The sequence below is a fragment of the Saccostrea cucullata genome, unplaced genomic scaffold, assembly GCF_032062105.1.
Source record: "Saccostrea cucullata isolate Sc308-1 unplaced genomic scaffold, CSIRO_AGI_Scuc_v1 ctg598, whole genome shotgun sequence".
Classification (NCBI taxonomy): Eukaryota; Metazoa; Mollusca; class Bivalvia; order Ostreida; family Ostreidae; genus Saccostrea; species Saccostrea cuccullata.
Genome location: NW_026919614.1, coordinates 66170 through 138258, shown reverse-complemented (window position 1 = coordinate 138258; position 72089 = coordinate 66170). Strand labels below are relative to the sequence as shown.

The 72089-nt window shown below is 33.5% G+C and overlaps 5 protein-coding genes across 7 annotated transcripts in view; 3 read left to right on the top strand and 2 right to left on the bottom strand.

Annotated features, from left to right (window-relative positions):
- The window catches only part of LOC134234369 (uncharacterized), a 25745-nt gene extending 21813 nt beyond the window's left edge, over positions 1 to 3932 (top strand). Inside the window, exons 30-34 of the mRNA XM_062716433.1 lie at positions 155 to 249; positions 528 to 639; positions 867 to 982; positions 1953 to 2312; positions 2527 to 3932. Of these exons, the coding sequence (XP_062572417.1) occupies positions 155 to 249; positions 528 to 639; positions 867 to 982; positions 1953 to 2312; positions 2527 to 2779 (936 nt within the window). The 3' untranslated portion in view covers positions 2780 to 3932. The remainder of the gene's footprint in view (positions 1 to 154; positions 250 to 527; positions 640 to 866; positions 983 to 1952; positions 2313 to 2526) is intronic.
- Positions 3933 to 11738: 7806 nt separating this feature from the next.
- On the bottom strand, positions 11739 to 44995 carry LOC134234321 (uncharacterized). The gene is made up of 18 exons (XM_062716373.1): positions 44857 to 44995; positions 43987 to 44283; positions 42637 to 42732; positions 42344 to 42425; positions 42100 to 42229; positions 41669 to 41840; positions 36702 to 36809; positions 35862 to 35946; positions 35473 to 35709; positions 35197 to 35242; positions 33187 to 33383; positions 30762 to 30873; positions 29999 to 30110; positions 28531 to 28685; positions 27169 to 27591; positions 18020 to 18478; positions 15486 to 15605; positions 11739 to 14020 (listed from the first exon to the last, which is right to left on the bottom strand). The coding sequence occupies exons 2-18, from the start codon at positions 44088 to 44090 to the stop codon at positions 13341 to 13343; spliced, it is 3318 nt and encodes a 1105-aa protein (XP_062572357.1). The 5' UTR covers positions 44091 to 44283; positions 44857 to 44995; the 3' UTR covers positions 11739 to 13340.
- A 3159-nt stretch (positions 44996 to 48154) lies between these two features.
- Positions 48155 to 54567, top strand: LOC134234352 (leucine-rich repeat-containing protein 61-like). Its single transcript, XM_062716410.1, has 8 exons — positions 48155 to 48206; positions 48287 to 48373; positions 48493 to 48639; positions 50309 to 50369; positions 51276 to 51427; positions 52965 to 53033; positions 53748 to 53870; positions 54029 to 54567. The coding sequence occupies exons 1-8, from the start codon at positions 48200 to 48202 to the stop codon at positions 54100 to 54102; spliced, it is 720 nt and encodes a 239-aa protein (XP_062572394.1). The 5' UTR covers positions 48155 to 48199; the 3' UTR covers positions 54103 to 54567.
- Positions 54568 to 54650: 83 nt separating this feature from the next.
- On the bottom strand, positions 54651 to 56947 carry LOC134234359 (anaphase-promoting complex subunit 11-like). Its single transcript, XM_062716422.1, has 3 exons — positions 56862 to 56947; positions 55112 to 55230; positions 54651 to 54971 (listed from the first exon to the last, which is right to left on the bottom strand). Exons 1-3 carry the CDS (start codon positions 56891 to 56893, stop codon positions 54835 to 54837), a joined length of 288 nt encoding a protein of 95 aa, XP_062572406.1. The 5' UTR covers positions 56894 to 56947; the 3' UTR covers positions 54651 to 54834.
- A 2334-nt stretch (positions 56948 to 59281) lies between these two features.
- Positions 59282 to 71762, top strand: LOC134234332 (uncharacterized). Of its 3 annotated transcripts, none has more exons than XM_062716397.1 (16): positions 59282 to 59388; positions 61431 to 61640; positions 61749 to 61855; positions 61976 to 62119; positions 62284 to 62392; positions 62504 to 62611; positions 62797 to 62932; positions 63241 to 63312; positions 63595 to 63727; positions 63871 to 64035; positions 64738 to 64925; positions 65084 to 65207; positions 65328 to 65538; positions 65932 to 66083; positions 66282 to 66440; positions 70432 to 71762. In XM_062716397.1, the coding sequence occupies exons 2-16, from the start codon at positions 61433 to 61435 to the stop codon at positions 71539 to 71541; spliced, it is 3126 nt and encodes a 1041-aa protein (XP_062572381.1). In that variant the 5' UTR covers positions 59282 to 59388; positions 61431 to 61432; the 3' UTR covers positions 71542 to 71762. The 3 variants fall into 3 exon arrangements, with proteins under 3 accessions (XP_062572381.1, XP_062572366.1, XP_062572373.1); XM_062716382.1 differs by having other exon boundaries at positions 59295 to 59403; XM_062716389.1 differs by lacking the exon at positions 59282 to 59388 and adding an exon at positions 59461 to 59502.
- The last annotated feature ends 327 nt before the right edge of the window (positions 71763 to 72089 follow it).

Sequence of the window (72089 nt, the reverse complement as noted above, 5' to 3'; positions counted from 1 at the left end):
TTATTATATTCATGTTTCTTAAAGCCATTAATTACATTATCTACTAAATACTTCATGTATAGGTAATTAGGGAAATTTATATGGGACAATATTATATTGCATTGATTTACTTTAAATTTGTTATGTGATTTAAACTTTTGTTTCTTTCCTGCAGACTGAGATAGGGAAGCTGAGACAGATTATTGATGGTCAGAAGCAGCAGCTGGGTGGAAAACTGAAGAAGTCCACTCAGGAGTTCAAACAACAGCTGTAAGTTAAGGCTGTAAAGCTTTAAATAATCAGTGTGCAATAAATCATGTGATCATATGTGAAAAATGTATGCATTCCTAGTGCAGTAAAACCGTGATTTCAAAGTAAGGATCTTGTTACTAATACTTATATTCTCAAGAGTTACTTTTCCAAATCTATTTCAATGACATATTACAAACAAAAATTATTTATAAATGTTTAGGGAAATAAACTGTGAAATGTAAAATATACATGCATAAGTGTTAAGTAAAGTAATTGATTTTGTGCTTATCTCACAGAGACCTAATGGACATGGAGAAAGAGCAGTTATCAAAGCAGAACCAGCAATTAACCTTTGATCTGGAAAAGGCAAGGGAGACAATTCAGAACAAAAACAAAGAGAACCTTAAGGTTAGAATCATAGATTTGGCCTGATTATATTTTACATTTTATGTACATCTGAAGTGTTGGGTTTGACATGGACTTAAATATTATTTAGTTAAATATATAAAGCTTCTCATAAATTGAGCTTCTTCTAAAACTGTTAAAATAGATGTTGTTTCAATGAAATTCTGCATTTTCAAGAAAAAGGTAATCTGATATTCTGAATTCCTGATTGGTAATAAAATTCATTAAAGCTGCAGGAGGACATTTTGAATTTGGAGGACCAGATCAGGGAGAGGTCCTCAAAACTGAGAAAAGTAGAGGACAACTTAAAAGTGGAGGAGGAGATACAGTCCAAGCTGGCCTCCAGGTAAGTTAAAAGTGGAGGAGGAGATACAGTCCTAGCTGGCCTCCAGGTAAGTTAAAAGTGGAGTAGGAGATACAGTCCAAGCTGGCCTTCAGGTAAATTAAAAGTGGAGGAGGAGATACAGTCCTAGCTGGCCTCCAGGTGAGTTAAAAGTGGAGTAGGAGATACAGTCCAAGCTGGCCTCCAGGTAAGTTAAAAGTGGAGTAGGAGATACAGTCCAAGCTGGCCTTCAGGTAAATTAAAAGTGGAGGAGGAGATACAGTCCTAGCTGGCCTCCAGGTGAGTTAAAAGTGGAGTAGGAGATACAGTCCTAGCTGGCCTCCAGGTAAGTTAAAAGTGGAGTAGGAGATACAGTCCAAGCTGGCCTTCAGGTAAATTAAAAGTGGAGGAGGAGATACAGTCCTAGCTGGCCTCCAGGTGATTTAAAAGTGGAGGAGGAGATACAGTCCTAGCTGGCCTCCGGGTAAATTAAGAGTGGAGGAGGAGATACAGTCCTAGCTGGCCTCCAGGTAAGTTAAAAGTGGAGGAGGAGATACAGTCCTAGCTGGCCTCCAGGTAAGTTAAAAGTGGAGGAGGAGATACAGTTCAGGCTGGCCTCCAGGTAAGTTAAAACTGAGAAAAGTAGAGGCAACTTAAAGGTGGAGGAGGAGATACAGTCCTAGCTGGCCTCCGGGTAAGTTAGTGGAGGGGTAGATACAGTCCTAGCTGATGTCTAGGTAAGTTAATAATAGTTTCTACTTAAAGATGGTTCATTTCTGACCTCCAAGTAAGAAAAATTAAATTCTGCCATCAGATAAAAGAAGCTAAATCCTGTCCTCTTGTGAAATAAATAAAATTCTTACCTTTGTGGAAGATGGTAAAAGTCGAGACTGTTAACAAAACAAACAATAACAAAAACTGAAAGAGCACTGACAAACAACTCTTAAAAGCAAAGCAATCATCAAGGTAACCTGTCAAATGTATGTTATTATAGATACCAGGAGCAGGAAGATGAGGTGAAGCGGCTAAAGAACTTCCTGACAAAGAAGGCAGAGGAAGCCACAGACGCAGACAAATCCATGTGGCAGGACATGTCTAAAGTGATCCAGGATATGAGTCTTAAGATGCAGCAGCACTTTGAAGGAGCCAAGGAACGAGAAAATCAGCGAGAACAGGACCTTAAACTCATCAAAAAATACAAAAAGCAGGTGCGAGACCTGGAGACAGACCTGAGCACAGAGAGGGCGGTACATACCATTACCAAGTCCTCACTGCAGGCCCTCGAGGAGGACTGCCGGAGATTGAGGAAACAGTTCATGTCCTCGAGGAGGAGAGACCAGTCCTCGGCTGAAAAGTCAGTAAAACCTGTATTGTAGCTCTTGAATGTTCATGTTTTCTTGATTATGTCAAGGGGGATAATCACCTTCAAGATAATATGACTGCATTTATGTGGTGTATAAGAGTTTAATAAAATTTAAATTCTTTTGTTGTCTTTAACATTGTATGAAAAATGATGTCTTGAATGTGATAAATATTGGAGAATATCAATGATTTTATTTTTTTTTCAGGCCTTCAAAATCCCGTATGGAAGCAATTAATGAGATAATTGCTCGCTCTCAGACCCAAGCTCAGAGTATGCTGGCAGCAGGCGGATATTTTGAGGAAACACTACGCAGCATCACAACTCCTCGAGGAGGGAATTACAACTATAATAATGATGGATCCCCGGATACATCTGTAGCCAGTGACTTCTCTTTTAACAGTGTGTCTCCTGCTGTCATGGCAGCCTATCCTTCACAGGCCAAATCCCCTCGCAAGTAGAGTCCCAAAACTGTACTCCATTACCAGTCCTTCTTTATCACTTACTTTTAAATCAGAACATTTAAGAAGAATCATGTATTTAATATCTATTTTAAAAATATATTTCTTTGGTAATCAGGGAAAAACATATTCATTTTTTTATAGCATTTTACAACAAAATCAAGAAGGAAAGCCTTTTTGCACAATTTTTAAAAAAAATTTTTTCCCAAAAAAGTAAGTTCAGTTTTTGACAAAAGAGGGAAAACTTTTCTGCTAGAACGAGTATATGTTGTTGACTTTAAGTTGAATGTGCAATACTTTACAAAGCATTCCTTTGTTTCAATATGTTCGTGATATAACACAATTTTGTGGACATGTTTATGTGAATCTAAACTGCCGTCCATTCCTTTTTATGTTAAATTTCTGTGATGGAATATTATTAATGGTTTTTAGGGTAGACTAGGTTTTAGTATACTTTGTTTTTAAATATAAAAATTTTATCTTTCAGTATTTACATTCCTAACAAAATCTATATTTAGTAACTTATAAACAGTGTATGCTGAAGAATTTTATCTCTTGAGCTACAGCTTTAATAAATCTACTCTAAATCCGTCCAGAATTATTTAGAAATTTTATAACTGATACATGAATATAAATGATGATAATCATTTTGGCAAAGCATAAAAACTTCAATATCAACAAGAGAATTATGACAAAGTGAAATACAGTCCTTTTTTCTTTGTGTTCAGATTGCAATATTCTGCCTCCTTAAATCGGGTGTCTTACATTTCATCTCTCACATGATATTACAGGATGTGTTCTTTGTTGAAATAAAAAAGATTGCAAATAAAAGCCAAAATCAAAACTATCAGAAACCATTACTTGCCATTATACACTCAGTATCACTTTATTTTATGCTTGTCTTCCAGTCATAAGTTGTAGGCAACATTATAGATGTTTGTCATCATTATTTTGAGTAATAACAATGAAGTGTCTTAGCTCTTTCTTAGTTTTAAGCCAAGTGAGATAATTTTTTTGATCCTTAACTATTTAAGTTAAATCCTGGCCAAGGATTGCATTGGTTTTGGTTATTAGGATTTCATTTTTATTTATATGATTATATACACACTGTTAATCTATATTTACACAATAAATGTTAACTGCAATATTAAAAGGAATTTTGTTGTTAGTTTCTGGACACATGTTTGTCTGCCTTTACCAGCAGACTTTGTCAGTTGATGCATCTCAAGTCTTCTGAGAACATCAGCTGCAAAGTAGGTTACTGTGAACTACTCATGGAATTTCAAGGCAATATCTTAATATTTGAAATAAGTCATGAAATCACAAAATTTTGTCATTTGAGGCATTTTGGGGTCTTGGAGTATGTGACCTACTTTTGGAATCTCATATTCTCATGGCTATAGCTGATTATTATTTTTCTCTATTGTTGCCAGCTATCTGATTGGCTCAGACTAGATCACATGATCAAGTATAAAAAGTGTTACAGACGGGATGTTTCTATTTTAAAAATTTATAAACCTGCTGTTTCTAAAATTGGAAATGTTTTTCTGTGAAGCAACAATAGTGTTGATGTCACATAGTCTTTATAAACAGATACTGCAACTGTTATTCACTACTGTGACAACATAATGCAAATGACATAACAATGCCTTATATGAGATGGCACTGAGTATTATAAGACATTTCTTATCAACTGATAAAAGAAATTGTAGCCTTCTGATTCGGTACAATCCCTAGATATATAGACTTTAGAGAAAGTATTGACCTCATACTTCGTGCTTGGTCAATATGCTTTCTCTAAGGTCTATATATCTAAGGATTGACCTCATCAAAAGGGTATAATTGTATAATATTGAAGATAAAAAGAGGCTTCATTAATCACCACAGTTGATTCAACTTGGGTTATCAGAGTGTTTTAACTACATGTAAAATGTAAATCATGATGACCTACTTTTAGAATTTCAAGGCTGTAGTACAGATCTCAGATAAGCTTGGACTTTCAGTAACAATTAACATCTGTCAAATGGTGAATAGATTCTCATTAGTTAAGAAATTAATAATATCAGGGACTTTAAATTGTTGTTGTTGGGTACTTAAGTCCCGCCTCTGTGCCATGTGAGAACTTTTAATTGGCTATTTGCTACACTATAGTTGATACTGGCCGAATTTCTATCCTATGTATATTTCAACAGTGAAGGAAAGCTGTGTAAAGAACTATATGCGGTATATTACATATATTTGCCCCCACAAAAGTCAAATTTTGAAAACTTCCTGAAATGTGCTGAATTCAATAAATTGTATGAGAAATATAAATTAACAGAAAATATTATAGTGTCAAAGCAGTGTATTCACAATTTTTGTTTTTATGACGTCACAAACTAGTCCGATTTCATATCCTTTTTCAGAAAGAGGACAAAATGGACAAAATTTCAACAATTTTAGCTTTAAAATTTATAGAGCGCAAGTTTGTTCAGGAACAATATTGACATATTTCATTGATATTATCATTCTACACATTATATCAAAATATTGATCCTGAAGACACATGCGCTCGGTGACTTTTACTCAAAATATCGACGAAATATGTACATTTTTCTGTAAAATTAATAAAAACCTGAAATTTATGTCATGTTTGTGACGTCATTACGTACATATGCCGTCATTACTTATGAAAATATTCAGTGCTTTGAAGTCAGCATATACTCCCCTATTTAAGAACTTAATTAAATATATCTCCATCAAAGTTTGATTTTGGGGGCAAATATTGGTTATTACCGAATAAAGTTCTTTCAGAAGCTAATTATGTAACGTCGAGAATGCCACCCCTTACTGAAAGTCCAAGCATAACTGGGAATTGTCCTAATATATAAATATTCAGGATACCTACAGGCTTCAAATGGAAATGATAGGTTGTGCAATTTATCAGAAGAGTCCTTTGGGCCTATTGTTAAAATTTTTCCAAATCTACAATGTATTTTCCCCTAGCCCAAATATTGTTTATATTTCATGACAATATCCATGTAATTTGTCTATCCTGCAATATACTTTTACATCAAACCTTCAAAACGAGCTTTTCTCAAATGATTTAGGTACATCTCTATAGTTGAATTGAAACTAAGACGCTAAAACAACACAATGCTTTAAGTGAGTTGAAATGATGCATGAGGCTCTGTCAGGACCAACTATAGCTAATTGGTTTATTGGGTTACAGTATCATGTTCCTTTATTAGGTCAATGTAAGTGGTATTTGTAGGATAAAAACAATTTAGATACTAATTGGCTAAGAATTATTAGACTTTGTCAGATTATGTATCCTGAGTCCGAAAAGTGTCACCGTGACGAACTTTTTAAACCTCAATGCTATTATTTGAATATTTCAAATTCTAAATAGTCCATCTTCGCTATGCAAGTGTTCGATCCAATCAGACACTTGCCTAGCAAAGATGTAATTGGTCTAGAATAATCAACCTTTGAAAAATGATGCCTCCTTGTTCTTGGAGTATGTTGCCAAAATGAAGGTCACAGTGACCTAAATTTTTAAGACCATATCGAAATCTTTAAAATAATTAGAAGTTTGGAATCACCAGACTTTGTCGTTTGATGCATATTTAGTCATTGGAGTGTGTAAACCAAAAAAAAAGGGGGGAGTTGGTTTGGCCCCCATTGACAACTTTCGAAACCCTTACTACAGGCCTGATTCCTCATCACTAAGCATTTTATATATATATATATATATATAATAGATATAGATTTTATAAAAGCGGGCTCTTCGGATATGCCAGTTATTTTCCAGAATAATAGTTTAATTTTATCTGATTATCAACATTTTCAGCCTATAAACCTATACAGACCAGGTTTAAATGGTTCAACCACCATATTTTAACATCAAAGCTGCTCCTAACATCTGCACCATTATAAAGGAGTGTCACAAACAATATTACGTACCAATCTTCACAACATTTGTATCTGAATGGGACTTCTATAACCTAGATTTACTGTCTGTCTGCCGCTAAAATGGGATTTAACGATTGTGAAACTGTTCAATTGATCTCTCCAAGAGCTAAGCTGCATCATCTGCTGAAGACTTGTTCTACCCAGATCACATTGTTAACAGAAGTAATGTTTAATGTAAAAGAGAGACGATATTGATTGCTACAGTTGGAGCAAATAAGTTTTGTTGTTCATTATTAAAAACCTCTGATATTTTAGCTTCAGTGTATGTGCCTCGACACGTACATATGTAAAAAGAGTATAAATGCAAAAAAAATCTTTATATCAAAATCATTAAAATGAATCTTTTTAAATAAATCTCTTGACAATTAGAACAAAGAATTGTGGTCCCCCGCTTTCGGTGTCAAATATGAACGCTCTATCAAATGTCATTCAAAAATTATCACTGAAGTTGATTTAAAAAAAAAAATAGGGTCAATCGTGAAGGTCAAGGGGTCAGAAATCATAGCACCCTCGGAAATATCTTGTCACAAGTAATGCACATGTCAAATATGAAAGCCCTATCTCTTCTCAATATAAGGAACAAGACGTTTTTGTGAAAAACTGATGACCCGTATGGCAACAAAGCGAAGATTAAACTTTTCTTAAATGCAAATTAAATATATTATAACCCAAAGTAGGGTCTTCTCACAAGAAATACCATTGTGAAATATGAAAGCCCTAACACCACCTGTTCAAAAGTTATGACCAGGGATAAGTTCTTGAAATGTACGTCAAACTCCAATGTCAAAGGGTCAAAGTTATTGGTTTATGAAAAAAGGTCTTCTCACAAATATTACATATGTGAAGTATGAAAGCCCTAGCCCTAACCGTTCAAAAGTTGATCAAGGTTAAAGTTTTTTTTAAGAGTAAGTCAAACTCCAAGGTCAAAGTCAAAGTTCTTGATATCTAATGAAAGGTCCTGTCACAAGGATTAAATATGTCAAGTATGAAAACCCTAGTCCTTATCGTTCAAAAGTTATGGTCAAGGTTAAAGTTTTTTAGTGAGTACGGAAATCTCCAAGGTCAAGGTCAGAAGCTCAAAGTTGTTTGAATCAAATGAAAGTTCTTTCCACAAAGAATACATATGTGAAATACGAAAGTAATATAATCTACTGTTCAAAAGTTATGGCCAAGGTCATATTTTTAAAAAAAGTACGTCAAACTCTAAGGTCAAGGTCAATTAGTCAATGATCTTGAAATCAAATGAAATGTCCTGTCACAAGGATTAAATATGTGAAGTTTGAAAGTCCTAGCTCTAACCCTTCAAAAGTTATGGTCAAAGTTTGTTTTTAAAAGTAGGTCAAACTCCAAGGTCAAAGTTCTTGGTATCCAATGCAAGGTCTTCTCACAAGGATTACATATGTGAAGCATGAAAGTCCTAGCCCTTACCGTTCAAAGATTATGGCCAAGGTTGAAGTTTTTTCATAAGTACGGAAATCTCCAAGGTCAAGGTCCAAAGGTAAAACTTGTTGGTATCCAATGAAAGGCCTTGCCACAAAGAATACATATGTGAAATAGGAAAGGCCTAGTCCTTACCGTTCAAAAGTTATGGCTAAAGTAAAAGTTAAGAATTTTAGTGTAAAAGTGGGTCAAACTCCAAGGTAAAGGTCAAATTTGCTGGTACCCAAAGAAAGGTCTTGTCACAAGGAATACACATATGAAATATGAAATCCATACCTCCTCTCAATCAAAAGTTATCGGCAAGGTTAAAGTTTTTGTGACGGAGGACAGACGAATGAGATTTAATGTCCTATTGCTTTCGCGAAAGAGGGGGACAAAAACATTATATTATATTAACACTTCATTCTACAGTTACATAAGATGTGATATTTCTCTCAGATTACTTAAAGAGAAACTTTTCATAGAATCACATTTTTATGCCCCTGTAAACAAAGTTTCAGGGATATATAGTTTTTGTCGTGTCCGTCAGTCTGTCTACCTGTCTCTCTGTTTGTCTGTCCGCAAAAACTTTAACCTTGGCCATAACTTTTGATTTAGTGGAGCTATGACTTTCATATTTAGTATGTGTATTCCTTGTGACAAGACCTCTCTTTGGGTGCCACCAAATTTGACCCTTTACACAAAAATTCCAAACTTTTACTTTGGCCATATCTTTTGAACAATGGTAACAAGGACATTTATACTTCACATATGTATTCTTTGTGGTAAGACCTTTCAATGGATACCAACAACCTTGAACTTTTGACCTTGGAGATTTCCGTACTTATGAAAAAACCTAAACCTTGGCCATAACTTTTAAACAGTAAAAGCTATACTTCACATATGTTATCTTTGTAAGAAGGCCTTTCATTGGATATCAACAATTTGACCCTTTAACCTTGGAGTTTGACCTACTTTTAAAAACAAACCTTGCCCATATCTTTCAAAGGGCTGGAGCTAGTGTTTTGCATACTTTATTTATTTAATCCTTGTGACAAGACCTTTCATTTGATACCAAGACTTTTTACCCTTTACTGACCTTGGAGTTTGACCTACTTTTGATGGGTTAGGGCTAGGGCTTCCATACTTCACATATGTATTCTTTGTGGCAAGACTGTTTATTGGATACCAATTACCTTGACCTTTTGACGTTGACCTTGGAGATTTCCATACTTATCAAAAACTTTAACCTTGGCAATAAATTTTGAATGGATAAAGATAGGACTCTCATTCTACATATATGTATTCTTTGTGGCAAGCCCTTTTATTGGATACCAATAACCTTGACATTTGAGATTTCCAGACTTATGAAAAAACATTTACCTTGGCAATGACTTTTTAACAGTTGGGGCTAGGGCTTCCATACTTCAGATATGTATTCTTTGTGGCAAGAACTTTTATTGGATACCAATAATCTTGACCTTTTAACCTTGACATTTGAAATTTCCGGACTTTTGAAAAAATATTAACCTTGGCAATAACTTTTCATTGGTAAGGACTAGGGCTTTCATACTTGACATATGTAATCCTTGTGACAAGACCTTTTATTGAATACCAATAACCTTGACCTTCTGACCTTGATCTTGGAGTTTGACCAACTTTTAAAATCTTTTTAACCTTGTCAATAATTTTTTAATGGTCAGGGCTAGGGCTTCCACACTTCACATATGTATTCTTTTGGAAAGACCTTTCATTGGCTACAAATAACCTTGACCTTCTGACCTTGATCTTGAAGATTTCTGTACTTATGACTTGGTCATAACTTGGGAACAGATGTTGATAGGGCTTTCATATTTCACAGTTGTATTGCCAGTTAGGAGACCCTACTTTGGGTACCAATATATAAAATTTGCATATGAGAAAAGTTTAATCTTCACTATGTTGCCATACAGGGGCATCAGTGTTTAACAAACATCTTTTTTTCAAATATGAAATGTTTATGTATAGTGCCCAGTAATTTCTAACACTTCAAAGTGACCTAGACATATTTTACTGAGTTATTATGCAAAGTCTATTCTGTCATAAACCAATGGATCTGTCATCTTGGTATATCATCATCATATTTCTCAGTTCCTCTGGAAAAGATAAAATTTCAATCACTTAATGTTTTTAATCAAGAATTTTATTCTCAACAATTCATGTTTTCAAACTGAGATGAAAGCAGAAAACCATTAAGTTTGTGTGGCTGGATTGCTGAGAAGTGACATTGATTAAGTTGCTTTCAGATTGTTATTTTTCAGTCTTACATTTCATACAACCACATTATAGAAGTTAACACAACAGTAGCATGGTTCTGCATATTATCTAGTACCATAATTTTGAAAGAAAAGGTCAAAGTCAACATAATTTTCCAAAACTATCGTATTATGTATGAAATTTGTGTAACATGTGTATTACTAAGCCTTTTCAGTAGAGAAAAATGTTTCATTATTAAATCAATACAGAACAACTCTAATATACATGAACTGAACATTGAAATAGTGGATTTAGGTATACATGTATGCCAAAATTTGATGTACTGGCAAAATTCTTATGCATGTATAAACACTTTGTAATTTCATAATCAGTATTTAACCTGCAAAATCAAATTGTGGCTACCACAAGGTAGTAATTTACAACCCCACCCCCTTCCCAAATGACAAAAAAAAAAAAATTCATTCATACAATAATTTGTTTTTAAAATTTAGATTGCAACATGCAAGGTAAAATATCCATGTTTCTTTCTTTTTTCCAAGGTCATGTACATTTAAACATTTTACAAAACATACTTTAACATAGTGATTTAGTCATATAATACATATTTTTTGACAAATCACATAGAAAAGTTTCATCTTATATATTTATTTAAGGATATACGATCCTCAGCCAGGAAGGATAACTCTTTAATTTATAATTAAATTCAAAAAGTCTTAAAATAAAGCTTGAAATTGAAATTTTTTCATGCAACAATTTTCATTTTATGCCTCTACGTATGATTCAATGTTCTTTAACGTTTTAACAAATGGTATTAAAAAAGTTGACATTTGTACCTCATAAAATCAAGTAAAACTTGCATATTTAAAAAAAATCAAAATTCTTTAAATTTAGCCTTAGTTACCAATGTTTATCAGCATGGTTTGAAATTAGAAGTGATTTACGGTGTTTTCTTTGAAAGGAAACACTTCATACACTATGCATTATGAACCGATGGAAGTAAGTAGGAGAAAGTAAAGTACCAAATAAGTGTAAAACTCATGCAATTAACTTTCTTTAAAAGCCTGGATACCTATGATTTTTATTCCTAAAATGTATTTATTGATCAATTATCAATTAAAAAATATGCAGTAAATAGTTCAAATCGCATTTCCTGAAAAATTATTTCAGATTTACTTATTTTCCCTATATAATATGATTAAATTTAAAGATGAAGTTTAAAGAAACACCGTGGGTAAATACATTTTAATTTGAGAATTAGAGACATCTTTGTGAGCATTTTCAATTACTTAATACCTGATTTTCAGAACCTGAGGATCGGATAACCTTAAAACATTTCATTGATTAAAATAAGAAATTTGAAGAGTATGCTATAAATTAATTACCCAAAGTAGGGCTAAATCAACATCTAGACAAAATTGTGGATGCAAACAAATAAATACACATAGATGTTGTCATTCTACAGATTATATTTGAGATTTATTTTGCAAACCGACCAAAAAAAACAACCTTTTGTTTACAAAAAGTGGTCATTAAAAGCTCAAATGATACAAAATCTTTTGTAATATTTTAATTATTGGTATATAATCTGTGTGCACATTTTAAGTTCTTTACATTGCATAAAAAATAATTTACTATATTGTACTAAGAGAATAACAAGCATTAAAAGTAGAGATGACAACAACTAACAGTTAACCAACGAATCGGTAGAAAAGATGGTAACTGGTTAAAATTTTCATAACCAGTTAGTTAATATTTTTTGTAGTATATGTACCTTCTCTTCTTTAGAAAATAAAACCTTAGGCACTGTGTTTAAAAGTACAATGTTGTATTCAAACAATTTGTCATTTCACAAGATGCCACTGTTTTCAAAACATGTTCTCCCAAAATTCACCCTTATAATTGTGAAAACTATAATCAACAGCTTTGCAATTTTCAACACCTTGAAAACACATAGAAGGCATTTTTTAAATACACCTAAAACTATCCAAAGATAAAAAATAATAGTGTAAGAGAGTCAATAATTAAGAAGTACACCTCATTCACTTTCAGTGGTGAAAAGATATTGGTTCAACATTCCCACATTTTTTTTAATTTAATAATTCTACTGTGATTCATCTTTGGCATCCAAGAAAATTCTTGTGAAAAGGCAGGGAAGTTGTTGATTACATCAACATGATTCTTTTTTAAAGAAAAATTAACCAAATGAATTCTAATTTAATATCAGATTTGCCCTTTAAAAAAAAAAATTGCTTTGTAATGATATATAATTTGAATAGTATTATCATAATCTGTTCCATTAACTTGATACTGGGTCAGAAATATTTACAATTAACTGGTTACAAAATATTATTTGAATGCCATCTCTAATTAAAAGGTTAAAAAACAATAATGAATAACTACTTTGACACTCATTGTACATGTATTTGCTTTTCACATAATATTACATCAAAATTGAATTTTCCTACCATAACCATGTCTGAAAACTATACTTAAACACACACACACACACCAAATATTACAGATATATTCACCTAAAGAGGCTGAAAATAAATATGTAGAAAAATATTTCCTGTGTAATACATGTAGTATTTAACAAAATGGAAAAAAAAGTTGATTTTGAAAAAAAAATTCCCTACTTTAAATTCAGACATACATGTATTTATCACAGGGAAACTCAGTCTGTTTGGGAATTAAAGCAGGCATTTATATTTCAGCGATTAAATGCAAGTTTTACTCACCAAATATAATCAAAGTAATAATATACAGTTGCAACTCTCCAAAGAAAAAGTCTCCATTTTTTTTTGCAATAAATTAAACTAGACTAGGATAAGTTTGAGCAACATATTTCATACAACTCAAACTTGGATACATGTGAAAATTTTCTAATATAATACTAGTACATTGATGCACAACTAGACATTAAAAATGCAGGTTACGTTCCATCTGAGACAATCTGTGAAGTCTTCTGCTTAAGTTTTTGAAATCTAGCCAATAAATCATCAGTGCTGCTCGGTCCTGCACCACCATCTTTATCAGTGTTTAAATTTATCTGTGTGTTCTTTTTAGCTGGAGTTGTGCCCCCTTCCAGACTAAAACCATCCTTAAATGGAACAAAGGATTCATCCAGGTCGTCTGACGTATCTAGAGCCTCAGAAGAATTGTCTTTGGGTTTAGGACACACTGGAGAGTCAGGAAAAGATGTTTTCTTAGGCTGATCAAAAAATCCCTCCTGCGGGGACTGAAGGAAGGGGGAGAACTGATGTTCCGGGGATTTCCCCATCAGGTCGTCCAGAACCTCCATTGACAGTTCCAGTTGTTCCCAGGTCCGACTCAGCTGTCTATCCAATATTAAGCGGTCCACACCCCTAGAGAGATGGTGGTGGACAGGGTTTCCATTTAAGTCGGACACCTTTGGAGATCTATTGTTGACTAGTTTTTGACCATCTTTGGCCCCTGATACATTCTGCCCAGAGTTTACAGGAGGAGAGATCACACTGGACTGGTTTTCTGGCTCCATGTCCTCTGCAGAATCGTTCAGACTAAACACAGGCATTTCAACACTGTCCAAGTCTCCATGCATGTCTGCAGTACAGAGGAATTCATCAAAAATGTCTGAAAGAGCAAAAATAATCAGGAAAATTAATCTTTACCAACAATTCGCTCCAATTCCCGCTCCTAATGAAAAATTTCATTTGTCTATAGTTAGCTCTCTGATAAAGTAAGCAGATAACATATTGGATTTTTTTTTCATTTCCACGAAAACCCTCCTGACATTAACGACGAATAAATATCCTGACGCAATCATCAAAGATAGTGATAAAACTTTAATATGATTCTGAGTATTATTGCATTGTCTTTGGTTATCTTTGTGAACATCCCTTCCATCAATAAAAGCTCAATAGTTTCTCTCATATCACGGAGGGATAACAATTACATCAATGTTTCCTCCAGCTAATGGGGTACACCAGGCCTGTATAACTAGTGATGTGCACCATTATGCTGTGTAAAGGGTAGATATGACCTATTGTTGACACTATACATAGGAGGTTAAGAATAGAAATAAATACTAGAACCTATGGTTATGTCTTACGTTCTTGTATCTTTGTTTAGCAAAATAATTACCTTTTCATCTAATCAGCAAAGTCCTTGACATACATTAATTATTTATTTGTTTATGTGTTCACAGGTAAAATATTGTTTACAATACCGGGGGTATGTTAAAATAAGTGTAAGAGATTCTTAATGCACAATGCCCTTCTCAAAATTGTATTAATGTACATGTATAATCATACAATTCTGACAAAATTCTTGATTCAGAGATATGTCAATTGTTTCAGAATCTAAAGTCTGTGGAATTCTTCAAAATCAAAAATGCAGCCATGGTTTTATTATAATTAACAATGAGATAATGTGACACTGTATGGAAATTACTGAAACCATGTACATGCACTGAAATCTGATAAGCTTTGGCTTATTTTGCTACATACTGGGTACCAGTATGCATTACAAGCTGTAAAAGTTTTATAATACAGGGAATTTGCCTCATTGAATGCTTATGGGGAATGAGGCACCAAATGGGAGTAGGGGATTGTTTAGGGAACATCTGTAATGGTCTGTTACAATTAGAGCAAGTTTTACTCATGTCTAACAACTTACTTACATCTCTCTTTCTTTAATTTAGAACATTTAAGTTTTCCTTATTCCTGTTCAACGTGCTATGACCTTCCAGATGTTTTTTTTTGCTCTTGTCCCAATAACACCTCGAATGCCAAAGTGGCATACTATTCACAATAGCAAGCTTAGTTGTTAAGAAATGATCTGATTTCATGCATTTCCTTGGTGAGATTGACCTTATAATTATCTCCTCACCATGGCGTTGGAGGGGAAATAGTAATTCAATTATGTGTGTGTGTTTGTTTGTGGGTGAGTGCTGTGTGAAACAGTAGTGATGTAGTTTGCATTGGGATCGATGTCAAATACTGCCTCGATTTATAAATATGCTCTTTGCAAACGGATGCTCCACATTGTGGTGCCCTTGTTACATTTTAGTTAAATATGACCTGATTCCCTGCCTTACCTGGGTGACCTTGACCTTTATTTGAGCCTCCCACGCTGGACTCCTCCCCTCCCATGGCCTCCCTGTAGATTTTCCTAATGTCCTCTGACAGGGGACTTTCCTGGAAGTTTATAGAATCTTCTGAAAAACAGAAAGATGTTAAATGATAACCTTCATGTTTTCACAGAATAACATTCACTGAAATTCTTGATGAATAATTATGATCAAATAGACAATGGAATTTTTAACATTCTTTTCCTGTCCAAAGTCTGATACACCAAACACAGACAGAAAAAAGATAATCTTAAGGGTACAGTAAAAGCTTTCAGGGTTGAAAAATTACTGTACCGACCAAACAGGAGCGATGAATACTCTCCCAAATAAATAAAAGATTCAAATTTCGAGCAAACCCTGCAACCTTGCTTGGTTATTTATGTCTTCTAGAATTCTGAGGCTATTATAAGTGAGTGGACCTGGAATTAAACCTACACAGATTTACATAGGGTTGATACATAGGGACCTAACTGCAATATTGAATTCTTCTATTATTCATCAGGATTATATCTGTTAGATTTTCTTTACAAAACACTTCTATTCCTCTAGCCTACAGGACACACACTTTGGATGTTGACGTCTCCTGCTAGGCCTTGTCAATCTGTCTAATCAACTAATATCTCTACAAGGAACTTATAATTTAATGTCATACCATAATGAGAGAAGTCTGATGAAAAAAACAAAATAGCTTTGCTGTCTGAAAATCTAAGAAGCTTCATTTAAGATCAATAAACAAGCCAGTTCCTGGACAAGTCAAGAGGGACCTAATAAAATACTAATCTTCCAGGCTGATGCCATCTTTTGATGGATTGAAAGTTCTGATTTACTGTTAGGGCTTCTTATTAAATTCATTATTTCCTACAATGTCAGAAACATCAGGTACTGGGTTCTCTTCCTTTATTAATCAACAACTTATTTTCAAGAAGAGTACCTTCACAGGTCCTTTTTTTAAATCAAAAAACTTAAAAGTTTATCCTTGTAAGTTGTATTCACATCCTTTCCCATTCTCTTCTTTTTGTTATTTAAGGAAGATCTAAACTATCATGAGAAAATGTTTTAAGATATCAAATAAATTGATATAGAGGTGTAAATACTGAGTTTATATATTACATTTTTAAAAATATTTAGTACCTGATTTACTTAATTATGTTCCCCAAACGAAGTTGGGGAACACATTGTTTTTACTCTGTTTCTTACTATTATTATTATTTCTTCCTGGGAAAATTTTGTCCGCGAGTGATCTTGTAAACTACACATCTGACTTAGGTGAAACCTTTTTAGGGTCAGTAGGCATGTTATGTAGATTTGCGGAACAAAGGTCATTTTGCACGCACGTGCTTGCAAGAGCACGCACGAGCAACACGTAAAATGACCAATATAATAGATATAGCCGTGACTTTTCTATTTTTTGATTATATGCTTTGAAACTCATAATATAAGTATATTTTAGATGTACCTCATGCGGTTTTAGTACAGATAACCCCTGATAGACAGGCTTTGAAACTCATAATATAAGTATATTTTAGTAGTACAGACGTGATGACAGGGTCAAAATAGCATGATCTCACGCGCATGCACGTGCGCTTCGCTCTGATTGGTTGAAACTAAAGTCTCAGTATCTTTCTTGTTTTTTGACAAAATCCTTTGAAATTTTGAACATGGTCATACATTATGAGGTTCTACAGTATGATATATAAGACTTATCATGAAAGCATGCACATGCACGTGTGCTGCAATCTGATTGGCTGAAACTTTAAATGCCTACTTTCTTAGTTTTCAACATAACAGGATGAAATTTAGAATATGAAGAGGTAAAATTGATTCCTACATTATGGTACAATCAAAATTGAATGCATGAAAATGCTTGCATGTACATGCGTGCACAAAATATGCTAAATGACCAATATATTTGAAAAACAGTAACATGTATATTTTAAAGATTTTCTAATTGATTCTCATGAAATATAGATAATTTAATGGTTTAGACAACATGCCATTATCATCTTGCATGTGCGTGCCCGTGCTTGTGCATACAATGCGTTAAATGACATATAGTTGATATCATTGTAACTTTTATAATTCTTTGATGAAATCCCCCGATACTGATCAAATTTCAATAATGTCTTACACGAATTAGGCACAAAAAGGGAGTTGGGGAGCGTTTGGGGAACATCTGTAATGGTCCCCATTACAATTAAAACTAGTTTTTCTTTCTTTTCTTGATTATCTCTCCTTCTAATGGGACTTGGCACTTCATTTTAACAATTTAGAATCCACAGTAATATTGGTTAAAAAATGGTCCAGTAGTTCTTGAGAAGAATTTGAAAATGTAAAAAGTTGACAAACAGATAGACAGACAAAAGATGAGTAATCAGGCCTCAGGGTCATGAAACAGATTTATTTTCAAATTTAAATTTAAAGTATAAAATAAAAACTTTGACTTAAGCTTGAGATGTTTCATGATTCCGGGGCCAGAACCCTTCCTTTAGCAGGACACTTACTGATGATAGGGATTCCCGCTGAGGGGGTAATAGGTACAGGTATTCCTTCCTGTCTCAGCTCTACATCAACCTCTTCATCAAAGGAGGGTAGGACCGAGTTCTGGTATTCTGGTACTGAAGCAATGCAGGCTGCTGGGGTGGCAACATTTTCTTTGTCTGATGCCTCTAATCCTTGAGATGACCTTGAACTCTCAAGATCAGATAATGCATCTACTTGTTTTTCTAAAATTCCCTGACTTTTTTCAGTAGGTTCAAACTCCAAGTGATCTAAGAATTCAGCCACAGGTGAATGGGGCCGCTGTAGATAAGGGGCCGATTTGTCTGTCCGTGTGAAGTCACCACTACAGTTTATTTCACTCAAACCTCTCTCTAAATCCTCCACTGATTTCTCAATATGAAGCATCTTTTTACTTTCTCCAATATCACTTTTCAATTCACCTTCAGTGAAATGTTTCCCATCTGAAAATATAAATGCACTGCAATAAGGATTACTGTAAGTGTGAAATATAGCAACAAGGGTTTGATTGTGCTGAAGAATTTTCCACAGTTCAGAGAATCGGTGAAATTGTGTGTGTTTCCACACAAAAAAATGTCAAATACCTAGTCTTAAACAAATCCTTAACATGAATGACAGAACAATTGACAGAGGAAATAAATACAGTAGACTACTATATCAGCTGACATCTCACCTTTTTAGTATGGTTGACCGATCTGACATTAATAAAACTATATTCCTCAGTAGCCTTATAAATCCAGACATCCAGCTAACACTTTTACACCGATTTTGTCAACAATTTCTAGACTTTTCTCATCACAACACAACAATTACACCTGCCCGATAGGGCTGTCTGTTGTCATTCATTTCACCCTAAATGCTAATCAAAGCTGGCTGTGATTTCTATTTATAGCTCACTTCAAAACACACACTGAGCGTGCCCTTACAAATGTTGCTTAATCAAGATCCAATATGATGCATATCAAGAGCATTTTCATGTCTTCCAGATGGTTCAACTTTTCCTTTAAATTCTTGGCACGGTCACAATAGTATTTTAACATGTAAACTAACTGAATTGAACTGAATTGTAAACATATCAACAACCTTAACCTTAGGAAAATTTTATTCTAAATTTATTTGATGATAATTTCTGTACACCATAGATCATAAAAAGGTCATAAAAATGACTAGAACAATAAACTTGTCAGGACTCATAAAAAATAAATATCTTATTAAAGGTTATTTTCTAGCAAGATTCAAAAAGAGAAAAATAAAATAAATCAAATTAAGCTACTCATCTCCCCTCCCTAATTTTCAATAAAACAAATAAGTAACATTAGTTACATTTATCATGTTTATGGGACACAGTAGTAAAACTGATTCTATACATCAGTAGTTGTATTTAGTTACAAATCCTTACTGTTTATTTTCTGCATACATTTGTTATAACAATGTTTTATTAATTTGCATGAATAACTTAAATGAACAATAAATCATTTTAATATGATATTTTGTGTCTAGCTTGTATTATTTAAACATTTCCATAAAATTTATCAATCTGTTAGGGGGAAAAGATCAAGTGTAATAAATTTCAGGAATTATTTAAAACATAAAATTTCAATAAATTATAAACATTGCATTTCAGACTAAGTAGGCTACAAAATAGAGTACAATTTCAGGGTCTCTTGGCCTCAAAAGAAAACAGGATATGTAATATATAAGTATATGTGGTCACTGAGAGTATGCATGTTGTCTACAGGATCAAATTAAGGCCATTACAGAGAGAAAATCAATAGTAATGAACACAATATTGTATGTGGTGGTACACTGATTAGCTCCACGGCAGATGAGAATAATAAAGCTATAATAAGATTTACAAATGCTAGCCCAATGAGACAGAGAAAATCCCTGAAAATAAGTTCCCAAAATTAAAATTTTATGATTACCCTACACTTTCTTGAAATATATTGTTTTCATTGCCTACAGCTAGCTACCAGAGTGCATTTTACAGAACCAAATGCAATATCCAATATTTCAACATATCTGGACCATGAACTGATACACAAATAATATATGAGATACAATGGAGAACTGAGACAGCTGATGCCAATATAATGCAATAATATACTACCAGTAACTTATCAAGTTATAAATGGAGAGTTAAGCACAATCATAAATAATTTAGTAATTGAACTCAACAGAGAAGTTTTACATATTTTGATATTATTATCAGGGAGTGGGGGGTATCACTCCTGTATTGTCTCTCCTAATTGCTTCACAAAGCAACTTTGTAAAGGTGGAGGAGGGGGGGGGAACAATAACAGGAGTTTTTAAGAGATTTAAGTTCAGTCCCCGAGCATGCTGAATTGTTCCAATCTCCAGTTTTTTTCATTTGGTCACTGTTTGTTCAGCATTTGTTCAAGGTCTCTTCAGCTTGTGCTCACCGTTCTTAGTTTTGCATTAAACATTCCCCAACTTCTCGCATTCATTGTTCACAAAGAGTTGTTATTGCTCACCATTAGTTCACTTTGCATTCACCTTCCATTCAGCATTCACTAATGTATCAAACTGTGTTTCTTTGTTGTCACTGGACATGTTAGAAGGATTGAAATTTTAAAGGAAAATATGTGTGCAAGGGCCTAGAGGTATTGAAGAACAGATTGTGACTCCCTGGCAGAATTGCAATTAAAGCATTGATAACTGTCACGACCTGAAACAGTAAAACTCGCTTAGTACGAAAACAGATATTGCGAATTCACGGATATAGCAAAGTTCTCTTGGATCCCCAACTATACAAATTTAACAAATTCCTTATACGGATATAATGAATTACAGAGATAGCAAAGTAATTTCATAGGTCCCAGTGACTTTGTTATAACAGAGTTTTGAAAATCATCCCATTTTAAAGCTGATAAAATAAAATATTCTAAATTTTCCTTACTTGACAATCTACTATTTGGAGTTCAATCCTTGGCAATGCATTGTTCTTTCGGCATAAAATTGTTCGAATCATTAGATTATCACTGCTGTCACTACTGTAAACAAGAGGCCCATGGGCCACATCGCTCACATGAGTAACTTTGGTGATGCACTTCTTTACCAGATTTCCCCTCTTCTTACATCTATTGTGGCCCCCTACCCCCTCCCAAACCCCATCTTTATTTGAATAATTAAGAATCTACACTACCCCAGATTGCTTCCACCTAAGTTTCAGCTTTCCTGGCCCACTGGTGCTTGAGAAGAAGAATTTTCCAATATATTTCTATATAAAACTATGATTCCCTAATGTGGCCCCTCCCTACCCCCCCCCCCCCCCCCCCCCCCCCCCCCCCGGGTCATGATTTTTAACAATTAGAATCTACACTACCCAAAGGCCCACTGGTTCTTCAGAAGAAGATTTTTAAAGATTTTTCCTATATATTTCTATGTAAAACTTGGATTCCCTATTGTGGCCCCGCCCTAACCCCAGGGGTCATGATTTTTACAATTTAGAATCTACACTTCCCGATGATGCTTCCACAAAAGTTTCAGCTTTCCTGGCCCACTGGTTCTTGAGAAGATTGTTTTAAAGATTTTTCCTTTATTACATTTTTACCCGTGAAATACTGTAATTTATTCATTGAATAAAAATGATATCCTGTCACAGTGTGAAAGGATATCAAAATGATATCCTGTCACAGTGTGACGAATATCAGAAGTGCGGGAAAACCTTCGATTTCCCTTCCCATAACGAAGATTGTTGCCAAAAAATCTTCCTTGACCAAATATAAGATAGTTGTAAATAAATAAACCATTCTGATAGCGAATAAAACTGTCAAAATTACCAAAAATATGTTGCTAAATCCATGTTTTCAGTGTTTTCACCTCACTTAGCTATGACGTCTCAACCGCTCAACTATGACGTCATGTAGCCTGTAACTGTATTACAAAAAGACAGAGGCAAAGGAAAAATCAAAGTTTTTTTTTTAAATGTAATAAACAGAAAATTCAATGTTTTGTAGTTGAATATGGAATTTATTTCACTCGTGAGACAGGATTTTTTGATATTTTCACTCGTGCTTCGCACTCGTGAAAATATAAAAAATCCTGTCCCACTCGTGAAATAAATTCCATATTCAACTACAAAACATTGAATATCCTCTATATATACAGTAAAATTCGGTTATAGCGAAGTCCTAGGGACCTGTGAATTTAATTCGCTATATCCGTAATTCGTTATATCAGTATAACGAATTCGTAAAACCATATAAAGTGAAATCGCAATATGCATGTTTTCCTTCAAGTATTACTACCAAATATGTTAGGGAAGCAAATATTACAAAACATACCTTCGATAACTAAGGATTTTATTGTGAATTGAATTATATATACAATTCCATGAACAAAAATAAGTTAGTTCAATTTATCAAATTTTGAGATCTCTAAAAGTTCGTTGTAAAAGATGTAAATTTCATTATATTTAACTTCAACGGGACCCAAAATCAGTTCGCTATATCCGTAAATTCCTTATATCAGAGTTTGTTATAACCGTAAAATTTTACAAGGATTTGTTGAGATTTTTGCCGGGGACCCAGAAAAACTTCGCTATATCCCTGAATTCGCTATATCCATGTTCGTACTAAACGAGTTTTACTGTACATTGTATTTCTATGTAAAACTTGGATTGCCCATTGTGGCCCCGCCATACCCCCAGGGGTCATGATTTTTAAAATTAGAATCTACACTACCCAAAGATGCTTTCACTAAGTTAGAGCTTTCCTGGCCCACTGGTTCTTCAGAAGAAGAAGTTTAAAGATTTTTCCTATATATTTCTATGTAAAACTTGGATTCCCTATTGTGGCCCCGTCCTACCCCCGGGGGTCATGATTTTTACAATTCAAATTCTACACTACTTCAGGATGCTTCCACATAAGTTTCAGTTTTCCTGGCCCACTGGTTCTTGAGAAGATTTTTTAAGATTTTTCCTATATATTTCTATGTAAAACTTTGATTCCCTATTGTGGCCCCGCCCTACCCCCAGGGGTCATGATTTTTAAAATTAGAATCTACACTACCCAAGGATGGTTCCACAAAAGTTTCAGCTTTCCTGGTCCACTGGTTCTTGAGAAGAAGATTTTTAAAGATTTTTCCTATATATTTCTATGTAAAACTTGGATTCCCTATTGTGGCCCCGCCCTACCCCCGGGGGTCATGATTTTTACAATTTAAAATCTACACTACTTCAGGATGCTTCCACATAATTTTCAGTTCTTCTGGCCCAGTGGTTCTCAAGAAGAAGATTTTTTAATGACCCCACCCTATTTTTGTATTTTCTTGATTATCTCCCTTTGGAAGTGGACCTGGCCCTTTATTTAACAATTTAAATTTCCCTTCACCCAAGTATGCTTTGTACCAAGTTTGGTTAAAATGGCCCAGTGGTTCTTGAGAAGAAGTTGAAAATGTGAAAAGTTAACAGACGGACGGACAGACAGACGGACAGCTAGACGGACGGACGGACGACGGACAATGGGTGATCAGAAAAGCTCACTTGAGCAAAGCTCAGGTGAGCTAAAAATGCCATGTGCCCCAGAAATCTTGCGAGATAGAGCTTTCTCAACTCCCCAGCAAAAGAGTGGTAGTAGGTTAGATAATGACGTCAATTACACATTGATGGAGAAAATCATTACATTTCATATGCTATTTAAAGAACATTTGCATGACTACAGGTGTGACAAATTTCATTCTGATCTGAACTGTAGTTTTGTATATATATAGAGAAATATAGAGATAGTTAGCGAACTTTTTGATCACCCCTCGTAAATTGTTCATCTTGCATTTGTTTCTTTGCCTTACACTTTGTGCTTGCATTACGATTTGGCGTTCAATGTCTTTTCACTTTAACTGATGGTTAGCTTTACTGTTCACCCACTAATTCAGCATTGGCTCATTTAGAATGTTTCAGAGACTGTACTTCTGACTCCCATGCTTCAATTTTAGTGTCAAACCTTGTATTTCTGTATTTCGTGACCATGTGGTGTGATTTGGTGATAAGTTAGAGAGATATCACTAACTTACATGTGTGGTGTAGTTCAGTAGTCAGGGGATGACAAATCCCATTGCCCAACGCCCGGGGCTTGTGGATTTTAGAGTTGGGCAAGTGAAACTTTATCAGCTACTAGCCCGTGGGCAAGTGACTTGTCAAAAATAAAATCAATACGTAAGCCATAGATTTGAAGCTGGGCAAAGGGTTTGTATGATCTTCTCAGTTTTTGTCTTCCTCCTTTTTGAAATATTTATAAATGCAGCATGGAAGGGCAAGCAAAAATTCAGGAAGGGCAAGTGAATTTTGACAATGTACTTGCCCTTGGACAAGTGCCTTAAAAATCTATTTGTCCGCCCCCAAGTAGTACATAAAGTTATCACTAACTTACATGTGTGGTGTAGTTCAGTAATACAATGTACATAAAGTTATCACAAACTTACATGTGTGGTGTAGTTCAGTAATACATAAAGTTATCACAACCTTACATGTGTGGTGTAGTTCAGTAATACATAAAGTTATCACTAACTTACATGTGTGGTGTAGTTCAGTAATACAAAGTACATAAAGTTATCAGTAACTTACATGTGTGGTGTAGTTCAGTAATACATAAAGTTATCACTAACTTACCTGTGTGGTGTAGTTCAGTAATATATGAAGTTATCACTAACTTACCTGTGTGGTGTAGTTCAGTAATACATAAAGTTATCACTAACTTACCTGTGTGGTGTAGTTCAGTAATACATAAAGTTATCACTAACTTACCTGTGTGGTGTAGTTCAGTAATACATAGTTATCACTAACTTACCTGTGTGGTGTAGTTCAGTAATACATAAAGTTATCACTAACTTACCTGTGTGGTGTAGTTCAGTAATACATAGTTATCACTAACTTACCTGTGTGGTGTAGTTCAGTAATACATAAAGTTATCACTAACTTGCCTGTGTGGTGTAGTTCAGTAATACATAAAGTTATCACTAACTTACCTGTGTGGTGTAGTTCAGTAATACATAAAGTTATCACTAACTTAGCTGTGTGGTGTAGTTCAGTAATATATAAAGTTATCACTAACTTACCTGTGTGGTGTAGTTCAGTAATACATAAAGTTATCACTAACTTACATGTGTGGTGTAGTTCAGTAATACATAAAGTTATCACTAACTTACCTGTGTGGTGTAGTTCAGTAATACATAAAGTTATCACAAACTTACATGTGTGGTGTAGTTCAGTAATACATAGTTATCACTAACTTACCTGTGTGGTGTAGTTCAGTAATACATAAAGTTATCACTAACTTACATGTGTGGTGTAGTTCAGTAATACATAAAGTTATCACTAACTTACATGTGTGGTGTAGTTCAGTAATACATAAAGTTATCACAAACTTACATGTGTGGTGTAGTTCAGTAATACATAAAGTTTATCACTAACTTACATGTGTGGTGTAGTTCAGTAATACATAAAGTTATCACTAACTTACCTGTGTGGTGTAGTTCAGTAATACATAGTTATCACTAACTTACCTGTGTGGTGTAGTTCAGTAATACATAAAGTTATCACTAACTTACCTGTGTGGTGTAGTTCAGTAATACATAAAGTTATCACTAACTTACATGTGTGGTGTAGTTCAGTAATACATAAAGTTATCTCTAACTTACCTGTGTGGTGTAGTTCAGTAATACATAAAGTTATCACTAACTTACCTGTGTGGTGTAGTTCAGTAATACATAAAGTTATCACTAACTTACCTGTGTGGTGTAGTTCAGTAATATATAAAGTTATCACTAACTTACCTGTGTGGTGTAGTTCAGTAATACATAAAGTTATCTCTAACTTACCTGTGTGGTGTAGTTCAGTAATACATAAAGTTATCACTAACTTACCTGTGTGGTGTAGTTCAGTAATACATAAAGTTATCACTAACTTACCCATGTGGTGTAGTTCAGTAATACATAAAGTTATCACTAACTTACATGTGTGGTGTAGTTCAGTAATACATAAAGTTATCTCTAACTTACCTGTGTGGTGTAGTTCAGTAATACATAAAGTTATCTCTAACTTACCTGTGTGGTGTAGTTCAGTAATACATAAAGTTATCACTAACTTACCTGTGTGGTGTAGTTCAGTAATACATAGTTATCACTAACTTACCTGTGTGGTGTAGTTCAGTAATACATAAAGTTATCTCTAACTTACCTGTGTGGTGTAGTTCAGTAATACATAAAGTTATCACTAACTTACCTGTGTGGTGTAGTTCAGTAATACATAAAGTTATCACTAACTTACCTGTGTGGTGTAGTTCAGTAATACATAAAGTTATCACTAACTTACCCATGTGGTGTAGTTCAGTAATACATAAAGTTATCACTAACTTACATGTGTGGTGTAGTTCAGTAATACATAAAGTTATCTCTAACTTACCTGTGTGGTGTAGTTCAGTAATACATAAAGTTATCTCTAACTTACCTGTGTGGTGTAGTTCAGTAATACATAGTTATCTCTAACTTACCTGTGTGGTGTAGTTCAGTAATACATAAAGTTATCACTAACTTACATGTGTGGTGTAGTTCAGTAATATATAAAGTTATCACTAACTTACCTGTGTGGTGTAGTTCAGTAATACATAAAGTTATCACTAACTTACATGTGTGGTGTAGTTCAGTAATACATAAAGTTATCACTAACTTACCTGTGTGGTTTAGTTCAGTAATACATAAAGTTATCACTAACTTACATGTGTGGTGTAGTTCAGTAATACATAGTTATCACTAACTTACCTGTGTGGTGTAGTTCAGTAATACATAAAGTTATCACTAACTTACATGTGTGGTGTAGTTCAATAATACATAAAGTTATCACTAACTTACATGTGTGGTGTAGTTCAGTAATACATAAAGTTATCACTAACTTACCTGTATGGTGTAGTTCAGTAATACATAAAGTTATCTCTAACTTACATGTGTGGTGTAGTTCAGTAATACATAACGTTATCTCCAACTTACCTGTGTGGTGTAGTTCAGTAATACATAAAGTTATCTCTAACTTACATGTGTGGTGTAGTTCAGTAATACATAAAGTTATCACTAACTTACCTGTGTGGTGTAGTTCAGTAATACATAGTTATCACTAACTTACCTATATCCTGTGACTGGTCCATGAACGGAGAGTTGAGGACACCTGAGGACAGGACCTCCTCCACCAGATAATCTGATGGCGACTTCTGGACACGGAGTGGGGACCCCTTAGGAGTTTCCCCAAATATCTCATCCACTAAAAAATCAGTCGCTGACTTATTCATGTCACTGTGCATGCTGCCACCTTGTTCCACTTTAACATCAGTTCTATATTTGTTTGTTGGGGTTTTATCACAGAATGGCTCATTGTTATTAAAATTATTGAGAGAATGATTTTTCCTAGGTGTTGATTGTGCACTAGAATTTCTTGATGTTGAAGTAATCAGAGTTGATTGCTCCCTCTGCACTAAAGTTGACACATCAGCAGAAAGCCTATCACTCTCATTCAGGGACAGATCCTGTTTCAAGTCCAATGCTTTTAGGCCTAAAAAATAAAGATATGATTAATTTTATGCTTAAGCAATAAAGGTGAATTGTGTGGCCGATGCGAGTAATCCCAGTAATCAGATAAGACAGCGTCTGTTAGAACACACAAATGTTTTTGAAATCTTTAACTAAACTGATATACAGACATTATCACAATCCAATAAGAGGTAGCTATAGAGTGATTGTGGGGATTTTCATGTAAGATTAAAGGTCAGCACAGAAGCCTCAACATCAAAGATGCCAACATTTTTCAGGTTTTACAGTTTACAGAATTGTAACATTATAGTACCTAAAGGAGCATTAACTTTCTGCTCCCTCCTGGCTTTGGTGGGGGTGGTTTACAGTTTATAGCATTGTAACATTATAGTACCTATAGGAGCATTAACTTTCTGCTCCCTTCTGGCTTTGGTGGGGGTGGTTTACAGTTTACAGAATTGTAACATTATAGTACCTATGTGAGCATTAACTTTCTGCTCCCTTCTGGCTTTGATGGGGGTGGTTTACAGTTTACAGAATTGTAACATTATAGTACCTATGTGAGCATTAACTTTCTTCTCCCTCCTGGCTTTGATGGGGGTGGTTTACAGTTTACAGAATTGTAACATTATAGTACCTATGTGAGCATTAACTTTCTGCTCCCTCCTGGATTTGGTGGGGGTGGTTTACAGTTTACAGAATTGTAACATTATAGTACCTATGTGAGCATTAACTTTCTGCTCCCTCCTGGCTTTGGTGGGGGTGGTTTACAGTTTACAGAATTGTAACATTATAGTACCTATGTGAGCATTAACTTTCTTCTCCCTCCTGGATTTGGTGGGGGTGGTTTACAGTTTACAGAATTGTAACATTATAATACCTACAGGAGCATTAACTTTCTGCTCCCTCCTGGATTTGGTGGGGGTGGTTTACAGTTTAGAGACTTGTAACATTATAGTACCTATGTGAGCATTAACTTTCTGTTCCCTCCTGGCTTTGGTGGGGGTGGACTGTAACTGACCCCTCACGTCCACCACTCGGGGCTTTGTCCTGTCCACTTGCCATGTGGTACTACTCTTTTGGTTCACTGCAAGTTTTCTAGGAAGCTTCGTAGAGCTAGAGTAGTAGTAAAACAAAATTCAATTTAGTTAGTGTGATAGACAGTATGGAATTACTATACGGTACATATACTCCTCTACAATTAATAACAACAAAGAACATACTACCCCCTAGAGCCATCAACATGACATGCCTTTACAGTGTGCTAAAAAAGAATGTTTCCACTTATAAAAGCATATTGCAGTGGCTCCTTTTTCAGACTCTCCAACATCATCTAATGAACTCAAATCCTTATTATTTTACATCTCACCCATATTTTGTTATCTGTGTGGTACATTACTTGCAAAAACTTACCTTGAAGACAGGGCTTTAGTTTTATTAAATGTAGTTAAAAATACAGACAAGTAGTTTCTAATATCGGAATGTTCTGCTTGTCCTAGTTGGGTTTTAATTGTGTCATTAATATTTGGAGTAGGCAAAGCATTTCATCAATCCATTGAAAACATGTAATAGCCAGATATAATGGCTTCTGGGAACAACTCAGCATGAAATATCAAAAGTATACAAAAAACATGTCAAAACTAATCAAGGATTACATTTTTTTTGGAAAGAAAGATGCAGTGAGGATCTTGGAGATGTACTCTCTCCAAAAATCCAGAATTTATTCAATTTTTGTAGGTTTGCATGGAAAATCAAGACTAAATAAAGCAATTCTACCTGTTCATGAAAACATACAAACTTCACATCACTTTAATAAAAAAAACAAGAGATGTTTGTAAAAACTTATGCCCCCCTCCCCCACAAATTGGAATTTTTCTAAGTCCAAGAGGCATAACTCTGTCAAAAATGGTGCGATCATACCCAAAACAGAACTTGAACTAGATATTCATCTGACTAATCTGTATACTAAATTCCATTTCAATATGTGCAACCTCTCCAAAGAAAATGAACGGAAACTGCAAATAGATGGAATTTTTCTAAGTCCAAGGGGCATAACTCTGTCAATTATGGAGCGATCATACCCAAAACAGAACTTGACCTAGATATTCATCTGACTAATCTGTATACCAAATTTCATTTCAGTATGTGCAACGATTGTGAAGAAAATGAATGGAAACTAAATGGACCGACAGACAGCAGCAAAGCAATATGCCCTCCCTTCTTTGAAGTGGGGCATAAAAATAATATACATGTAAAAGAAAAACTTCTTCTGTATTCTTTCTAAAAGATTCGTGCCGCATCAAATTTTAAAATATATATTTACTCTCTCTCTCTCTTTGTACTTAAGTACAGTACTTGTTATTTTTTTTTACCTTTTACTATCAAATGATGATTTTATTTCATTCAGTATGCTTTTCTGTCAGACTTACCTCACAGTCCTCTCTGACTGAGAAATCCTGGGGCTATCACTGAACAGTTTGATTCGATTGACTCTAACAGAAATATCCTCAGAGATTCTGGCTACTGCTTCTGGGGTTGCATCTGTAATCATCAATTCCAGAATATATTTATAAATATTTACATGTATTTATACTTGCATGTTATACATGTACACACAGTAATAAAAGCTGTCTAATTCTTTACCTGTGTAATCCATTTCACTGTAAAATTTGGACACAATTTGTCTCCCAGAGTATTTCAGATTAGACAAGTTTCAGAAGCCCTATATAATAGCACCCTAAATATTTAAGAGTAAAGATTTGAAAGGTATGCCTTTCCAATTTATGACAAACTCATACTAAAATGGGGCCTAAATCCCACATTTGGGGACATGAATTTCACAATTTTGGATCTTGTTGCAATGTAGATGTCCTGGAGACAAACCTCTCAGTTGTGTGCTGTATTTCTTTTACATGACTTTTACTGCCAGACCCTGGGCTTGGACTCAAGAACCATATGTCATAAACTGTTGTAGAGAACTTATGGCTCACCATGCAAACAGTCTGTGGTATTAGAATTATGGTTATTTTTATCCCAACTTTTAGTCTCCAAAGTTTGGGAAGGGGGGGGGGGTGGTATTTAAAGATGCTATAAATTAAAATTCATAACAACTGGTTCATCCTAAGCTGAAGATGGATGAGTAGTTACCATTAATTGTGCCATACAGTTTTTCTTTGTTTTTCCTGTACTTACTTTCATGTGGTGTGAGTGTTACGGAGGTTTCTGTGGGTTGCCTTCCCTGTGCAGTTGAAGCAGGTGAAAATGATACCTCAGGAGTCGGCTCCATTAGTCCTAGTCCTACTGCCTACAACAGAACTCTCCAGTGTCGGAAAATCACAAAAAGTATCTACAGAGTCAGGAAAAAATAATCACCTGATTTGAACATTCAAATTAAATTTTCTGCAATGAGCTATTTCTTCAATATTTATAATTAATTCATGGACTGAAAATTTTAAAGAAATACTTTAAACTAATTAATGTCTTGATTTACATGTATACAACTATAAAAAGAACATGATTGATTTACAAAATTAAAGAAATTAAAAAAAAATTTGAATCAAATTTTAATGAAATTAAAAAAAAATAAAGAAAATCATACATGTACCACTCTAACAAAAATTTCAAAAACTTTTTAACAAAAAATTTTGTGGGGAAAAAAAATTCTGTTGATTTGTGCTATAAAAAGGTTTCATCTGCATTAAATTTCATTGTTTTGAAAGCTACCATACTTCACTGTAATATAGGCATTTTCTTGAAAGCAAGAATTCTCTTTTTGTTGTCAGTAAATGACAAAATGAATAGTACTTTCTCTCTATTCTTGTATTTATCATACAAAATAAACCTTTAAAAAACGTTATTCAAACTTCAAAAAAACAAGAGATGTTTGTAAAACACTTATGCCCCCCTCCCCCCTAATTTGAATTTTTCCAAGTCCAAGGGGCATAACTCTGTCAAAAATGGTGCAATCGTACCCAAAACAGAACTTGGCCAAGATATTAATGTGATATATCTGTATACCAAATTTCATTTCAGTATGCGAAACGGTTGCAAAGAAAATGAGCAGGAACTGCAAATAATGGAATTTTTTTTAAGTCCAAGGGGCATAACTCTGTCAAAAATGGTGCAACCGTACCCAAAACAAAACTTGACCTAGATAATAATTTGATATATCTGTATACCAAATTTCATTACAGTACATGCAACAATTGCAAAGAAAATAAGCGGAAACTGCAAATAATGGATTTTTTTTTAAGTCCAAGGGGCATAACTCTGTAAAAAATGGTGCAACCGTACCCAAAACAGAACTTGACCTAGATATTCATGAGATATATCTGTATACCAAATTTCATTTCAGTATGCCAAACGGTTGCAAAGAAAATGAGCGGAAACTGCAAATAATGGATTTTTTTTAAGTCCAAGGGGCATAACTCTGTCAAAAATCACAATTACAGTACCCAAAACAGAGACTTGACCTAGATATTCATGAGATATATCTGTATACCAAATTTCATTTCAGTATGTGCAACGGTTGTGAAGAAAATGAGCGGAAACTAAATGGAAAAGTGACAGACCGACCGACCGACAGACAGCAGCAAAGCGACATGCCCCCCTTCAAAATGCCCTCCCTTCTTCGAAGAGGGGCATAAAAATTACATAAATGTTCATAGCTGTGAAAAGGGGAATAACATCTACTTTAACTTTATTACAGCATACAGAGAATTTATTGAGATTAAAATAGAATGTTTAAAAAATAATCTTGATCTTTTAACATTGTTATTGACAGTTCAACTCCAAAATCGTAAAATTTACGGGTATTCATAATTTTCTGCTTATTGAATTAAGGCATGGTGGTTGAAAAGTACTAAATTTTTACATACAGTGTAAATGTTTTAAAGCCAAGGAGACAGATAAAATGCATACCAAATACATGTAGCACCAACAGAATGTATTTTTGTCACTTGACTAAATCAATCCTGTCAGCTTTGATGCTACAAGTACTGTGAAAAGTACCAAAAACAAAGCATGCAGCGTACAAGGTAACAGTTTGTAGTTACAATTCAGACATAAAAAAATTGGTTCTTTGGTCCATCATTCCATCTTTGAGTGAATCATGCGAGACAGACATCTTTTTGAAATTTTAGCATACATGTAATAAAAGTATGGGAAATGCCCTTTAACAGGTATTCAGAACCCCTCCAAAATTAAGTACACTCCTGTCAACTATCACAATTACAGCAGGAATGAAGAGAGGGGGGAAGTTGGTTCAAAAGTGCATGAAAAGTTCATCATGTTTTCATCTTCATATCCTGCCGAGGCAAACTTACATTTATCAGATACCTTGGAAAAGTGACAGTTGAGAACCGATTTTTAAAAAATATTAGTCTTAGTTTTGGTGTATAATATGAAGAATATTAAAGTGAAAGTACACTGATATGATGGAAGAATCACATAAAATTGAATTTAATGTACATGCATGTACAAGTACAAAAAAATATATTAATTTTGTTTATTAGTAATAACATGTATTTAAACAATTTGTGCTTTAGTAAACCACAAGATGAGAAAGTCTATTCCTATGTATGTCATACACAGTGGTAATTACTTTCTAACAACATACTGAAGTCCGAAGTTGTGTGGGGGTAGTGGTTAGTCCCTGTTCGACCTCCGACCTCAGCTGATCCACCGAGCGCTTCAGTTCTGGTAGAACTCCCTCAATCTCCTTCTGTAGATCCTGACTAGCCACTAGTAAACTGTGATTTTTGTGGGCCAGTGTGGTTATTTTTTCAATGTCTGTAGTGAAATCTGGAACACCAGCTGACAAAATAAATGAAAGCAGTTGTAATGAAATGCTTTACAACAGAGGAACTGTTCGAAGAGAATTAAACTGCCTTTTGTGTAAATGAATTTTTTTTTTTTGCTAAAAATAAATTATTTATCCATTTAAATTTTTCTCAATCATCAAAAAAAAAAAAAATTTTTCATTTAACATTAATACACTTGTAATGCTAATTTCTCACAGTTTTGGGTCTTGAAAAGTAATGAAAATCAAATAATTCAGGACAAACATTTTAGATTTTTTGCTACACTACATCATTGGCAAGAATACTCTTTTTCACATTTAAAGGATTAAAGTTTAAAACTAAGTAAATCAAAAGTTACTCCCCCTTTTTAAGAGTAACTGCTATATAAAAGGTTATTTTGCCCTGTTTTATTTTTGCCCTTTAACATTTGTAAACAATGTTGCCCCGTTTTTAATTCACCTAGACAGAATTGTGTTTAAGATATAATGTTGTTTTCTTTAAAATTGCCCCATATTAAATTTGCGAGAAGTGTACAAGTATTTTTTTCTCAGGAGTGAAAACATTGGTATCAAAGGATTAATAAATTATTGGATATATATTTTTGTTGTTTTATATGCCATAATTCATGCTCATTTAATTAAGTTGACATAATATTTTTCAATTGGGAGAAAACTTAAATTTTGGATTCATGAAATGTAACTCTTTATTTTTTAACTTATAATGGAAAATTTCAGATAAAAATATTATTCTAATATTATACCAATCATTGTGAGCATATTTTTTAATGAATAATAAAAATTACAGGGAGAAAAAACATTGACAAAAGTTTAATTTTATTTACTTTACAATAACATTCATGACTGGGTTAAAAAACATTTGAAATACATGAATATGGAAAACCATTTTATTATGATAGTAACAAAAATTTATGAAAATAATTTAATGCTTTAATATTTGTTTAATTTGTTGATTTTTAATAAAAGGTCAAATAATTTTGTGATAACTGCAAATTTTCTCTAAGGATTTACTTTAATGAAACAAGTCAAAAGTGATTAAATAACTAATCACTAAACATAGTTGGTGATTTACAGATGTGTTAATTATTTTTATAGCTCAATGTTACAATCAGTGTTGATCATGTCGTGATTTTACAGATGTCCTGCAAGGAAACAATTCAAACAAATATTTTATTTCTTTCTGAACTCTCAATTTTTTTTCATGAACATAATAAAAAAAGATTCACAATTGGTGAAATTATGGTTAATTCCTCCAAAATAAAACAGGCTTTATAAATTCAGAACTGTGTTTAAGATAATGCTGTTTTCTTTAATATATATTTGCACAGGTAATATTTTTTTTGGGGGACATTAACAAATTGTCTATATTTACTGCTCATTTATTAGTTCAGTTTTGGGAGTTAAATTTTGGTCAAAAACTCTTTATCCAACTTATAAACAAGTTCTCTAGAAAAATTCTGTATTTTTCTAGCAACAGAAATACATGTATAAATAATTTGAAAACATTTCAATGATGATCAAAACTCAATCTGATATTCGAAAGGAAAACCACAGATTACAGATTTTAATGATTTAATATTTGTTTAATTTGTTGAAATAAAAGGTCAAATAATGTATTACCCAAAAACATGCTTTGAAACATGGGTAAATACAGTGGATTATTATTAATCTGAAATTTGGAACAGATCCTGGCAAAAAACTATACTGAATTATAAGCAGGTGAATGATTAATTCCTCCAAAATAAAACAGGTGATATATAATGTTAATATATACCACAGATTATTCGTACATTAACAAAATTGTCTTACTGTCTTGAAATCGGTCTTGTATTAAATTCAGGAAAAGTGTAAAAGACTTATCATTTACTTCTGTAAAGGTACATGTCTCTGAAAAATGTTAATATCCAACTAATTGCGATAGACAATGTTTTCCAAGCAAATGTGTAAACTGTATTTACCTGTAATAAAAATTTTAATACTGGCTTCTACATTGAAAGAAAATTTTGATATCAACTAAGCATATTTGGTCTAAAACTCAAATCAATATACAAAAGACTGAACAAGCGGATGAATAAAGATTTCAACCAGATAGACAAATTTGTTGATGGTCTCTTTTATAATATGGAGCATATCAAACAAGATTCTGACCTGCCTAATTTCCTTCTCACACTCTCGCAGCAGTAGGTCTGGGACTTTGATGGAGATGTTGGCCGAGTCTATCCTGTATTTAGTTAGGGAGGTATCCACTATTGACTCTATCACTTCCCTCTCTGAGGCCTCACTGACAAGAAAACCATCCAACTGTTTCCACAGACCTCTCACCTGTATAAAATAATAAGGATGAAAAAAGTGCATTGTGGCTTCTTTTGTAAACACAAATAAGAATATGACCATTCATTAACAATTTTCAATCTGGAAATTTTCATTTTGATAGGCTTTTAAAGGAGTTCTACATAAGGATTTATTCCTCCTACCTCATTGACCTTCTGTGACCTCTTTGTTGACTTGGGGTCAAAATCTGGCTCATATGATTTTGATCTTTGTTTCTTGGCAAGAGGGCTACAAAATAATCAGCAAATAGGACAAAACTGACAGATTTCAAAAAAACACAAGACTTAGACTAACAGACTGGTTTTGTGTCAAATTAATAGTGCTGGGTATCGCGACTGAAAAATCGTATCGCGATATATTGCAATATTATATTTTGTATTGCAATATATCATGATAGAAAATTTTAAATAATTTTTGATTTTCGTCAATGTTAAATGAAAACACAAGCTCAAATTACATGTATTCTCGGGTTGATATTGCAATTGCCTGAGCGCGTTATGTCGGCGCAAGTGGCAAGCTAAGTTTTTTGTGGCACAACTTGAAGAATCAAGTTGTAATATTCAGATTCAGCTTTAACATGAAGAGGTTTCATGTAACAGTTGTCGTCTTTTCGTTTCTGACAGAGACATGTCTCTGGTTTCTGATCACACTTCACATCGCTTGCCGCCATATTTTACCTTGAAAAGGGCAAATAACTCTTCTTATAACAATTTATAGCATATCGAATGTGAACAGGTATTCACAAAAAAATACCGCGATACATATTGTGAAGAACGAAATCGGGATACACCAGTTAACCAGTAATATCGCACCGCACTACAAATTAACAGTGTATCAAAGAATATCTAAGATTCAATCACCAATTTCCTGTATCTCTGAAAACTGCTGACATCATTTTATCTATTTTTTTGTCCAGTCCCTTACACAGGCATCTCTGACAATCTTTGAATATCAAGTCAAACATATTTAATGCTGATACTGACCTACCCCTAGCAGCGCTCATCTGAGAGGATTTGTGTATCTCGTCTCTGATCTTTAACTCTGTGTCTCGTATTTCTTTGTTCAGCTTTCTATATTCCTTCACCATGTCACTGTAGTTAATAATAAATTAATTTGTTAAAAGTCTAAATAGCATTTTTACCCAACACAGTGTAATAGAATCAAAGTGAAATCTTCATCTTAATATACAATAAAACATAGTCATAATGATCATTAAGTTAGTAAATCTCTGCTCAAATCAATTCTCTGTTAATGTTTTTGATTAGTAAAATGTGTTGAAATGATTCCTATAAATGAATAAATCTTTTTGCCCTCAAAAAATGCTACACTGTATACAGCTATGTCTGATTTCAGTAAAACTTAGGACATGTATACAAGTAACCACACTATGATCCAAGTACCGAAATACACAAGTATGAATGAAACAAAACAAGACATCGTATAGAATAAACCATCCACTTGACCTACATTACACTGCATAAAATAATAGTAAGCAGTCTCAATACACACCAGTCAATTATTCTCCCTATCTATTCTCCCTGCTTGTACCACAATCTACCTGTGGCCTATCACAAGCTCTTAGTCTCAATACACACCAGTAAATTATTCTACCTATCTGTTCTCCCTACATCTACCACTATCTACTTGTGGCCTATCACAAGCTCTGAATACACACCAGTACTCCCTATCTGTTCTCCCTAAACCATTATCTACTAGTGGTCTATCATAAGCTCTGAATACACACAGTAAACTAAAATCTATATCTACTTGTGGCCTATCACAAGCTCTTAGTCTCAATACACACCAGTAAATTATTCTCCCTATCTGTTCTCCCTACATCTACCATTATCTACTTGTGGTCTATCATAAGCTCTTAGTCTCAATACACACCAGTAAATTATTCTCCCTATCTGTTCTCCCTACATCTACCACTATCTACTTGTGGCCTATCACAAGCTCTTAGTCTCAATACACACCAGTAAATTATTCTCCCTATCTGTTCTCCCTACATCTACCACTATCTACTTGTGGCCTATCACAAGCTCTTAGTCTCAATACACACCAGTAAATTATTCTCCCTATCTGTTCTCCCTACATCTACCACTATCTACTTGTGGTCTATCACAAGCTCTTAGTCTCAATACACACCAGTAAATTATTCTCCCTATCTGTTCTCCCTACATCTACCACTATCTACTTGTGGCCTATCACAAGCTCTTAGTCTCAATACACACCAGTAAATTATTTTCCCTATCTGTTCTCCCTACATCTACCACTATCTACTTGTGGCCTATCACAAGCTCTTAGTCTCAATACACACCAGTAAATTATTCTCCCTATCTGTTCTCCCTACATCTACCACTATCTACTAGGGCTGTATCAATATATCGATACGTATCGATATGCAAGAAAACTATCGTATCGAAAAATGACTTCCAATACGTATCGGACAAACAGTTTTTCTTCTAATTCTGTTAAAAAGATGGGAATTTCAATCACCAAAAATTATATTTCAGTTTTTTGAAATAAAACTGCTCAATTATTTTTAATTATATAATTTGTAAGGAAATAACACAGTTTTTATAATTGTTACAAAATACAAAGAGAATTTTATTTGAACATGTTGATTTTACTGTCATTAAAAGTTTTCATTTGAAGAGTTATTTGTAATGTCAATGAGACAAGAAGTTTAAAATGGATAATAAAACACTTAATTGTTATGAAAGTTATACATAAAAATGTTTTATAAGCCTTTTCTGATGGACTTGTTTTAGAATCCAATATATTGCATATCGCTTTGAAAAATATTGTACATCTACCACAGCCCTATCTACTTGTGGTCTATCACAAGCTCTTAGTCTCAATACACACCAGTAAATTATTCTCCCTATCTGTTCTCCCTACATCTACCACTATCTACTTGTGGCCTATCACAAGCTCTTAGTCTCATTGTACCATAGTTAGGTGTGATTTCTTTTGTTAAAAGTGTGGGTTTTCTGTACATAACCCACACTTTTCTATAACTCCGCCCATCGAGTCGGGACAAAAGAACTATTTATAAAACGATCATGCACGGTTTTTAAATGAAACAATCATACGGGCATGTGATACCAAATTTAGGAGAGTAAAAAAGAATAAACATTTTCAACTGTATACAGCATTTTGTAATAAATAACAGTTAACAGTTAAAAACGGCCATTAATACGTTAACTTTAGTTAAAAGTGAAGAAAAAAAACTTCACATCATTTTTTTTTACCACTTAGTAGATCTATATCGTTCTTTTGATAACCAACAAAGGAAACATGGTACATACTTTACAAAAAAACAAGTGTACACTACTGTTCTTAGATAACCTTTTCGGTTGCGGATCTAGCCAATCAAAGATCTAATTTTCATTAAATTGAAATATACATGTACATAGCCTCTAACAAACATTTCAATCAATGTACCACTGTGCACGGCAAAGTTTGTATCAGGTTTACAAAAATTTAAGTTAAACCTAGTTCATAATATGTAATTTTGACGATTGTAATTTACGAGAAAAAAATCATATCAAACTAACATACGAGGGGGTATCAAAAAGTTCGTGGACTAGCGCCATAAAATTAAAACCGCTTTAGGTACATCAATGAATTTTGAAATATCTAGTTAGCATCAGTTTTTCTATCTATAGAATAAACCACAAATCATCAATTTTATTTTTAAATAAATTAGTAAAGTTTTTGTAAGCAATGGTATGTCCATACACACCAGTAATATAAATATTTGTCATCCAAAACTTCCATTAATTCAGGTATATGTTGGGACACTATTGCTCCATAAAATGTGCAATTTTTATCTCATTCTGGAAGTCCATAAAATTTTATGGTAAATTTTACATGGAGTATCTAAACAAATATTGCTTGAAAATGACTACCAAAGATTTGCCCCTAAAAAAAATGGTATAGACCTAGGAAATGTTTAATCTGGCTATGTAGAAATAATACGCATCTAGAGTACTTGTTTTTTAATGCCAAAATAGAGTCAGAGAGAAAAGGAATGCACAAATAAGGTCAATTTGTAGTCAAGGTGTGAAAAATCATTCAAGTCAAAAACTGACGTTGATCAAGTGTTGTAGATATTAAACTCCAAAAAGCAAAATATGCTGGCACACTCAAGTGAGGATCTCTCCCATTTTATGAATCCAGTTGCAACATTATATGCATTGAAAGCCGCTGTTAATAATAATTGTAAAGTCATATAATCAAGACGGATTGAAGTCCTTACTTAGCTCCAGGAAACCTCATCAAAATAAGTGTATGAGTTAAAAGAAGCAGACATTGAAAATCAATGACGTTGTAGGACGTCATGAAACTGAACGGTGACGGCGCCGAGTGATGATATAATGCCGTTTTTATTTTGTAATAATTTGGGAAATAATGAACGCATCAAGCTAAAATTTTCAACATTTCTTTATTTTTTGTTGTTTTATGTTCCTTAAAAAAATTGTAAGCTCAGACTACATAGTACTAATTTTACAGCTACGACTTTTTGATAACCCCTGTGGTAAATCACAAACTCGTTATTTTTTCCAATACATACCATCAAACTTTTTGGGCCTAGATATGTTCTTTTTATGTCGCCACTGCGTGGCCCATCTAATGTGGTCTATCACAAGCTCTTTGACAGTCTCTCAATACACACCAGTAAATTAAAAGTATCTCACTTACCCTATATTCGATGGACTGTTCTCCCATCTTTGAAACCAAACACTCTTCACCAACCAGTATCTAAGCTGACTTACATATGTGATTTTTGAAAACTCTCATCACACACTGCTCTTATAAGGTCTCAATACACACCAGTAAATTATTCTCCCTATCTGTTCTCCCTACATCTACCACTATCTACTTGTGGTCTATCACAAGCTCTTGGTCTCAATACACACCAGTAAATTATTCTCCCTATCTGTTCTCCCTACATCTACCACTATCTACTTGTGGTCTATCACAAGCTCTTAGTCTCAATACACACCAGTAAATTATTCTCCCTATCTGTTCTCCCTACATCTACCACTATCTACTTGTGGCCTATCATCTACTTGTACACAAGGTGGCCTATCACAAGCTATCACACCAGTAAATTATTCTCCCTATCTGTTCTCCCTAATACACACCTACTTGTGGTCTATCACATTATCTCAATACATACCAGTAAATTATCTCCCTATCTGTTCTCCCTACATCTACCACTATCTACTTGTGGTCTATCACAAGCTCTTGGTCTCAATACACACCAGTAAATTATTCTCCCTATCTGTTCTCCCTACATCTACCACTATCTACTTGTGGTCTATCACAAGCTCTTAGTCTCAATACACACCAGTAAATTATTCTCCCTATCTGTTCTCCCTACATCTACCACTATCTACTTGTGGCCTATCACAAGCTCTTAGTCTCAATACACACCAGTAAATTATTTTCCCTATCTGTTCTCCCTACATCTACCACTATCTACTTGTGGTCTATCACAAGCTCTTAGTCTCAATACACACCAGTAAATTATTCTCCCTATCTGTTCTCCCTACATCTACCATTATCTACTTGTGGTCTATCACAAGCTCTTAGTCTCAATACACACCAGTAAATTATTCTCCCTATCTGTTCTCCCTACATCTACCATTATCTAATTGTGGTCTATCACAAGCTCTTAGTCTCAATACACACCAGTAAATTATTCTCCATATCTGTTCTCCCTACATCTACCACTATCTACTTGTGGTCTATCACAAGCTCTTAGTCTCAATACACACCAGTAAATTATTCTCCCTATCTGTTCTCCCTGCATCTACCATATCTACTTGTGGTCTATCACAAGCTCTTAGTCTCAATACACACCAGTAAATTATTCTCCATATCTGTTCTCCCTACATCTACCATTATCTACTTGTGGTCTATCACAAGCTCTTACTTGGACTGCTCCTTCCACTGCCTGTTTAGGGAGACTATTTCTTGTGCTGTATTCAGGAAAGTGTTCCTCTTCCTGATGACACAGCTAATCAAAACATCTGCCATATTTTCTGCAAGTTCTTTGTTCTTCTGGCTTAGAGTTGGATACCTTTGCTTCTCCTTCTCTTTTGCTCCTTCAACAAAAACACAGATTATCAAAAGATGTGTACTTATAGTACAGCACTCTTAGCAACACCCATAATGCTGACTACATCCAAGTTATTCTGTATTTGGCAGCCTACCCTTATCACTATTTAACTCTTATGATAAAAATAACAGGCAAAGTCTTGTGTGTAACTTTGCAGCATACTTGTAAACCTTAAACAAGTCCAACTGTCATCATTCCAGCTTAACTTTTTAGCCATAATTACACTTATCTGTGAGAGTGCCTACCATTCTCCTTTTCGTTGACTTGTAAGATGACGTATCGTGAGAAACGATAGATGAGCTGATAGAATTTGGCTCCACCTGGTGTCAGAAACAAGGAGGGAGAAATCCTTGGTAACATGGCTTCTGGCTCCTCCTATAGAACAAAACATTAGAAATCAATATTATAAAATATAACAGGATACATATCAAAGATATCACAGGTCAACAGATAATAATTTCAGTTATTAACAGATTTATGTTGGTGTACTTTGTTTATGTTGCTCAACCAGTTGTTACATCCTCGTCTGAACATCTGCTCCTGCTGTTTATCTGTTATTGGCCAACAGCCCCTGTCATAAAAGACTTATCTCATCAAATTTAATAAAGCACAGTGTACACATTCATTTTTCAGTGTAAATATATTCCTGATGGAACCTTTGAAGAATATGCCGCAGAAACATTAACTCTGTTTAAGAAAAATATTTCATGTGTATTTAATCAACATCAAATGGAAATGAAATAAAATTTGAGCCTTTATGTCTGACAATCAATGTTTAATACCTAAATTCTTCTTTACACATGACAGGGTTCAGTCGACTGAATAAGAAGTACAATACCTCCTCCGCCCCTCTGCGATTTGGTAAGTCAAACATGTTTCTTCAAAGAAAAGAAAATACTGAAGATTGGGATTTTAAGGAGATTATGTTACACTGATTTCTGACAATAAACATTTCCTTTACATGTAGTACAAATATAGCAAATTCAGGGGTAGAAGGAAGTTTTTCTGAATCTCTCATAATTTTTTACAAAAATTTTAATTCCTAGAAAAATTGTATAACAATATACAAACTCTGATACAACAAAGTTTGGTCACGTCATCTTAATGAAAGGTGGGTCCAAATTTGAATTGAATTTTGAAGAAGTATTTATATTTAAATCTTGAATTTTGAAATGACAAAGATTCATGAAGATGTGAATACTGAATCATACATCAATAAGATATCAATATTTCCAAACTTTCCCACTTTTTTTATCTAAAATTCTCAATTGACGGAACACAGGACAGGGCTCTCGATTCTCTAAATCTGGGGCCGATATTCGGCCCCGTTCCCAATGCAAAAAAGGTACCTTTTTTCCCAAAAGAAAGGTGTAAATTTCCCAATTTCCATAGCAAAATATTAATTAAAAAATAAAAGTCCATGAAACTTAATCGCAAAAAATTAAACTAAACAAAACACACTTGCAAATGAAAGTGAAACTGTACTAATATTTTATTAGTTCGCGCCAAATGCATTCGTAAACTGGTTCGGGGAACCAGGTTATTGTTTTTACAAAAATGTGTAATAATTATGAGTGCAGAGTATCTTATCATGTAGTTTCGACAAAAAACATCATTTTGGTTTCAAAAAATAGACATTTCATTTAAACATTAGTAAGCTGCACCTAGAAACATACCCATGCTTCAGCATTTTCAGTCTCGCACTGTATTGGTAAGCAAAGTTGTCCATGCGATCGAGGAAATTCGGGACTATGTGACTAGCGACTCTCCCTCGGAAAGACATATAACCACAATATCAACAATCAAAGATAGTAATGACAAAGCTAAATAAATGTACTTTCATAAATAGCCTACGTACCCACGTTTGCTCTGTTTAACTGTTTATTCAAAACCAGAGTTAACATGATGACAAAATGCTAGAAAAGCAAAATTTGAGGATTTTTTAAATGAATTTTGGTTATCCAACTTTTACCAAAATGACGATAATTTTCCCAATTTGAATGGCCCCGGCCCCAGTCCCAAAAAGTGGTGTGAGAGCCCTGCAGGAGCCTGTACCAAAGACAAAATGGGCCCTTGAGAATTGTGTTACTTAAGTGATAAAAACAAAGTGTATACACTTTGTTATCACTTACTTATTGAAAGGTATTCTGACTTCTGCCTCTTTTCTCTCCACATTAAAACCTAAAAGCTGCAGGTTGGTGAAGAATAGTTCTTGTACATCTTGACTTTCTTCCATCTTTTACAATCTGTTGAGCAGCTTACAGATAAATGTTGCCGCACAAGATAAAATGTTATCCTAACACTTAACAGAAGTCTCTGGGGAAGACGATAAACTGTTGTGGTTAAACAGTCTTGTAGAAAAAGTGTCCTTGGACATCATTTTGGACTTCTAGCATTCTGTTTCCCACTGTAAATATATGTCTTTCTATCTAAAAAGTCAGAAATCTTTCTTTAAATCAAATACAAGGGTTACAGGGCAATAAATCCACATTGCAGAATTATGTCTCAAGTTAAGACATTATAAAATATTTTTAATTACAGCATCTCATCAGCAATGCAATCAGTAAACAATGACAATCAGACATGCATGATGCATTTAATTGGCATTTGCTCTGTCCAGACACGTGAAGTAAACTTTGAAATTATGAAACGTCTTTATATAAGAGAATAACTTTGATATCATATGTGGGACATACTATATTACTTAGCTTTACAAGAAATATGAAAAAAAAAAATATGTCATGAATATAAACATGCTGATGGATATATCAGAGATAAGTATTGAATACTTAATATGTCCCTGTTCAAAATCATATGTGATACACTTCTACATGAAGATTACAAATGAAAGTTTGACATATTTATCACTTTCATAACGAATTATAATATACAGCTTTCCTGAAGTTTTCACGTTTTACAGTTCACTTTCCTAGACGTAAAACGCTCAATGACTAGAGGAAATTCAAACTAATCTAAAAACTGTTAACAACCAATCACCTTACCTAATTATTGGTTGAATAATTACTCTTATTAAATATATATTTGGGATATACATTGTGGTTGGTAAATACGGTATTCATTGTACAATTAACCACTGCAAGAGACAGAAAATCTGGAAATGAAAATAGCCGCCAATGGAATTCCCCGGATGTGAAATGAAAGTATTAACTCTTACGTAAAGTAATTCGTATCCGGTTTTCAATATTTTACCCCCCCTCCTTTTTTTTTAACTTTTCTAAAGAAGTTATGCTATGCCTGATGGTACATCCGTCTTCTGTTTGTTTGTTTGTAAAAAAAAAGTTTTCTTCACCTAAGCGAACAAGTCTCCCCCCCCCCGATTTTCAGAGTCATAAATGTAGTTGAAGCCCGAACCCCCCCCCCCCCCAATTTTTGTTTTCCACCCAAATTCGGAACATATCTTTCTTTCCGGGGTAAACCACAAACCAAATTAAAAGGTGAAAAACACAAAAGCATAAGAACAGTTTTAAATTTCTAATCATTATTTGATAATTCACATTGTAACTTAATTGAACTACTGGTTTATTATCGTAATATAAATACTAAAAAAAATTCCTAAACTGCCAAAATTTAGCAGTTGAAGACTGCTTTAAAAATCAACCCTGTGGAAGAATACTTTGCAGAACAGAACAAATGTACATAAAAAAAATACTGAAATGTTAAAAAACTTCAGACAATTTCCGGGATATATATATGAGTTTGAATGAGATTGTTTTCGAGTTAAGATGAAAAGGGAATGGTCTTATTAAAATTATGAAATTGCTATTAACGGGAATACGTGCATTTGAGGTACGTAGTGAGACGGATGTTACGATTGAGCGTAATTTAGAAAAAACGTTGAGGAATGTATCTGCATCATGTTAGCTGCAGAACTGTAGCTCTCCGGCAGACCAGAGAGCTACAGTGCCACCCATTGAAAAAAACTTTACATATATTTATTGCGCACAAAAAAGTGCACCGTTTCTCGATTTAATTCTCCATGTGTTTAAACTGCATGTCAACTCAAAATATTACTAACAGTGTGTTCCTAACATATTCTTTCACTGTTTCCACAACAAAACATTCCTTATAATTGTTGTTCATACCCCTCCTGGCCCCTAAAACTGAGATAAAAAAAAGTATTCCACTTTTTTTTTAAAGAGAGAGAGATATATAAATTTGTTTATATAATTAATCCTTGTTTGGTTTTAATTCTGCGGACGCTAAACATAGAAAAAAAAACTTGGAATTGTCTTACTTTAACAAGTCTCTGGTGAAACATGTAAACAGTTAAAACAGATATTTCTATCTCTTGATATACATTTTTAAAAATGTTACAGTAATTTATCATCATATAACATATGAATATTAGTTTTATATTATTTCCCTTAAAATTTTAACTATTGTAAAAATCCATAAATGCTTTATGATTGAGATTCTTCAAATTATAAAATCGATTGTTTTCCGACATCTTTGTCATTCCCTAGAAGTCTATAAGTCTGTCAATAAAGGGCTAAAAAGGGGCATAATCAATAACCATGGAAATTCCAACAGATTGTTGGAGACCTGGTCTCCAAACGTTAACTTCGTCAAACAAGCACCTGACTATTTACTTATTTTTCTTTTAATAAAAAAATATACCCCCTAATGGCCCTATACTTGTTTATGAATTATAGGTAGGTATATTTTTTAATCAGTAAAAAAGTAATAAGTAATGTCAGTTGCCTGTTCTTCACCGATATTGTCAATAAGAAACTCAAGCATCTCAATTTCAGAGTACTTGTGTGTACAATCAGAGTGAAAACAAAATTGTAAATGACGAATTTTCAAAGTGTCAATTTCTTCGAAACCTATGCGCGGAGGTGACATTAAACTTAGAATTTACTTTCACCAGCTTAATGTAGAGGTACTGATCTCTTGTGTGTAAAATACATGTACATGTACGTATGGCACGCCAAATTCACAAAAATGAGATAAACCTAGTTTCACATTTGATAAACTAGGTTTATCGACTGTAAACTATAATTTACAAACCGTAAACTATAGTTAACGATTCGTTAAGTATAGTTTTCATCTGTAAAACTATATTTAACGGTTGTTAACTATAGTTTACGAATTAATCTAAGTTTATCTAATAAGCGTTAACAATAGATTTTGTTGATAAACATAGATTCACATTTGTAAACTATAGTTTACAATCGTAAACTATAGTTAAGAGTTGTTAATCATAGTTTCACAAATCGTGAAACTATATTTATCAGATCGTTAACTATAGTTAACGGTTTGTAAGCTATAGTTTACAAATCGTGAAACTGTATTTATCAGATAATCTCTGTTTTGCAATCGCAAATGATAGTTTTCGGTGTTAAGTATAGTTTACGGTTGTGAAACATAGATTATCGCGTTAACTATAGTTTACAGATGTAAAATATAGATTAACGTTGTTAACTATAGTTTACAGTCCTTAAACTATAGTTTACAACCGATAAACCTAGTTTATCGATTGTGAAACTATGATTTGTTCATTTTTGTGAATTTGGCGTGCCATATGTACGAGTATATCTAAAATGTGTTTTTAAAATGCAGAAACAAATAGTTGACATCGTTAAAATGTCAACTGACCATGAAGTTTTGTGTAGAGATCCAAAATCACAAAACCGGCCTTGACCAGGGACCTAGATATACTAGTATATAGGTCCCTGCCTTGACTTTGTAAAGAATACTGAAGATGCAAAATTGAAGTCTACCTGCGGAAGTACATATATTGCCATATAATATTCATGAATATTGGAAATTTTCCCCATGCATTATGATAGTGTCAGATTAATTATTTAATTAAAAGTTCAAGTTATTTAAAATAAAAAAAAAAAAGTTTCCAGAGTCCTTCCTAAATATGCATATCGATATAGTTTGTCGAGATTTTTCCAATCACACGGATTAAAATGGGCGGGGGATTGTATGACATTAATAATACGGACGGAATTTTGTTTTGAAATTAAAAAAAAAAATGCTCTTACATATCTTTTTTTTTACATAGGCATGATAGGGCCTAAATAAAAATCGTCAAGGCGAATCGTTTTCAGCGTCCGAAAAGGATGCTAATTATAAAGTTGAAATTGAATCCAAACTTGACGACTGATAGCAGTAGTGGAAATCGGACTTTTGGATAAAACTAGTCCGAAAAATCTGACGTTTTCCTGGCTTTTTTACGATTTTTATATCGTAAAAAAGCCAAGAAAACGTCAGATTTTTCGGACTAGGATAAAAGAGGAAAAGGGAGCAAATGGGGAATCTTTGAAGTACGACTTACTGAATCCATTGTTTACAATCGCAACGACATGCGATAGCATGGAAGGTAAACTATTTTATTTATGTAGGTTTTAATTTCCCGTTTTGAATGAAACGTTCATGATAAAAATATTGTCATTATTTCAGATGGAAAGATAACAAAGGCACTATTGAAAACTCGAAGTGGGGAATTTGATATTGAGAGTATCCATACCCTCAACCTCCGCGACTGTGGTAAAATATAAAGTCGAGAAGTTCAACTAATCAGTTTCACTACAAAAAGAATGATACAAATACAATGAAATCTGGCAATAAAAATATTTTGATAATAAACATAAAGTTTTCTATTTCAGGCCTAAGTGATCTCGGCTGCATAAGCGAATGTTCACAATTAGAGAGACTTAACCTTTCCAGAAATGATCTATGCAAACTAAATAAGCTAGCAGGACTAGGGAACCTGACCATTTTAAACCTGTCGGGAAACCGGATTACCAACCTAGGTTATTATCTTATTTTAATGAATCAATTTAATTGGACTGTTTATCAGTGATTATATCCATCACATATAATATAATTGTAATATAAGCAATTTCTAACTCTTCTAAGAGTTACTTCCCTTTTTTCTGATACAACCTGCTTGTTATGTTTCATGAGAGATTATACGTCTCTGGTTTCATCAAATCATCGTGGATATGCATGCATTTTCTTTGTTTTGATGCATTTGATCCAAGTGCATGCATAGAGCCTAGTGAAAGTTGTACAAGTTATATCTTCTCGTTGTTGGAGATGAGGCTGATTTTTAGGGTAGACTTCGGGAAAAATATAGGGAATTCGAAAAAACTATGACAAGTTTTAGGATACATTGAAGTTTTATGGAAAATTGTTCCCATCCCTGGCTTCTTATAAGAATAATAATACAAAATTTTCACTCACCCATCACTATTGTTACTTTCTTCTTGCATTTTCATACTTTTCGATAGACGTCACTGACCAAAATGACCACGTGATACTAGTACCATTGGGGCATAATGTATTTCTGACGTCATACTTTCCTTAACATCATTCAGTTTCTTTCAATGCTTAATTTTGTTACAATATAGTCTCTCACAACATGCTATATTACATTATTACGAAAAATAGTAATATAAGAATAATATTACGATATTCTGTAATATTACGAATTTTCGTATTGGACTGGACTGTTTATGACATGATTATATCCATCACATATAATATATTGTAGTAGGAAAGGAGGAATGCCTAAAGAAAATATATGAGTGGACTTGGAATTGAACCCAGGACCCTTGCATTTTAAGACAGGTGCCCTAACCAATGAGCTATACAACCAATTCCCACAGTCCATATAGCTTTTGTAAATTTATATTTCTATGAAGAAAAAAATAAGGTGTAACCACAATATTGTTAATATTTTGTTGGCTATGATTTTTAAAGAGTTGTGTGTTTTATCCTTGGCGAGGGGATAACACAACGAGTTGATAAAAATCATATCCATGCAACTACAAATCATGTGAGATTTTTTGATCCCATGATTTACATTTTGTTTTAAACACTACATCAATGTTTTACACTGTTTTTATATAGAACTTTTTTACACATTAAGCTAACGTAAAACCCATTGTGACGTCACTACTGTGGGATACGAAAACGATATCACATGAGCTATATCAACGGTATAAAGGGGTAAACATGGGATAAATAGGTACACATGCATTGGCTGTGGATATCTGCCTGGGTAGCTCAAGGTAGAGCATCTTAGACTAGTGATGCAGGGGTTAGGTCCCAGGTCCAGTCAAACATTTTCTTCATTCCTGTTACAATATACTTATACATTCATGTATACAGTATTTGCTTATTGAATATTTTATATACACTGTAAATCACTTTATTTGTGAGAACTTTATATTCGCATAATTATCATGCTGATTATGCAAAGCAGCTCAGTTTGCTCACAAAAATTTCATTATGAAGTAAATTTATATTTCTAAAGATTATATCTAGTACTAACCACAATTTGTTAATATTTTGTCTTGCTAATAAAGAGTCAGTGACTTTCCTTCAAAAATAAGGTGTCACGAAAATTTAGTGATCTATAGAGGTTACGCTTAGGAAATCTTTGCATACTTTTTACACATAGTCTTTTCCTTGCAGAAGGTCTACAAGCCCTGGAAAACCTTCAGTCTGTTAATTTGGCAGGGAATTTAATAGGAAGGTACACCCATATTATCATCATATAACCTTAAAATTTGTGTATTTCTTTATCCTTTATTTGACCATTTAGCAGTAATACCTGATTAATTTTTTATGTATTACAACCTTGTCATGATCGTTTTTATTCTAATTCGAATTTCCTCTGTCAAGGGTTAGAGATCTTTAGATGGCCCAAACGTAGATTTGGTTGGGAAAATATTTAGATAGCTCATACGTAGATTCGGTAGGGAATTTGTTTTCAAATGATTATTAAACTTGAGTAACCATAATGATTTCACATTTTGTATGTTGTCATTATCTACCATTGTATAAATAGATACCTTTTACAAAGGAAAATTATAAATAGGTAACTTGTCCATTTCACTCCGAATTTATTTAAGGTTAAATTTCACAGTGGGCATAATGATGTATGGATTTAAAGGGGAAAAAATTCTAAAGTTAGTAAAAATTTTATTTTTACCAGAAATTTTAACAATCTCTTGGGTGAAGAGGAAGTGAAATTATTAAAACAAAGGGCAAAGTCCTATTACAAGGCAAGAAAATAAAGGCAAAAATAGGGTGGGATCTTTAAAAACTCTTTTTCTCAAGAACCACTGGACCAGAAAAGCTGGAACTTATGTGGAAGCCTTCTAAGGTAGGCCAAATCATGACATCCTTGAGTAGACTGGGGCCAAAATCTGTTTTACAAGGGGGGAATTTGGTGAAGAATAGCAGAGTCCAAGTTACTCAAGAGAGCTTTGTGACCCATGGGCCATTTGTATATCCCTTATTGACCCCCTAGAGCAAGATTCTGGTCAATTATGTCATACATACAACTAGCACCAAAATGGGTTCAAAATCTCACCCAGCAGTTTAGTTGTCAAGGTGTGAATATGACACATCATGAAATACACTCTTGATATTTCAGTATAAACAGTCTGAGATGTTTGACAGCCCTGGACAAGCTGGAGGAATTGAGACTTCACGACTCTCTGAGGGACCTGAGTAACCCTCTCTGTCACAGTCCAATGTACAGGAGGGATGTCTTAGACATGCTGCCCAACCTTAAAGTCCTAGATGGTAAGTATTACAGAAGATATTGTCTTAGACATACTGCTCTATCTTCAAGTCCTAGATGGTAAGTCTTATAGGACACAGTTCAATGTACCAAAGGAATTGTCTTAGACATAGTGTTGTACCTTAAAGTCCATGATAAAAAGCATTATATGTCATCATAATGTGCTGCAAGGGAGGTTTTAGATAAGATGACAGTATATAGTGCATGTATAAAATAGCACTATTTGGCACAGTACAATATACCCAAGTAATTTTCAAACATGCTGCACACTATCATTTTAGTATAATTTTCTATCAACAACTTCCCTTATTTATGTAGAAATATACCATTATCCTGTACACATGGAGTTAATGTCTCCCAGTTGATTCAATATACAAGCATGATCTATGTACTAATAATTTCTTAAATAAGGCAAGCAATTGACAAATAAGTTTATGATACAAGGATGATCAATAGGTATTGGTATTGTGATAGTCACCATGGGATGTATACTCCTCAATGGCACTTATAATCCCAACTTTGTGCTTTTGGAGGTCCGTGTGTTTGCTCTATGTTGAGATGTGGGTTATACACTTTAAGAACTTGAATAAATGAAGGAAACAAACAAAATGAAATTTTAACAAAATTTAATAAACAAAACAAAAGTAAATTTTTACAACAAAAAAACAAATTTAAAAAAATATAGAAATGAAATGTCTATCAGCTGCACTTCCTGGAGAATGTCCTTTAAAAAGTTACTGTAGTAAATTATTCACAATTCCCTTGCAGAAGATTTGGGTTCTGGCTTTTTAATTTCCTCTGGTAAACGTGTTTTTCGTTCACAAATTAAATTAAATATAATTTTCACAATTATCACATATTTGAATGTTTTTAACTTTCACAATGCCGTCTGGAATAACTTTGGATTGAATTGATATTATTTCAAACAGGTGAATTCTTAATTCAATACCAACACATAACTTTAAATTGCTGGTCCCGAGGTGTCCGTCAGGGCTGCCGTACTTTGTCATACACTTTCTCACATTTGCCGCTGTAACTGCAAAACCATTACACATTGCAAGCCTCTCCCTCACACCCTGGACTGCCGACAGTCTATTGTCAATGTAATTAGCTGTAGTACCCCGCCCAAGACCTGTTAATTACGAAATGGGACGAAAGCCCGAGGAAATAGGACCCTGATGCAGTTTGAGTACCCGCCCCGGCTACTTCAACACAACAAGCCAAACAGGTCTTATCTCGGCTGTGACTTCCCGGGTACTACCCGAACACGAGTTCTCAGGTAGATAAAATTACAAATTGAGGGGCTCCCCACAGGATAAATAACAATATTTACATTCATGCAATAGGGGTATCCTACAGGATTAAATTTAGTTTGTTACACTCTGCTCTAAATTTGTATTATTTGAATAGAATGCCTTATACCACATTCTGTTTAAATAATGTTTGATTAACAGGAAACATTGTTTTTCTCTAAAATATACTTTGAGTAATGTACCCAGTATGTAAAAATGACCTTAATTAAATATTTTGATGTGGTAGGTGAGAGAATTCTTGGCCTTGGGAGTGATGTGTTTTCTATGTGCCGTGACATCGAGGAGGCATTGGACAGTGAGTAATTCAAGATAAATTCAGTATTAAATTACAAGATGTGTTTGTGAACACTATGCGCCCGGCGGCAACAAAGTTCGGAAAAAGCTATATTTAGCATTAAGGTCACAGTCAAGCTCACAAGGTCATTGACCTTGGTGTCATTTGGAAGAACCTGATTAGTGGAGTTTGCATACCAAATATGAAGTCTCTATCTTTCATGGTTCAAAAGTTATGGTGAAGGTTAAAGTTTGCAGAAAAAAGCTATTTTTAGCATATAGGCCACAGTCAAGGTCACAAGGTCATTGACCTTGTTGTCATTTGAAAGAACTTAATTAGTGGAGTATGCACACCAAATATAAAGTCTCTAGCTTTCATGGTTCAAAAGTTATGGTGAAGGTTAAAGTTCGGGACAAACAAACAAACAGACAGACAGACAGACAGACAAACAGACAGGACAAAAACAGTATACGCCCTGGATCTATCGATCCGGGTGCATAATAAGATCTAGAGTCTAGACTAGTGTACACAATACTCAAACCAAATATATGTATTAGATGAATAATACAGAGTCCATAAAGACACACCCTTGCACACACAGATATATAGATAATGGTCATAAGAGAATACAATAAAAAGATGGATATATATAATAGTTATAGTATTACATGTAGTCACTCAGTCACATGCACTTTGAATTCTATCTTCACTAAGTTTACTTTTCCGTCTATCTAGAGAGACAGAACAGCAGCAGCCAGCTGGTCTCTACCCCCTCCCCCTGGGTGCCAGATGATTATTTCCAGCCCACAACAAAGTTTGAAGAGTCCCACTTAGGAGATGCAAAAGAGCAGTTAGAAAGTTTGTATCTTATAGTGTTTATGTCTTATTTTTTCAGAATGGCCTCACCATTATTATTACTGCAAAATGCTTATTACCAGTTAAGAGGTTAATTAAGTACAATATTTAGCTATTTCAAGAAAAATGTTCTAACTGGACAATATTTCTTTTTCTTACAGCCTTGTTATCATCCTGCAAAATGTCTGTTGACAAATCGGAGGATATTCTACTGAAGTTGAAGAGTTCAACTTAATAGCTATTATAAACTACATGTATGTGGATTATAAGACATTCGTAATGTACAAATGCTAGTGATAACTGTTAACTGTTAAATATCTTTGTTTCAGTATAACATAGTGTGATCATAATTTCATGGACAGTGGTCATCATGATTTCTGGAATCTAAGACTGAGAATGCCCACTTTTTATCTGGCATAACAAACAGTCAGCTCATGTTTGTCTGTTGTTCTTAATGGAACACATTTTACTCTTTTTCTGCTACAACATAAATATTATTATAGAAAAGAAAAAAGAAGTTGGAATACCTTAATCTAATCAGTCTTCTATCTAACAATACGGTGTTTTACATTCCATACTCAACTGGAATTACATGTACTAACTATTTTACTTGAAGATACATGGAGTTTTATTCTTATGTAATGATAAAAATTTGTATACATGTATTTTAATACAGTGTATATACCTGTTAAAGTACTTTAAATTTAATAAAAAGAAATAAAATGGGGGATTTTCAAATGCAGTTACAGTATTTTATTGATAAAAGTAGCAACAATGCGTGTGTTCTTTGCAACATTGTTTAATTTTTTTGTACATGAACGTAACCAGAATATAAATTCGAACACATCTGCTGAGTACATTAAAATCTCCAGAATACTATCATACTTGAAGTTTTACAAATTAATTGTGATGCACCATTGTAATAACATACAGTAAAGCTGGAGTCTCGTACAATGTATCCAATCACTCAGGTAGCAGGCATCTCCGTGTCACTTTTGAATTTCCAGTCTTGTCGACACATGGGACAGAGCTGATTAACTTGCTGGGAATTTAGCCATTTAACAATGCAGTGTATATGAAAACAATGAGAACATTCCCCCCAAACTGAAATAATAAATATTGATCTGATCATCTGAATTTTTTCCAAAAAACCATGAAAAAAAAAAATTACAGATGAAAATGAATTCAGTATGGTTAATTTGGATCAGACAAAATCCATTTTTATTGTTGTTACTTGTACTTACCTAGTGGACAATCATCCCCTGGTAATTTACAATCGGGACAGCAGCCATCAAATGCCATCCTACAGATTCCACAGTTCTCGTCATTAGCCACCCACCTCCATGTGGCTACCGCTGTCCAACTACAACATGTAAAACTATTGAAAGGATGACTGCACTTAACGCCGGTTTTGGGGTCTTTTTCGATCTCTGTTGTTACATTTCTTTTTGTTTTTATTTTTGTCTCAAGTCATTTATTATAGAGTTTGGTCTATTTCCAAATGAAATGCAATGTCATAAATGTTATAAACTGCGTTGCAATGAAATAATTCGTTGTTTCACCGTACCCCACCTCTCTGCAAATATTGGGAAATTTTACATGCTCTTGATTGAAGATAAGATTTATAAATATGCATAAGAGGTGGAGCTAATATTGTGATGAGCTAGTGGTCTAAAATTAGAATAGCTACTGTATCTATATTTGGTGCATTCTCTCTCTCTCTCTCTCTCTCTCTCTCTCATATTTGTCACTTATTTTTTAAGTTTTCAAATAAAGTATATATAAACTAATAACAAATAACATCGACCGGTAATAGCCATTATCATGTATAATCAACAGCAATGGCTGATATCAACAATTCGCGTGTTGATAGCATAAGTGCCGACTAGCTCAGTCGGTAATGCACAGAATCAATAATATTTAGGTCCTGATAAACAGTATCATAACAGTAAGACTACTTCTTTTTTTTTTCTTTTATTTTTTCAAAAAGAAAGAAAAAAATTACAATTACTCAAGTTTTTTTTTTAGTTTCTTTTATAATTACTTTCTCCAATAAATTAGCGTGCTGAAGATGGTATGATTTCAATTTTATTTACTGGATCTTACTTTGGATGTTCATGTTAAGCAATGGTTCAAAACATAATAAATAAATCTCTTTTTTCTTGTAGACTACGAACATGTAGAGACATGCATTCAAAAATATATCAGGATAGTAAAATGAAACGCTTATGAGATAAATGTAAGAATAATCTTATAGATATCTAAGAGAAAAAAGAATATCCCGTGGCTCGATGAGAATGGATTAAAACAGATATGAACAATCACTATCGGCAAGCAGAATGCGTGTTTCCTTACACGTCACGTGATGGAATTTTAGTATTCACAGAGTTACCTGGGTATAGAAATCACGTGGTTAATTATAATATTCAACAGGTAACAACGTGGTCAAAATGGCCAGTATGCTATAGAGAAAGTGAACACAGAAGAAACAGTTTTTTCTCTTTTCGACACATGGGACAGAGCTGATTAACTTGCTGGGATTCTCCTTTTAACATGAGGTAATAAATATAAATATACAACTACCATAAAAAGGAGATCAAAGGACAAACATTTTTCTGACTATGTATTAAGCCTGTAAATTGAAATAATAAATATTGATTATCCTATGTTTTTTCCAGAAAAACCGATGACCCCTTACCTATAAAAACGACTTCGAACTTCGTTAATATGAACTTTTAATTAACGTAATTACACAAAGTTGCAGTTAAGACATTGACCATTTCTACCATTGAAAGAGAAATGCCCATTTTAAAAATTAATAAAATTATTATGTCGCGATTTCTAAGTTTCCTTAAGTGCAGTCATCCTTTTTGACAGCAACTTTAAAAAAGTATGTGCACAAGCTGTGCTTGTTCGAAATTAATTAGATTCAACAGGTTTTAGAATGCACTTCATTTACAGAGAAGAGTGGATGATAAGCCTTTCTTTACTTACCCTACACAGAAAAGGAAATGTTTCAGATGCATGAAAATAAAAAGAAAACAACATTTAAACAAAGCATATATATAAACCTAGCTCACAAAAGTTTATTCTCTTAGAAAGACTGAGATCATGGACAGATTTTGCCAACATTCACTGTGGATGTACACGAAAGCCTGTTCACTTCTCTGAAGAGAATAACAAAAGTTAAACAAAATCTCTTTTAATTTCAGCTAGATATCGTAGGGACTAAAAATTTTGATCTGGTGTGCCTTGACATCTCGATTGCTGAGGTTAAAATTTAAATCTCTTTTATATTTAGCTTTGTAGCTTGATTAAGTTATTTTGCATGATGAGCTTTTCAAAATAGCTTAATTTACCTATTTTATCATAATTTTTCTTATAAAAAAAGTTTCACTTTGATGTAATGAAAACTTTTTACTTTGAAGTTTGAGCATGTTGAGTCATACTCATAGGTGCTTGACGGGAATTATGGTTTAAACGGTACCTGGTGAAAACGGCACCTGGATTATGCAAAACGGCACTTGGTCAAAACGGCACTTAGTGAAAACGGCACTTGGTCAAAACGGCACTTATAGAAAAAAGTATATATGCAATGATAATTTGATATACTAGTATATATTGATATATATTTGTGTGTGAGTATATATATAATATTATACAATTTTTTCTGGGGGGTCCATTTTTTCCAAGGAAACAATTCATTTATACACTGTAACAAGTTTTTTTTTTATGAAATCTCAGTGATAAAAATATGATTAAATTATGGATGAACCTATGCATAAACATACTTTTCTCCACAGATTCATACATTTGAATACCAAATTTGAAATGATTTTTTTCTCATTTTATTCCTTGAAATATCCGTATCTTCATCTTTTAGTCTCCTTTTTTTAATTAATGAAATAACAGCATTGTTTTTAAATACAACGTTATTTTCAAGACAAGATTACAAACAATAACAGCATCATGTTATCATCTGTAGAAATTGTTATGTGTAACAATATCAACATCAAATTGTATCATCTTAATATTTAATCAATTTAATATTAAATATAAATAAATTGATATTCTTCAATTATTAAAAAAAAACAACAAATGATTTTGTTCTTCTGTGTATAGGTTTCAAATTGTAAAAAACTTAATAGTAAATATTGTATTGCTGTTCAGATTTTATGTACAGTTTAGAGCGGAATGTTAAAGTTTTTCTAACTTGTGTACAATCCCTTTGATAAATTGTCAGGAATACACAATAGTAACTGTATATGATTGCAAATTGAGGATCAGCAGATTATTGAAGGGGAGGTGTGAATGGTCTTTTGTTTCTTATTCCTACAAGTGTATTCTAAGTAAACATACTCAACTGGCTTCTAATTAGTCAGCTGTGACTGGCACCCCCCAAAACAGGGTGACACATACATATTTGCAATACTATTAATTTTTAAATTTCAAAGGATCATAATATAATTTGGATTTGATCTCTTTTGTAGAAAATAATAGACATATAATAAAAATAATACATGTAATTTAAAGAAGAAGTACATTTAAAAAATCTAACCACTGTACAAAAGTATAATAATTTTCAAATGAATTAGTCATTTTTTAAAAAAAAACATTTTTACCAATAATAATATGCACATTTATTACCATAAATGTGATATAAAGATCCATTTTCTGTATAAACAATAGCAAATTCTCAAAATAAAAAAAATGCCGTTTTGACTTTTCTAAAGTGCCGTTTTGACTACTCTCAAGTGCCGTTTTGCATATTTCCTAAGTGCCGTTTTCACCAGGTGCCGTTTTGACTTGTACCCCTTGACGGGATACACCCCCGTGTCCCGTACCTCAAGGCTTATTGATTTTTTAAAAACAAGATATTTTCCTATGACATATTCACAAAGTATTAGTTTACAATTAAGAAATTATAAATTCAAGCTAAAACAAGGTTTTTATAAAAAAAAAATCCATGATCAGTTGATGATACTAAAACAACTATTCCCAAGCACCTATGCTTTGGGTTTGAGCCAGCTCTTCCAAAAACAATGCACGATAAATTTCATAAAGCTAGCTCAATGAAAATATCAATGGATATCAAATATTGCTAATGAAAATACAATTTACAAAAAAAATTTAAATTCCTTACTTTTTATTTTTACTTTCATTTTTGGTTTGGAAAGGTTGATAAATTGTTAACTTGTACGTAAGACAAGTGTACTGTGCTGCGTGTTATGTCTGAAGGAATTGGATCATTTCCTTCAGGGCAGAAGGAACATTTATTTTTATGATCGTAGAAAAATTTAACTTTATCAAACATAGATTATACTCGAATCATAACTTTATGGTTCCGTTTCCGGAAATTAGCACCAGTTTTGTTTTTTATTTACTCCCCCTTTTCCTCATCCGATGTCAACAAAGCAAAAGCATGATTATAAATTAACGTGATGGATGGATATTTTATCTTTTTCCTTCATGTGTGTCACTAAAAATAGCGGATGAATAAAAGATGATGTATCTTAACAATGTTATTAACATCAAGGTATTTTTGTATATGTATATTATCCAGCTACTGAGTATATGGCAGAAAATGTGTGTCATTTAATTGTATAACATTGTTGTCCCTGCTGCCATCTGACAGGTGCACGGCCTACTCACCCTTTGTCCATTTAGAATATCTTTGCTTACTGCACTTGATCTTTTTTAGAGGAAATTAGTATACGATTTGTATGATAGTTGTAAGTTAGAAAATTACAGCATTTTTTCACTCAATCGAACCAGGCCTGGGGGCCATAAAACTTAGACGAGCTCACTTTTGATCTCAGTCTCACTTTTCCACTATATATTCCTTAGCAAAAACTGAGACTAAGATCAAAAGTGAGCTCATCTAAGTTTTATGGCCCCTAGGCCTGAAGATTTAACTGTGAATAACTTCTCAGAATATATAATGTAATCACAGGCCTTTAGATCGCTTTGAAAAAAAATTGAGGTGTTGAAAAAAAAATAAAGGTATGGAACTCTTTTCATGGGGTACCTACTTTCGCCAATAAAATTCTTTTAAATCAAATGCTTTACAATTTTACTTTCTATCCATATCTATTCAAATATAAACAGTCTTCATTACTACCAAAGTTCGTTCCGTAATCCCTTCAACTTCTCGAGATATTCTGAAATCAATTCCCAAATTGACATTAATTTTTTTACTAGACATCAGCTTGGGCCTTCACTAGTTGTAAAGCGGGAACGACGGGACAAATTTTCCCCGGAATTTATTCTAAACTCAATGAATATTTGCTCATTTGCATTCAAGATTTACAATGTTTTTCTTTAATTTGATCATATGGTGTAACTAAGTCACAAACAACATTTAAGCGGTCTAATTGTTTTGAAAATCGAAAGGTATATAATGCATTCCGGGAAAAATTCGTTCTTCCATGGATTCATTTACATTCATAATCAACATGGTGGTAGTTGTTGATGTAGTCGTTTTCAAAATAATTTTTCGCGAAAGGAATATTATTACGGACTTTACGTTACAATCTGGAGTAAGAAATTAACTTTAAATTTTTGAAAGATTTTGTAATTACTATGCAACTATTCGCCGAACTTCAAACACCGTCTGTTTACATGTGAATGACCAGGGGCCCAAGCTAATGTCGAGTAAAAGAAAGTAGGTCATTTTTGAAATTGATTTCAGAATATCTCAAGAAAAGTAAGGAATTTCGGAATGAGCTTTGGTAGAATTGAAGAATGTTTATCTATGAATAGATTTAAATAAAAAGTAGAATTTTAGAGCATTAGAATAAAAAATATTTCATTAGCGAAATTAGGTACCCAGTGTAAGAGTTCAGTACCTTTATTTTTTTTTTTACACACAAAATTTTTTTAAGCGATCCAAAGGCCTGTGAATGTAATATATTAACTGTGTGACAATTAGGCTAAGCACAGATACCTTTTCAGTTTTTTCAAACCACACATGAGATTTGGTATCAATCGCAACTTCTCGGGCCTTTCCAACTAGCGGAAAACAAGGTTGTTTTTCCGACCTCTGACAGAAAGGCCCGAGATGATGCGATTGATTTGGTATGTCTAGACTCTGACATCACACAATGTTGACTTGTGTGCAAATAACATTAACAAACCTCAATCTTATTAAAATAAGATTTTAGTCTAGATCTGCTCACATACTTGTTAACTAATAACATCATTAGTATATTGAGTATGCAAGCAGATCTAACATCTAATTTCAATCAGATTGAACAAACATGCTTGCAGTAGACAGTGATAATTTTAATAGAAAACGTTTAATCTACATTTATCTGCAATATCCATTAAATCACGATGAATTTTTGTTGTTGTGAATTAACTTTCCTTGTGACTGGGAGTTTGTGGCAAGATGCAATGCACAAAGGCTGTAATGGCTACTGCAGATAAAATTCATTTGGATTCAATGTGCAAGTATTTAGTCTAAATTTTCTCTTTACCCAGGTGTTAGAACTCACAGTAGTGCGAGCAGCGCTTCATGCTGCTCACATTGCTTGCTGTAAACTAGACATTTTTTTATTTCAGTAATGGATTTCTTCCCACAAAAATGTTTTCCATTGAAATATCAACATGAGAAAACCCAAAAACAAATCTCTCAGGGATTGGGAAGTAACAGAAATATTGATGTAGATAATGTAAGGGACAGAAAATTTCACTCTCAGTATGTTCCTGTTGATTCAAAGACATACTTTGCCTCAAGACCAGCTTTGCCCCTCTATTTGTCTCCTATGAAAGGTAATCATTTTAGATCAATAAATGTAAAAAAAAAATTATAAGATGAAAAGCACATTGTTTCTAAGTAAAATGATATTGATTAGCCATTTTACTTATTCTATATTTCAGTTCCATACCCGTTTGAAGACAGGGTTACCAAAGAAATCAAAACTGACTACCATGAAGTTAGTGCCTTTTGTAATAGACTGAAAACACTGAGGGGAAATCTGATAAAGGTATTCAGTGAACATGTAGAAAATATAAAATTACAATGTTGTTGAATAATATTGTGGGAGTTTACTTCCTTTTGTGTAAAATGAGTATTATTCTGTAAAATATTTGCAAATAAATTGTAGCCTCAAAATACAAAGATGCGGCAAACATATTCAACAGTATTCGATAAACTCAAAAGGATAAAGTCCAAAGCTGTTGGTGTCCCTGAGAGGTTAAATGAACTTGTAAAACAGTATGAAAAGGTCAAAGACATTCATTGTGTTATGGTAGGTAAAATTAAGCAAGAAATATGTTAAATATACATTTAAACTTAAATTAAAGCCTCATGAATCAAAGTGGAGAAGAGAGATTGATTTAGCTGATTATCTTAATCTTTATATTAGATAACATGTTTAAACTATTTATGATTGGTATTATCTCTCTGTTCCAGACCTATAACTCTAGTTACACAGGAGGGTGTTTGGCTCGTTTTGGTAGCCAGGCAAATGATGGAAGTCAACTTTTAATATGTCCTGCTGATCACAATTATACTTCCATTGGTCTGATTTCATTCCTTTAAAATTTTAATGAAAATGTTTCCAAGTCTGTTTCTTTAATATATAATGGATGAGAAACTAGCATAATGCCATATTACTTTTATATGGTTGCAGCTCTGCTTGAACTGTGCACAAGTCCTGAGTTAAAAGTTACACAGAAAAGCAGAATTAATGTGGACTATGAAATTCAACAGCTTCAGTCCAAATGCTGCAAAGATCTTGGTAAGCATTCTGAGTCATTTATGTTGTAGTTTGATTCATTTGAACCATAATAGTAATGTACAATTACTTGTAATTATCAGTGTATTGATTTTATTTTCTTAATTTGTCGTTTATTAGATATATTTAATGCCAAAGGGCATTTCAATATGTATAAATAGATTAAAGATTTCCTATTGGTTGTTTAGACTTCTGTGTGGTGAGAGGAAGGAGCGTCTGTGAACTGTTCTCACGTCCAGAATCAGCTGAAGCGGGTTCCAGTACACTGAGTTCTGTTGATAAACAACATTTTACTGAAGAGATTCCGACCTCAGTTGATCTGAGGTAAGTGTATACTAGAACATGGAAATACTGTAATTCATGCTCACTTCTGCCAGATCCATCTTTTATTAAATTTCAATTCAAATATATATTTGATTAAGCTACTGGTATAAACTGTACGATTTCAGTATTGAGAATGCCATTAATATGTCAAAGTGATTTTCACAAAGTTTTTATGTATACAAACATTTTGAATGATCCTGGTACATGTATGTGACATGCAGTAATTTCACACTCTGTACTGTAGGTATTTAATATAAAACAAATAATTTCATATTTTATGTACATTAATGTATTTTTTGGATCTTTAGTGGGTATATACCTGGAGAGTGTGCAGTGACCACAGACAAAGGAAACCTTTATCTCTGGTCTCCAACTCAAAGGTCAGGCTCTACGAATATCAAACAGAAATGCAATGCATTGACTTGAGGTTGATATTTGATTTTATAAGATATACCTCAATATTTATGATTGTCATAAAATAGGCTAATGAAGAAATTATTTGCTTCACTTTAAAAAAGATGTCATTTGGAGATTTAAAGCTTTATGTTTTGCATTACCAAAGCAGAGTTGCAGTTGAAAAAAATGGTTATGATTTTGAAAGTTTATTCTTTTACTGTTCACTGTGATGACAACTTACATTGTTACTGTTACTGAAATTACAGTAAACAACTTGTCAGACAGAATGTGGAGACCAGATTTCCTTCCTTTGAATCCTGGCGGCAGGCCGTCTTTGGATCAAACCCACGTCACATTGTTATGGCAGATTGTACAGCCATCCAAATGTTTGACATTAGGGTACTTTATCAAATCATTTAAATTTCTGTTTTAAAATGCTTCCAGAAAAAAGTTAGTAACTAATGATTGTCTAACAGAGTCCTTATTCCCAGAGTTGCTGTCAATACTTGTATCATCACTTGATTTTAATTATGATCATACAGGGGCAGTATGACTCCAGTCTTGACCTTTTTGCACTGCCCAGTAAGTTTCTACACCCTGCTGAGCGGTTGTGTTTGGTGGAGAAACACCCCTCCTCCCATCATTCCTATCTGGTAGCTACAGACCAAAGCTTATTATTGGTGGACGATCGATTTCCTGGCCACCCTGTAAGTAGAACAAGCAGAACTCATTTTAAGATCGTCCTAATTTAATAAGTCATGTAGACCTGTATAGGTATAAATACCAGACAACAAAAGGTGACACAGTATATCAAAAGGTGACACCGTATATCAAAAGCTGACACGGTACATGTATATCAAAAGCTGACATAGTACATGTATATCAAAAGCTGACACAGTATATCAAAAGCTGACACAGTACCTCAAAAGGTGACACAGTCTATCAAAAGGTGACACAGTATATCAAAAGATGACACAGTATATCAAAAGCTGACACAGTATATCAAAACTGACTCAGTTTATCAAAAGCTGACACAGTTTATCAAAAGCTGACACAGTATCAAAAAGTGACACAATATTACATGTATTATCAAAAGGTTTCAGTGCAGACTGTGCACTGTATTGTCATCAAAAGCAAAAGTCATCATTTTTTTGTGTACCACTTTCCTATAACAAATGATATAAAGATTGCCAAATATTAGGTAAATGCCCTGAAATTTTCTAAGTGATGGCATAATAGATCATTTTGAAGCCATATGTTCAAAGGTCAGGTTCAAAGGTAAAAAACTGTAGGCTCACATTATACTTAATAACTAATTTGCTTGATATTAATTGTAATCTCTTCAACATAACTGAAATGACTACCATCGTAGACAATATCTGATATTCCTTTGGTTGAAATTTTAACAGATGCTGCAGTGGAATCATATGCTGAGAAATTTTCCACAGGTGACCTCTTCTGTTGTCATGGAAACTGACAGTGTTTTAGTTGCTCTGGGGAGTCTGTTTCCAGCCGAAGTTTGTGCGTATCAATACAGATATGGTCTCTCAGCATTACCACAGTCCATAGGATCTCCACGGAAATTTTCTCAAATAGGGTGAAAAGAATAATCCTACTCTTTTTTAATACATGTATTCTTTGATGAGTTTTTTGTGCAGTGCAATTTACATATAAATCAATAAAGAAAAGAGTAAGATGTAGATGAAAACATTGAATTAAGTTTTAATTTATGACGTTTTAAAATCTTATTGGCAGAGACTTTACTGAATGGCCAGATCTTTGTAACCCACTTCACAAGTTTGCTGCTGACCTTAGGTTTAATGTGTCACTGACCGGAATTTCGCTCGTCAAAACTTCCACTGGATTTTTCTTGCTACAGGTTTATAATACATGTATTGATATATATTGATTTTTATGCGAAATAAATACAAATATGTAAGTACTATTCAATATTTATACTGTGGTTGAGAATTTTTGAAATTTTTTATTTGATTTCTAGGTTGACAGTCTAGGGGAACTCTATTTTCAAGAGTTTAAATTGACCAATGAAATGAAAGACCCAACATTTTGTGCCGGGCCAATGTCTGGAGATCTAACTTTGGATAATTTTACAATTGAGAGAGGAAAAAAGTGGACAGAAGATTTACATAGCTATGTTGATACCTGCAAAAAGTCCATCAAGAATGTCAATGTCTCAGATTTCTTCTCAGGTCTGCAATTTAATTAACTTGTTTTGTTAAAGATGTACTAGCTCATGTTATTATAATACCCATGTTTATTTTAGGACTTGATAGGTTTTTTAGGTATAAATTCAGTTGACATGTTTTAGTTGGATGAAAGAATTAAAATGTAAAATTTGTAAAATGTATTTTTTGACATTTTTTCCTAGCTTACCAGGTAATTTTTTTTTCAAGTTAAAATTCTGTTGGGGAACACAAAAAGTATATATATTGGACTTGAATAACATAAATAAAACTTACTTATTGTAAAGGTCACTAGGAGGTTGAATATTTTAAAGACAAAATCAGTTCAAAGTCTTTGTTTTGATTAATGTAACACATATGTTATTGAAGTTGATAAGTTGACTTTGTGTTTGTTTTTAGAGATCACGCTGAGTAAGCCAGGTCACATCTCGTGTTCCCTGTGTATGTTGGACACCAGTGGTATTAATCTGTCACTGCATAAACAGGCTCTCTGTTACTCCTGTTTACATGAAGTTAATGTCGCCAGAAAAATTGCTGACTTGCAGCCTAATGTATGTTTCAATAGATTTAATAATTCTCATACACTGTATATGCATATATAGTTTAGGACACAACAAATTTTCCATTCCTAAAACCTCATTTACAAGAATGGAATAAAACGTATAGTAAAGTTACAATTTCAAATTAAAAGTGATCAGCATTGCTTGCTTTGAATATTTACTTTCATTTTCTACTTTCATTTTCTACAGAACATAGTGCAGCTTGATGATTCTGCAGTAGAGTCTGACAGTGAAGAGGATGATGGGAAGGATAAGGACACACTGAGTCAAATTCTTCTTCACCAGTGGACTGAGGAGGAGGAAGAAGAGGATTTTGAGGAGAAATTTCAACAACTTCTCCTGACCAGGGTGGGTATAAGCTGTAGCACCTGTACACTATGGATACAGTTAATATATACAAAACAATCACCTTGAAGTGTGACATTTCCACGTATTCAAGATTCAGGGGTAATAAGGAAGCATATGAAATATTCTACCTCGACTAAATCATTGCTACATTATGAGGTCATAGTAGGCGTGATGAAGTCAATTTTAGAATACAAGTTTTCGTAATATTCATATTTAGAGATGTAATTTAACTCTAGAAAATGAATGAATAGAAACGTGTAAACATTAACAAACATCAAATGTTTTTATTTTGTTATGATGCATCTGTCATTTTGATTAAAATCTACCACCGATGATGTCATATGTGTACATCAAGTAACTTGGGAATTTATCATGTCGTATAAAGAGAATTTGGCTATGACGGCATGTACAAAGATACGTAAAATGGAGTTTAAAAGCAAATATCGTGAATATTTTGTGAAATTCATATAGAGATCAGTTACTTAAACAGGTATGCTAATTTATTTTCATCGATAATTATATTCTCTTTCAAAGACAGTCAGCTGTATACGTATCCCGGTCGGCCTTTCCTCTGTGATTTTTGACCAAAAAAATGCAACAGAACAACAATAAGCTGTATATTTCAAAACATAAGATTAGTACAGATGGAAGGTTTGCCTCCTAAAATACATAGAAAATGCTTGTAGAATCCCGAGTTAAGCATGGTTTTACGAAAAATCTCGGTTCATATGTATAAAATTCAAAACATTGGGTAAGGTTTCGTGCGAATGTGCGGAATTATTATTTTACTGACGGGACAGTGGGATTCTAGCAGCACTTTTTAGGCAGAATAGATGTTTTTCAACTATATTATTAGCAACCCAAGCTGATTTTTTATGTTGGGAAATTGTACACAAATTTTATGTCATTGGAAAGAGGTAATTAAAACTTGCATAATACTTTATTTCATAAAGATATCTTAAGTAGAACAAAAGTTATGGGAGTTTAAAGTTGCAAAATTTCAGTCGTTTTCTAGAATTTCTTGCTACAGTAACGATAGGTGTCAACTCGCATGTGGATGGACCCGGCACATTTCAAAAAAGTAGTTATTTCCTTTTAATTTATTTATTACTTGGCAGAATTTTATAAAACTTGCTACTCTGACTGAAAAAGTTATGATCTTTCTGATTCTGCTGTTTTTATTTTTCTATCTCAAAGCATTTATGCAGAAAAAGACAATATTCAATAAAAATCAGTTTTATTAGGAAAACACAAATATGGTGACATCCATGTTATCTTGGAAGATTGAAAAATCAGCTGATTATCAGTCCCAAAACTCCAGCTGTGTATATATTGGCAACATCTGAAAATATAATAAAAAAATATTTAAACACTGATATGGAATCTTGGTAGAAAGAATTCCAAGAATGAGGGAAAAAAAAAGATTAACCTATATGACTTTGTACATCCTAAGGGAAGTGCATTAATAATAATTTTCAAAATATGTGTAAACTGCATGTGTTACAATCAGAATTCTCATACTGTCAGCTTATGTTATTTTCTATAAAACCAGAGACATGGTTTTATATGCCTCTGAATAAAAATAAATCATCTTTATTGACTATAATTTAATATTTGACTGGGAAGATTTCGTCTCACAGTTTTAGAAAAAACGGGATTCCTTGTTCACCATGATCAGAGCATGACCTGTATTCAAATGTATTCAATGTATTTGATGTATTCAAATAGTCAAAATTATATTGGTTTGAAAAATATTGTATGAAAAAGAGTTTATATAAATAATTTATATCGAAAAAATAAGGCATTCCTTTTGTATGAAAAAAAGATTATATGATATAACAATCAAGAAAACATTACGATAATTTGAACATCCGAGGAAATTCGTTCGACTCTTTCTTTGTACTATACTGATTGTGGAAATCACCCGTCAAAAGTAATAAATAAACTTATTTAAACCATCTTTCTAATCTGTTTAATAAGTATTCAATGATGGTAGGGCCAAATATGCTTTAGTTTTTAGGTAAATCGTGTATTTGAAAGCCGTAGTATTTTCGAGTTGTAAAATTCCAAGATGGCGCCCGGTGACGCGTGAGAATTTATGAATGAAATTGACCTTTAACCTAAAATGCGGTTGGCTAAATGTTATTGCACAGGGTTGAAACTTATATCAAACTTCAGAATGTGTACTTTAAGAATATATATGTAAGTAAACTACTTACCGAAAAATTTTCAGGCAGGGTCGCATGAACTTTGGGGTGTCGTATCTTCGGTAATTATTGGAGTTCGGTTTACTTACAACTACCATGTTGAAGAGAGACATTAGATCTGATTGGTTGGAAAATTTCATGCATATTCATAAATATTTCGACTGCCGCATTTTAGATCTCGTGAACCCCGTATAATTAGGCCACGCGCGGATCTTGTAAACTCGCCATTCTCGATGTTTACCGGTGTGTATTGACTTTAACGCTTCAAAAAACACTTTTATGAATTAATAAACATAAAAATATGCACATAGATCAAAAGTTTAATTTATCCTCTTTCCAAATATATAAGTTTTGTTTTACATAACGATAAGAAAACGTTATTTTAAAGATGTTGAAATGAAGTGATGTGAAATTTTGTTCAATTCTTAATGGCACACGGTGATCAGCGCGGGTTGCTAATATTATTTACTCACAAAAATTAGTAAACTCCAGGGTATTGTTGTTCTGTTAGCTTTTTCATTAAGGAAAATTTCGCTATTAATAGAAGTCACGTGATGCCGTGGTGGTGGCGCATGTCTTTGCATTAGACACTCTTTTATCTTTATGCAATAGATAATAATAGTTTACGTTTATCAGCAGTTTTGATAAAATATAAAACTTAATTTTCTATATATTTACATCCACTAAATATTTTCTCCTTTATTTCTTAAGAAAACCCATTGCTTTAATCACTGCATGAACTACATTAGGCATGTTGCCTGTTTAGATTTCTTGATCAGTGGCTGTTCCATCAATGAAACATATAAAGATGTTAGCATCATTAATACAATAATTAATTTTTTCAATCCTACTTTAAATTATTATTTAAACAGATATAAATATAAACAATAAAATGTCTTTCTTTGTTTGTTATTACTGGAATTAACAGTTGCAGCTATTGCAGAAAAAATTTACATAACCCGCTTACGCGGGTTATGCATTTTTTCTGCAACAGCTGCTTCAGTTAATTCCAGTAGTAACAAACAAAGAAAGCATTTTATTGTTTAAAAAAGGTCTAAATTTCCCGAGAAATGACTTATGTGCTTCCTTAACATACCCGCGTTGTTATATATTGGCAGAGCTGTCAAGAATTTTTGAAGAAATTAGTTATTATTAATACACTTACCTGTAGCAATCTTACAGAGGGCTATATAAGTGTCTATTTACATATATCTATAAAACAACAAAAAACATTACATGTACATGTATGTATATTTCTAATTCACCCTGTTAAATGATGATGTGTGATAGTAATTTTGCTCTGCAATTTGTATCAACTCTAAAACAACAGTAAACATATTACATTTGGCTTTGTATTCTTTTAAGCGCTTTGGCAGAAAGCAAATTCAGCTAATTCAAGACTATGCTAAATGTCTTGCACATATACAAATAGAGAAGAGATACTCTTAATCATAATTCTGCTAACTTTTTCACAATTCAATATCCATTTAATATTGCACAAGCTAAATATACTGTAGAATCATCATTGTTTGTTGGGGGACCAATGTTCCTGGGTCAGCCTTACCCACAAATTTACATCCCTTTGAACTTTATTTTGTAATCATATTGATTCCTTGAACCATTGTATTTACAAGTAACCCAGGAAATTTATGTCCCCACGAACAGGTCAAATGCTTAACAACAAAAATTGACCCCCACAAATTAAAATGATTCCAAAGTATTACATTTACAGTAATGAAATCAAACACTGTACCTGTTACTTTCTAGCATATATATCTTTACAGGATGAGGAAATTAAGGAAAGAAGGAAAATCAGGAAAGAATCCTCAAAAAGATCAGTACAACAGCAGTCAACACAAGAGGGAGACACTACTACCCTTCCTGTCAACCCTGCTTCAATGTGGGCTACAGGTAACAAAGAATTAGATGCTTTGATAGCTAGTCAAGCAGCTGCACAGGAAAGTCAGTCTGATGTAGAAGAAAGTGTGGAAGCCCACGATTCCCTGCCTATCAGGTCAAAGTTAACTGAGGAGGACAGAGGTGTTAATAGAATTACTGAACAGGATTCAATGTCGAGCATCAATCATAATGCAGAACATGCTCATTCAAATATAAAAACAGAGAGAACAAACTCAGGTGATCTACAAGAAAGTGATACTTCTGACGTGTTTGTCAGTCAGGTTGAAAGAGATTATCCATTCATGGCGCAACCATCACCATTGAAAAGGAAACACTCAGACCGGTTGTCCAATCTTAGTTCTATATCATTTAGGTCAGAAGGATTCCTTTCCACTCCACCCAGAATGTTATCGTTTCATTCTCCTAGGACAGATAAGAGATCAGGGAGAAGTGAAAATGAGACTGTGCCTAGAGGGATAATAGGAGGTGACATAATGTATTCATCACCTCAGCTACATCCAACCCCTAGTAAAAGAAGAAGACATTCCTCTATATCAAGTTCATGTAGCAAACGTTCTGTTAAGTCTATTTCCTCTATTCAGTCAGATGGATTTAGATCAACTCCATTACGGATGCATCAATCTCCAATTCAGGGATCTAAATTTATCTCCCCGGGTATAGGCAGTGTGTCCTCCAGTCTGTCTGACTGGAACTGTTCTATGGACTTGTTTGATTCTAGTCTTAAGACTTTTGATTTATTACAAAATCCAGTGTTAGGCAGCCAGAAATCTCAGGGAACAAATGCTCCAAGTCAATTGGATAATCAGAAATCTCAGGAATCCAGCACCCAAAGTCATCCGGATAGTCAGAAATCTCAGGAACCCAGCACCCAAAGACAACCTGATAGTCAGAAATCTCAGGAATCAAGTAATCAAAGTCAACCAGATAGTCAGAGAAAAACTAAAGCTAAAAAGAAACTCATTACTGGCTTCTGATTGTCTTTTAATTAACATTTGCTTGTTAGTGCATGTATTTGTAGTTGGCCTCAGACTGAAATCAAAAGCTTTTGCTATGAAGTACTGCCGACTGCAGTTCCATAAAAATAAGTCTATGCACAAAATAATTTGTATTTTGGAAGATGCCAGATCAATTTGTATGAAGTTTGAACTGTTTTGAGCTTCATTTAGACTAGGGTTTCAGATCCCACTACTGTATATTTAAGGTTTTGTTAACATTGTTTAATTAAAAAAATGAATTTACTTTGGATGTTTCCATTTGAATTTTTAATTTTATTTACTGTAAACCAACTTTTATTTGCGACAACTTTATTTCGCGATGTACTAGGGATAAACTAGTTCCGACTATTAATTTTCGCGATCAATTCTTTTTGGATCTGTTGTTAATAGACACATACACTTTAAGGACCAGTTTGTGGAGAGAATGTTTTTGTCTGATTGAACATTTTCAATTTGTCTGGAACAGTTTAAACCAATTTTAGCATATATTATCTACTAAGATAGGGAAAAATTATGAATTTCATGAT

Coding starts and splice junctions, on each gene's coding strand:
- LOC134234321 (XM_062716373.1), bottom strand. CDS start 44,090: ATGGAAGAAAGTCAAGATGTACAAGAACTATTCTTCACCAACCTGCAG. Junction 15,606..18,019: donor AGCGGGAATCCCTATCATCA/GTAAGTGTCCTG, acceptor TCTGTTTTTCAG/AAGATTCTATAAACTTCCAG. Junction 14,021..15,485: donor TAAAGGTCAAGGTCACCCAG/GTAAGGCAGGGA, acceptor TTGCTCTTTCAG/ACATTTTTGATGAATTCCTC.
- LOC134234352 (XM_062716410.1), top strand. Junction 48,374..48,492: donor CCTCAACCTCCGCGACTGTG/GTAAAATATAAA, acceptor TTTCTATTTCAG/GCCTAAGTGATCTCGGCTGC. Junction 50,370..51,275: donor GCAGGGAATTTAATAGGAAG/GTACACCCATAT, acceptor TTGATATTTCAG/TATAAACAGTCTGAGATGTT.
- LOC134234359 (XM_062716422.1), bottom strand. CDS start 56,893: ATGCATCTGAAACATTTCCTTTTCTGTGTAGG. Junction 55,231..56,861: donor CATTTCCTTTTCTGTGTAGG/GTAAGTAAAGAA, acceptor TACATGTTGTAG/TTGGACAGCGGTAGCCACAT. Junction 54,972..55,111: donor AGGGGATGATTGTCCACTAG/GTAAGTACAAGT, acceptor TTATTATTTCAG/TTTGGGGGGAATGTTCTCAT.
- LOC134234332 (XM_062716397.1), top strand. CDS start 61,433: ATGGATTTCTTCCCACAAAAATGTTTTCCATTGAAATATCAACATGAG. Junction 62,612..62,796: donor CAAATGCTGCAAAGATCTTG/GTAAGCATTCTG, acceptor TTGGTTGTTTAG/ACTTCTGTGTGGTGAGAGGA. Junction 66,441..70,431: donor AACAACTTCTCCTGACCAGG/GTGGGTATAAGC, acceptor ATATCTTTACAG/GATGAGGAAATTAAGGAAAG.